Here is a 72,089-nt window from a genome sequence, read left to right on the forward strand (position 1 = left end):
TCTCTCTCTCCCTCTCTCTCTCTCTCTCTCTCTCTCCCTCTCTCCCTCTCTCTCTCTCCCTCTCTCTCTCTCTCTCTCCCTCTCTCCCCCTCTCTCTCCATCTCTCTCTCTCTCTCTCTCTCTCTCCCTCTCTCCCCCTCTCTCTCTCTCTCTCTCCATCTCTCTCTCTCTCCCTCTCTCTCTCTCTCCCACCTTCCTGGGAGAATTACAGGGACATAAAAGCTACGTTGCCTGCCAGACGTCTTGCAGAATGCCTCCAATGAGCTCCTGCAGCAGCTGTAGCAGAGGCAGCTCACCGTCAATCCGCTTTAGCTCTCTGCTACAGCATCGTCTGTCTACCGTATGACGGAGGAACCTCGCTCCGAAACACACACGGAACGCCAGCGAGCAATGAGCTGCTCGGTCTGGCAGATGTCTGAATGAATAGGTTGATAATTAGTAACCGTGATTATGTGTTTCGTAACAGAAGGGTTGGTCATTTTCTGTTTACGTTTGATTTGTTTTCTCTGTTCTACATCCACAGTGTCTATACCTAGGGAAATGGAGTACAACCACTGTGTAACACTGTATAACAACACACGACAGACCGCACTTGTAATGAACGTTAACAACACAAAACTTCAATTATTTCTCCTCCGGGCCTATTCAGGGAGCGAATGGCCTTAATCCGTTCTCGGTGCCGTCATATCAGCGCGAAGGAAGGAGTCTCTGAGTGGTGGTTAGCTTCTCAGCTCCAGCCCATTGTTCTGCCCGGGCTTCTGAATGGCTGCTGATCTGTTCGACACCACGTCTGGGAATACGAGAACATCACAGGCCTCCGCCATTCAGTGAAGAACAATCCGGAAAGAAACCAGGTCGCTGAGGCGGTTTGCCGCAGCGCCACGTTCTCAGTGCTCCGCTTCTAATAGCGTGTGAATGGAGCCATCCATTCTGATTACAGAGAAGCGGGGCCCAATTACACACACAACTATGTTGTTATTCCTCTCTCATTAGCAAGGGAGTGTGTATGAGAACGCTCCCCGAGCTCAGAACGCTCCCCTAGCTCTGACAGGCCCGTCTCTCTGTACACGCCGGCTGGCTGGCTGGCTGGCTGGCTGGCTGGCTGGCTGGCTGGCTGGCTGTGCTGTGCTGTGCTGTGTAAATCCAACCACAGCAAAGCCACTCCTCGGGGAGCGTGGCTTATTTATAGCATCCTATACTAAGCTCAATGGCTTCTCCATTATTAATGACTCTGAGACCTAGCTAACTATGTAGCGCACCACATTCTGAACAGCCAAACTCAGTTTAGGTCATGGTGAGGCATATCAATAGGCGTGTAAGCGTTATGACTACAACCATGGGGACCGTCTCAGGAGGGAGCTATATTTTGTGGTTGTAGTGGTGGTTTGAAGCCGCGTCGAGTGTATGCACAGCATACCAACAGTGTGGGAGCTGGTGGGAACATATATACTGAAAAATGTATGCACTCACTGCAATGTATTGTCGCTTTGGATAAAAGCGTCGGCTAAATGCCATAAATTATCATTATTACTATAGGCTTTGTAGCTGGTAGTCTTGTATTAGTACTAATGACGGCGGTGGTTGTGGCAATGGCAAACAGCCTGGCTCACTAGAAGCCATGGTGCTGCATATTCATATTGGGAGACCGTAGGCGTACTGTGAGCATGCAAAGTAGACCCTCTCGATGTCTGTCTGAGGAGGGTGTTAGTGGTGGTGGTGGTCGTTGTAGAGGCTAACCGCTCTCTCTCAGGGGTCTAGACGGGAGGAGAGTAGTGGAACTCTAGCTAGGGGGTGATTACAGTTTTTAACAGCAACCCAGTCTGAAGGCACGGGCATAATTATCCAGTTAGGTCACGACTATGACCTCTGGTCTTCAGCTTGCAAGAAGTCACGTTTTAGATGTTAATTTCTCTCGGTCTCTCGTGTTGATCCTAATATGCCTTCTTGAAGAATTGTGCTTTGGCGTGTTAGTCCCTGCCTGCCGGAAACCTTGGGTAATTCGTACACTGGTACCGTCATTGATGCGGCCAAGTGGTTGAACACACACACACACACACACACACACACACACGCACACGCACACACACAGACACGGACACACACGGACACACGGACACACACAGACACACGGACACACACACACACACACACACACTGGCACAGACAAAGACTGGCACACACCTCTGGGGTGCAACCCTCTCCATCGCCCTCTCGCCAGTCGCCCCAATAACAGGACAGCTAGAACAGAACAGCACAGGCCCGAGGAGACCGGAGAACATGGCAGAAAAGAACAACGAGGGCCTGAATCCATCTCACAGACACGGGCCAAGCTCCACTCAGCATTCAGACCTCATACCAGACACAGTTAGAATCCCTAGACACAACAGTGGGGAGACAGGGTGAGAGCGCCCACCTCACCACCTGCAGGAGCACACCTGTGGAGGCTGGTGGAGGGAGACATCGGAGGATAAGCTCATTGTCATGCCTGGAACGGAATGGAACACTATTCCTCATTCCATTCCATGCATGACAATGAGCCTGTCCTCCGATTTCTACCTCCACCAGCCTCCCCTGGTTTACACTACTGCTACCGCTAACATGTTAATTTACCCTATGGAGGGAAGGGGCTGGAGAGAAAGCTGTTTGTCTGGAAGACAGCAAATCACATCTACTCTAAATGCCTGTCATGTGCCCCAGCTCTATAGTCACCACAATGATGTATGATGATTTCAGCTTTAAATCGCACAATGCAGCTTCACTGTCTCCATAGGCATCTTCAGATAAATCTCCTGTCAGAAAGCCCATATACACTTACCGAACACTTTGTTTGGAACACTATACTAATACTGGGTAGGGCCTCCCTTTGCTTTCAAAACAGCCTCAATTCTTCGTGACATTGATTCCACAAGATGTTGGAAACATTCCTTTGATATTCTGGTCCATGATGACATGACTGCATCATGCAATTCCTACAGATTTTTCAGGTGCACTTTCAAGCTGTGAATCTCCCGTTCTACCACATCCCAAAGGTGTTATTGGATTCAGATCCGGTGACTGGGAAGGCCACTGAAGAACACTGAACTCATTGTCATGTTCATGAAACCAGTTTGAGACGACTTTTGCTTTGTGACATGGTGCATTATCATGCTGGAAGTAGCCATTAGAAGATGGGTAAATTGTGGCCATGAACGGATGTACATGGTCAACAACAACACTCAAATAGGCTGTGGCATTCAAGCGATGATTGATTGGTATTAACGGGCCCAAAGTGTGCCAAGAAAACATTCCCCACACCATTACACCACCTCCACCATGATAAGGTGTACAGGTGTTCCTAATAAAGTGCTCAGTGAGTGTAGTAAAGCACAGCACAGAATTACGGTAGGTGACCTTGGGTTGCACTCAATACACAAACCCATCACTTCCCCCACCGTAATGGCTAGAACGCGGCAACAAATGGCAGCTCGTCAGACTTGCTACTATCATCAGCGGCCATAGCAATCACTCACGATGTCCCTCTGCTGCAGTTTACTGATTGCATATCTGGTCAGCTCGATAGATTATATGGCTCTGTAGATTATATGACCCCCATGCTCTCCAGTGTGGAACTAGATTCTGTCCATTAAAACCAATACAAATTCAGAAATGCAGTATTATAGAGCAGTCAAACCGATAACGGTCCAACGTTCATGGCTTCGTTTAGTTTAACGGGATCCCTGTTAGCCGTTGCTGATGCAGCAGCTGCTTTTCCAGGGTTAGAAGGGATTAACTCTTGTGTTATACATTATAGACGACATCTGAGAAAGAGGCCATAGGCATATAAACAGGGAGATGGATGCTCGCACCATAGATATAGAACTATGGGGTCAGCACACTGTATAAAACCCACCATCACAAAAAGCGTAACTGTATACATACCTGACCATTCTGGAGCTGTCGGAGTCAGACCTGTGGAACAAAGAGGCAATTGATTAGAGTGGTGATTTTGTCCTGGACATGAACACGGACAGACACTTAGCACAACGGCACAGCGTATGGACATTAAAACCTAATTGAAGCAATTACAATTAGTTAGTAATTGTTAACAACTCGAAGGAATATACAGTCTTACAAATGACTAACTAACTGGCCTTGTTCCTATGATTCAGCAAGTGATTAGTACAGTCTTGTGAGCCTTACTGCCCAGATCCTGAAGCACTGAGAACCATTCATCTTGTTCCTGTGTAAGAATGGACCATTACAGAGTGAATTAGAGGCAGCCAGCTGAGAAGTACTGAACCAGCATAATAGAGGATACCGCTGTGATAATGCACACAGTGATTATCACGTTTTTTCATAACTACAACGTAATGCGATGAAGAACATTGCATGGTATGTTGCAAAAATACAGAGAAATACAATACGTTTAGAAAACATGCTGGAAAATGTGGAAAAGCAAAGGGTAATTACAAAAACAATACCTTTTCAGAGAAACATTTAGCAGATATGTTTCCCAAAAGCTCATAATGATAGAGGCATGATTGTGAGTAGCCTCCACCAGGTTTGCTGGACTACAGCTCCACATTCCAAAGATACTCAGCCGAGCCTCTGGCAAAGCTGGCCAGACTACACCACTTCAGCCAGGGAGACATTGATGATTATAAGAACCGTGCGTGTGGGGGAAATCTACCCTGTGCCTACGTGGCCGACTTCTTGAGAGGGGTTTAATCTAATACAGCATTGCACTATTCTGTTCAGATTGGACTTCGATGCATATTCTAACTTTGTTGAGGATCACAGTGGCAAAGACAGTATAGCCACTGTACAGCGCACCACAGTCATTAGTTTAATGGCTCCCTGGCCCCATGCGAACAGTAATATTGTCCATTTCCAGTCAGCCATGCTCTTTCAGGTCTGCCATGCGATTCCGGAGGAACTCTTTATTACAGACTGCAATAAAAGCCAGTCCAGTAGGAAGGGAATGCATTTCTGCAGACACTGTTCTCTGGAACACAGCACTCTGGGGCAATAAAGCCACTGGCTATATCTCGCTAAATTTATGTGTGTTCCTCATCGCCTGTGTTTCCATTCTCTTTCTGGAGAGAGGCGAGAGAGGCAGAAGAAGCTACCTTCCCTTCTGTGGCTCAGGAATTACAAAGTAATCATGAACGATGGTGAAACCGAGATGCACACAGTAGACGACACACACAGTCCCTGCAAGAGTTTTCCTAATTATAGAGGGAATTGCATTGTTGAAATTTGGCTGGTTTGGGTTGGGGAGATGGAGTTTTTGTATCCAACACCAGCACCATCTGGGCTCACTGGGGCTGAATCTCTATTGGCTACCTCTCCGTCTCTCTCATCCCTCTGGGCTATCCCTCTCCCTTCCTCCCTCTTCTCGATTATCTTCTCTCTCTCTCTCTCTCTCTCTCTCTCTCCCTCTCACAGTAATGCGATCTCACAGCAGAGCTCTCAGCAACATCTGGTCTGGTCCCCCAGATATATCAGATATATCAGTAAAGAGAAACAAGGGGAAAAGTATGTTTCTACACAGTACAAAAAGAGTTCTACAGGGTTTTAATTCTCAGAAAGGAAATCCTGGCAGCAACACAGTCGCTGTGATGACCTGACTGCTGGAATACGGTCCTTCTGCTTCTCTACGATCCATCGCTCATACTGTCAGCGTACGATCAGCAGACTTCAACCAATCGGGTTTGAAATCCGTTTGATTCAAACCAAACTGCCGTTGCCAAACTCAGCAACAAAGAGACTCCCCCTCCTCTCTCCCTCCCTCCCTCCCTCTCCCCCTGTCGTGATCAGGTTTGAAGTGCCCTTTGAGTGTTTGCCAAAGCTCTACAAGCTGAACTCAAATCCTCCTGAACAAAGTAATCACAGAGTGGTCTGGAGATCTAATTAGACCACGTACTGATCACCATTGAACTCGGTTGAGTTGACAAGGTTGGGTCAATATGATGCGGTGAGATCCATTGACACACATACCAGAGCTTCTACCCAATGCCAATTACTGAAAGTATTGATTGCTGTATATAGTAAGCCATCATAAGCCATCGTAGCTTGATAGGCATGCAATGATCATGTAAAACACAGAGCTCCCACTGACCCATGGTGAGCATTCTTCGGTCATCCACTGTAGAAGTCTTCATTGGCCGACCTATGTTTAGGATTTTCAGTCTGATAATGGCTTCTTTGACTTTTATTGACACCTCTTTTGTCCTCATGTTGACAGATACCAATATCAGTCTCCCGAGGCAAATGCAAAGCCTAGAATCAATATTAAACATTGACAGCTCTCTTATGCAGAAACACCTGTCAAACCAACTGTCCCGTTACTTTTGGTGCCCTGAAATAGGAGGACGATGTATAAAAAAGTGGGGGGAAAAAATGAAAGCTGAGAATCTCTACTTTATCCTCATAGTAATTGTGTTAATTTCAAATCCAAACATTAGGAGTATAGAACCAAAAAGAGAACTAATGCTTCACTGTCCCATTACTTACGCAAACAGGAATATCATTGAGGCAACGCTGCACTCTGAGGCACTTTAATTGCACACCATTGCACCATCATGAAAATCAAATATAAAGAAGCAGTTTTTCGTCTCAGCTTCCCCTGAAGTTTTCTTTCCTTCATCAGTTGCTTGTGAGAACTCCTTAACCCTCCTGATTGGCTCCTTCTGAAGTCTGAGCGCAGACTCGTATTCTCTCTCTCAGTATCCTTGAGGCTGCCACATCCCACTCATGTCTGACAGGCCCAGACCCGGGGCTGTTAACAGACAGACTCTTTCTCTCCTGACCGTGAGCAACTGGAGCGGTCAGAACCCTGGACAGCTCCCCTTTCACTGACACAAGCCACTTAATACTGAACGCTTTCAGGGAAGCACTTCAGTAGAAGGACATTCAGGAACAATGTCACATTTAGCAATGAATAGATCGGCAGATTGCTGCACTTTATATTGTGTGTTACAATGTCCGACAACAAGGTAGAGCAATAGAAATCCACTCGAGTGCAAACAGACAATGTTATTATTACACACAAGGGCCTTATTACACACATCTCTGTGCCTCTATCTGAGAGAAGTACAGGTGACACCTTTACATAAAGCATACAGCAGCCCTCAAGCATATGCGTATAATAACAACAAACTTGCAATACTGAACAATGGTCCACATGGACATCATCTGTTAACAGCTCCGGGTCTGGGCCTGTCAGACCTGAGTGGGATGTGGCAGCCTCAAGGATACTGAGAGAAGAAATACGAGTCTGCGCTCAGGCTTGAGAAGGAGCCAATCAGGAGAGTTAAGGAGTGCCCCCCTCAAGTCACTCACACACTCACTGACATCATAACACATATGCACACACATAATCATCCATCTGCTGTTTATATTACTTACTGCTTATACTGTTCATATTGTTTATACTGTTTATAGTGTCCATACTGTATATTTTTTAGTACTTCTATTTTATTTTATTCTATTTTAAAACTTATTGTGTTGTTGCACTACTCTGTGGCACTGTCACTTTTGCATTTCACTGTATACTTGTATGCACGTGACAAATAAAGAATCTTGAATCTTGAATCTTGAATCATGAATGCCAATTCAACTCTCAGTTTATTGACATCTCCCCACTGTGATGAAATAAATTCAACCTATAACAATGATTTACCACTTTAATATTGTGCTTCTACAAGAAAATGAATCTAATACATGGCATATGATGTCCTTTTACAACAGAGTCTTTACGAGAGGCCACACTACTTGTAACTGACAGCAGCTGATTTGAATACAAACATACCGTGTCATCACCTGACAAAGTGTTTGCCAGCAACAGTACCGTGACGCAATGGCCCCCCTTCACCCCCCCCCCACTCCCCCTCTGTACAGTTCCTCTACTGTTAATAATATTTATTTTATTTTTTTAAATTAGCATTGTGACTGCCAATGGCACCTGGTCCTAGCATAGATTTTTTTTCTTATGATGGCTGATGTATAGATGATTCATTTACTTTAGAAAAATGTACTTAAGTCGTTGTAAGTCGCTTTGGATAAAAGTGTCTGCTAAATGTAAAAAGAAATGCAAAATGCAACCAACCAAACAAAAAAAGGTGAGAACACACAAGGCAGGAAGGAGGAGAGGATTAATCACAACGTTGAACAGTGTTCTTTACTGGGATAATGCAGTACATTGATCACAAGCAGGTTCACAACTACAGTACCAGTCAAAAGTTTGGACACAAACTTGCTGAGAGTGTGCAAAGCTGTCATCAAAGCAAAAGGTGGCTACTTTGAAGAATCTAATAAAAAAAAAGAAAAAAAAAAAAGAAAGAAAAACCATTGAATGAGAAGGTGTGTCCAAACTTTAGACTGGTACTGTAAATCTGAGCAGAATCAGTCCTGGTGAGAGTGTATGGCAAAGGTTGGCACACTGCAACAGATTCCGATTTACACCGTGTCCCTCTCCCCTGCCCCAGCACAACATCTGCAGAGGTGCATTTGGGTGCATTCCACAAGCCCTTTTAATAATGCATGAAATGCCAGCTCCCATTGGAGGTATCATTCTCCAGGAAGACCTTTACGGGCTCACTGATTGGTGGGTCCTGTCGCTTTTCACATAGAGCCCAAATCTCCAGCGGCAGACGGGAAGATTTAAATCCAGCTGCTTCCTGGAACCTAATCTCAGTTTCCTATCTCTACTGTCAGGCTCTGATGTGTGTGTGTGTGTGTGTGTGTGTGTGTGTGCGTGCGTGTGTGTGTGTGTGCGTGCGTGCGTGCGTGTGTGAGAGAGAGAGAGAGAATCTGCCCTCTCAACAGCATTACAGTTTCCTCTCTTCTGCCCTGGTTCAAAGGTGAGCTGGTGAGGACCCAGTTGCATTCTGGGAGGATGGCATACTTCCTGTAAGACAGACAGCAGAGGACGGGGGGGGTGCTCACCAACACGCTGACTCAGGTTTTTATCAATCGCTCTTTCTGCATTAGTAAGCGCAACTAGACACGTCCTGCAGGAGTGCAATGGATGGCTTTTTTGATAATGGCTTCCTGTTTTCTCTCATTTAAGTTGCACACATGCATACACACGCACAACACGTGGTCCTCTGTGGCTCAGTTGGTAGAGCATGGCGCTAACAATGCTTAGGTTGTGGGTTTGATTCCTGCTGGGACCATATATACTGAAATGTATGCACTCACTGCAATGTAAGTCGCTTTGGATAAAAGCGTCAGCTAAAGGGCATATAGTATATAACAAGACTCTTCTCCTTCACTGACAACTCAAACACATCATCAATATAAATCACGTTTAACTAAAACAGTATTTACCTATGCCCAATTGAACATAACTTCTATTTACTTGCTCTGAATGGCTTCAAACAGCACTAATAATCTACCTTGGAGAATTTTCCCCAAAGCTATTATTTCTGCCTTGGCTCGTCTCTGGGGTGACCTGTTCTACTGTAATTACTTTACCTATTATTTGTTGTTCCACAGTCAGATATTTACGGGGTTAAGCCTTGAAGGCCTAACATGTGTTCGTGTTCCAGAACCTTGTTGCATAACCCCTCTCGTTATGCCCAGGTTATGAAAAGTAGAAAGGTAGAGGTGGTAAAGTAAGCACGTGGTCCTTTTTCTCTCAGGGCGCGGAACACATGGGTAATTAACGTTTGGCCAAGGTGCGTGATTAGTGATTACTTTTCAGAGTAAGAGGGCTATTTTAGGTGTGCATAGGCTGGCTGTCTGTGTGCATGTGGGTGTATGTGTGTGTGTGTGTGTGTGTGTGTGTGTGTGTGTGTGTGTGTGTGTGTGTGTGTGTGTGTTAGTGTGTGAATGCGCATGCCATAAACAGTGCTGTAATGCTTTTTATATAAAACATCATTCAAATTGAACTGCTACAATATATTTTAAAAGAAGTCATCCGGGATCTGGATGTATCGAACTGGTCTAATTTTCAGTTTGTGTTCAGGCAGGAATGGTGACGGATATGAAACAGTTCAGGCTTTAGTGAACAAACAAATCCCTGCAAGCTGTAATGAAAAACAATGTAATCGTGACGAAAACAATGTGAAATTTACAGAACTTTTAATAGAAAACAGAGAGGCACTTTTCCAATTTTGTGGTTTTTGCTTCACCCCACAACAATGTCACCAAATGATCAATGGCTTGAACTCCTGTTTGACAAGAACAGCTCACTCACGTCTCCTGAGAGTCTCACGTCTCCTGAGAGTCTCACGTCTCCTGAGACAGCATTGATAACCGTCTATGCACTTTATACTTCTCATATTAGTTATAATATATATCTCTCTGACATGAAACCCACACAGACAGACAATGTTAATGATTTTTGGTCTTTGGTGCCCTGGCCCTGTGTGTGTGTGTGTGTGTGTGTGTGTGTGTGTGTGTGTGTGTGTGTGTGTGTGTGTGTGTGTGTGTGTGTGTGTGTGTGTGTGTGTGTGTGTGTGTGTGTGTGTGTGTGTGTGTGTGTGTGTGTGCGCGTGTGTGTGTGTGTGTGTGCTAGCGTGTGTGCTTGTGTCTGCCCCCCTGACGCAGTCCTTTTCCTCAATCTACAGCATAAATGAAGCCCATTCATCATACAGCACCATTCTCCAATCCTCCAATGCACCACACAGCCACGGTGCCTGGTTACCCCATTACTAAAATCTCCCCATTACTGAAATCTAAATGATCTGTATTAATCAACTACTAATTACAGAGAGATGTGCGTGACTAACCGGATATAATGACTATCTGAAACCTGTGCTGTGTTATGTTTTTCATGGTGCTACCTAATTATCTATGGGCAGTTAGTGTAGCATGACCCTCCGGGCTGTCCTAGTCAGTGGTGCGGGAGAGAGGGGGGAGGGGTTTGGGGGTTGGGTGGGGGATGTTGGGGGGGGGAGGGGGGGGTTAGGGTGACAAGCCACCGATGACAACCCCCTGACTGCCTCCTACGTCCACTTTCATTCCTCTTCATCTATTTCCAGTGATTGCAACACACTGGTCAATAACCAGCAGTGACAGTACAGCTTGGAATAGCGCGGTGGCTTGAAGTAAAACCTTCAAGAATTGATACCCTGTCAGTCATCAGTATCGTTGTGAAGCCAGCGGCGGACCGCGAGAGGGGACTCGGAGGATGTTTCATCTCTCGGCCCTGGCTACATTTAGCTCATGCATGCTAAGTGGAGATCTAGTGCCATAGGCTAGAGTTCAGACTGGAAATCGGATCGGCTTCCTTTCTTTCTTTCTTGTTGTCGAACGGCAAGGTCATAATGATTAAGATTCCAGTCAAGTTAAGTTCTGTGAGACACCGGCTCCTTCACGCACAGACCAAATTCAGCTCCTCTGTGGCCGAGCTGGCTCTCTTCAGCAACGCACATCAACTTAGCTTTAAACTCCTCATGGGTAATCCTATCCATTTCATCTCCATAGCAAATTAAATGTTAAATGGGTTTCTCACTACATTATTGATATGGTAAAACTCACATTTGAATTATCCATAAAAGCTGAAACACTACTGTGTCTTCCTAAAGTCCTACAGGGTGTGAAATGTGCAGTAGGCACGGTACTGTGTGTGTCAGAGCAGGCAGATTTCTCCCCTCCTCTCCTAACCTCAACCTCAACCAGCAGCTGTCCTAACAAAGCTACAGTATCTCCATTTTCATTCCAGCTGCATTCCAATACATATTGCTCGGATTCTGAACAGCCTTAGAAATCTCTTGAAAAAGCCAAGGAAAAGCAGAAGGGGGAGCTTCCACTGGCAGAGTGGAAATGAAGGAGGTAGTATTTCACTGTCTGTAAGTGATTGCACTACACCCTATCACAGAAGCTGGCCGCACTCTGCATTTTCATATTGATGGCTTACGGGTAGCTGGAGGCTTTCTACCGCGACAGCATACAAACACAGAAACTAGTGCTCGACAAACACTGAGGGTAACTTTTCTCATTTGCCTATGGAGCGTACTGTCTACATGACACCTGAGACTGTGGATGGTAAGATAAATAGCCTATCATACAACCTCAAATCTTTTTTTTTTTCTTCTACAGAAGTTAAAATCATAATAGACTATTGGCTTCTGAAAAGTGTGAGTTCAAGCTTGGCTTTTTAGAATCACAGACACCTCTGTGTTCTTTGTAAACAACTTACTTATAATGACTCAGCGGTCTGTGACTGCTGGTTCCCTCTTCTGTGTTTAGCTGTTGACTCAGCCACCACAAGATCCGCAGACCGTATTCATACTTGGCAAAGCTTGAGTGGCACCAGTTCCAACAGCCTTATACGTATTTAACACATATAAGTAGTAGGTGGAGGAGACGAATAATGTGATTAAAGTGACAAACTAAATTAACATAAGAGTGATCTGTTCACCAGACACTGGTTTAGACATAGTCTTCTCACATGCATCAGCTTCACTGCAAACAAAGTGAACACAGCTTGCTTGTACTAAAATTGTCAGCTGCGCTGTGTGGTCCTCTGTGGCTCAGTTGGTAGAGCATGGCACTAACAACGCTTAGGTTGTAGGTTTGATTCCCGCTGCCATTTAGCATCAGCTAAATGGCATATATATATTTAGCATCAGCTAAATGGCATATATATATATATATGTACGGAAGATAACGTTGTTAGATGACCAAAGGACACCTCTTGTTCTACATTTAAGACATTCATTACTGTAACCAACATGTAGAGCACATTCAAGTGCCCCAAAAGGTAACCGTGTTTTTCTTCACGGACGTGCGTATACCGCTGTAGCTAACGGAACACTTTTGACCCTGCCTGCCTGCCTGCCTGCCTGCCTGCCTGCCTGTCTGTCTGTCTGTCTGTCTGTCTGCCTGTCTGTCTCTGTCTGTCTGCCTGCCTGTCTGTCTGTCTGTCTGTCTGTCTCTGTCTGTGCGTATACCGCTGTAGCTAATGGAACACTGTTGACCCTGTGAACAACCTTGAAGAGATCATGTGACTGACAGCTCTAAAGAGGTTTGAGGATTTCTACAGCGTTCAATTCCAACAGACGCCCGAGAAGGAGGGTGTTGTTGAAGCGCCTTCACTGCTTTCATGTTCTGCCAGTGCCTTTGTTATTGTTTGCTTGTTCAAATGATTGAGGAAATAATCCAATGAGAAAATAAAAGGGGGAACCAACCGTGATAATATTGTGTTTTTCATATCACTCTGACCTGGGGGCGTTGACAAAATGCTTTATGGTGGTCAGAGATTGGAAAGGAGTGGAAATAACTGAGCTGCTGCAATATCAGAGGGAACAAATCCGATCTCTGTAAGAGTCCAATTAAATTCTGCATTATTAAATCCTCTGTAATGAGAATCAAGCTCACGTAATGAAAGGTATATCTGTCTGTCAACAGACACCAGCGGGAGGTTAAGCATTTTCATCTCCATACAGGACACACAGGTAGAATACACATGAGGAGGAGGTCTGCAGATAGGCTTTCACACCAGTTAGAATTTTGCCTTCCAGACAACACTATCTGTGGAGAGATTAAGTTCAATGGTCTTTGAAATAGATGCCTGAAACAAAGTCACATTATACATCACATCCAAGCCCCAGTGTGTAATTCAAAAACAGTCTTATCAAATGTCACGGGGAATGAATAACAGGACATGTTTCCCCCCTCGCTGTCGGAAGCCAAATTAAACTGAAAGCTGTTGTCTAGAGCTCGGCCCCACACACCACACAGGCGCGCTGGGCCGGGCTGCTCCATGCATTCCCCCCTTCCCACCCCCCTCCTCGGCATGGCCTTTACCAGAAACGCTATCAGATAGAGCTAAAAGCGCTCATTAAAGCCGCCATTAGCCATCCCCATGGGGGCGTCCCCGGGTGCATCAAAGGACACAAACCCAACCTTAACTCCGTCTTTAATATCGCTGATTGGGAGGACCAGGGGGGTCAGTGGAGCCGGCGCGTCCATCCGGCAGGACTCCCGCCACCACACAGGGAAGAGGGGTTCCCTGTTTGTAAAGTGTTTGTAAAACTGCACTTCATCAAAAGATGTCGTTCATTAAAAGATGGTGAATTATCATCGGCCATTGCCTGTGATTTATACGAGAGCCCGAATGCAAATTATCCCGGCGTAGACATTAATCTAGCGGGGGATTTCATTAAGGTTTTTTGCCAGAGAGAGGGAGTTCTTGCGCTCGTAAATTTGGCCCGGCACACTGATTGTTCAGCAGATCGCCGGGTGAATGAGTGCGCGCTCAGGGGCACAGGAAGCGGCCCTCTCTATCACCCTATTATTTCCTGCTGAGGGGTCCCAGAACACATGCTAAACCTGTAAGGAGGGGATTGGGTGAACTATTTATGAACCTGCCAATCTCCAGTCAACAGTACCAGCTCCTTCCACAGGGGTTAGCGATAGCCGCATGAGACTCTGTGAGACGGCAAATTACTGTAGAAGCAGCCAAAAAAAGATTAAAGCTCGAGCTGGAAATAGCACCGTACAGTACGAGACATTGTCTGTAATTCCAACTCATTGTAGAAAAGCTTTTGGACCAAATGAACAGCCTCAAAAGCACACTTGAACAAAGAAGAGCATTTCAAATACCGATGTGCCGTGCAATTTCCTCTGACCTTCTTACTGTATCCCCTGGATTAACACCACAGGATTGAGTACCTGGCTTTAACCATCCAATCATAATTAAATCATAATTGATGTGTCTATATCTGCTGTCCTCATTTATCCTTTACACCTGAGTAATAACGACATTTGTTGTTGTCAAATAAGTTACATCACGTCCATTTACTGACGCTGAGGAATGTAATATAAGATGTTAAAGGGTAATTAAGCACAGGGTAATTAGCTACCAAAACATGATCATTAAAAGTGTGATAGACCCTATCAATCTACCCAGTGGAAGACATGGTGACTGGCCAGTGGAGCCAAGCAGAAGGACATCCCTTATTTAAATGAAAAGCATAGAAAAGCATAGAAATGATTATCTGAAATCATGGTAGCATTTTTTTTTTAAATTGGCTGCTAGTCTCCATCCATCTCCATAGTAAGTATATCTGATTTCTTACAACCAAGTCAAAGTGGTAGAACAACCCTGTTCTGGCACACACACCCTTAATGTATGCACCTACCAGTAGCATGGAGATGTCCATCAGGGAATGAGTGATGTACATATGAGCTCCATTGCCACTTAACCGAGGATAAGTTTGGAGCAGGCCATGATTTGTCACATTGTCCATCAATATTTCATCAGCCAAGAATGCTTTTCATGTTTGTTTACCCACTGGAGTTAAGGCTGAATTCAAACGGCAGTCTGACAAGCCCACCCCAGGGTCCTGCTGTCAACGACCCCCCCTCCAACTAACACCCACCCTGCCTCTCACTCCCACGCAGCCGGCTGAGGCAGACCACCGTGCATTGCCGTGGGTACGTACCACATTGGTGCTAGAAACCAGAGATATCCAGCTGCCTTGCTGTGTGCATCCTGATCATCCAAGTGCTTTGTTCCGGAATACTCAGATTTCCTTAAATTGTCCTTGAACTGAAGACCTGTTTCCATTACAATGGTTTTAATATCCAATGATGCATTAATCCATTTTATGTCAAATGGAAATGTTTTTTTCGAAACGTTACTTTCACCTCTACTATCTATGCAGTGATCGGGTCAGCATCCCAAATATGGTTTACAATACGTTGACCATCCATCCAGGCCGAGGACACAGCTTGAATGCTAAACGAGAGTTTGCAGATGCATCTGCAGAGATAAGAAATGAAAGTGCTTTGCAAACACCATTCCTCCCCAGACCCCAGAGGACCCGTTCCAACCAGAGAAGAGCCGCTCTGATTAAACCTCTTGTCTCCTAATGCATCATGTAACAAAAAGGCCACAAGACAGAGCAAATACCTCGCTTTCATGTTGCCTCAAGGACAGAGTCTTGTTTTGGGGGCTGCTATTTCATTTCCTACTGTAGGAGGTTCAATTTGCCTGTTCATTGTGTTTAGTTGGACACAGGACATACTGTAAGGTTACCAAAAATGACTACGCTGTAGGCTGACAAGACTGAAGCGAATTCCTATTTCCTTAACAGTCTGCAGTACAATTACAAATGTTTAAGTTTGTCTATCTGTCACTCAGAGAGACTCTAAAGTGGAAGGAAGAGAGGAGATGCACAGGCCAACACAGGCCATTATCAGAGCTCACTCTATGGAAACTGCATTTGGTCAGCACTAACGCCAGATGAGAGAGAGAGAGAGAGAGAGAGAGAGAGAGAGAGAGAGAGAGAGAGAGAGAGAGAGAGAGAGAGAGAGAGAGAGAGAGAGAGAGAGAGAGAGAGAGAGAGAGAGAGAGAGAGAGAGAGAGAGAGAGAGAGAGAGAGAGAGAGAGAGAGAGAGAGAGAGAGAGAGAGAGAGAGAGAGAGAGAGAGAGAGAGAGAGAGAGAGAGCTGAGCAGGCTGTTTAGGAAACACTAAGAGCAGGAGCCACCATCTCACTCTCTCCGTCTGACTTACTGTACTCATGTTCTCACAGTAAGAGAGAGGGAGGGTGTGTGTGTGTGTGTGTGTGTGTGTGTGTGTGTGTGTGTGTGTGTGTGTATGTGTGTGTGTATGTGTGTGTGTGTGTGTGTGTGTGTGTGTGTGCGTACGTGAGTGCGTGCGTGCGTGCCTGCGTTGGGGTCTTTTTACAAAGAACTATAAAGGGGCTTTAATCAGATTTAACCAGCTTTACCCAGCCTGATCCACCTTTTCTTCTCTATCTAGTAGGGACCAGACTATAAACTCAGCTAAGGCAGTCAAACCTGCCCCTGCACCTAATCTTATCCTGCCCAACCACTAACCCGGGGGCATACCGTATGCTCATGCTGTCATCTATGTACTAGGGGTCCATGGATCCAATGCAGGGTCAGTAAACACTGAAATGATTTCCAATACTTGTTCTATGGCCGTGCCTCAGAACCTGATGGTCAGAGCTGCCCAAGGGCTTGCTGTGCAGAAACTACAGAAAAATATGTTGACCTGGCAACACATGGTCCATTATAAGTTGTCCCTCTGATTCTCTGTTCACTGGGTAAACGGGGTAAACGCTCAATGTGCTGGAAAGACAAGATATGTGGCAGTAAAAAAGAAAACAAAAAGTCTGTCTCACGAAAAACAATGTGCTCTATTCAGCTCTTTCTATAAATAGACCATTGGGGAAAATATGATCAAGGTTTGTTTCAGCCTACAAAGGAAAGAAAAGATATTAAAAGCCATACATGACATTTGTCGGTTTGTCATTCGATTTAGACTATGACACCTCAGAGGTCATCAGTGACATCAAAGTCTGACCAGTCTCTTTGCATTCGCAAAACTGAATGCATTTTCAGATTCAATCTGCATTGAAAAATACCAATTACTAAAGGACAGATAGGAGGCTAACATCAGACAAGGCATTCATTATAGGATCTGCTTTTCATATTCAACATATCTTCCCTATATAATGAGCCATCTCAGTTCAAGAGTCAGCTACACACAATTCATGTGACATTTTTTCCTCATGGGTAATTCCACGGTATCAGAACGACTGTTGGGACTAGATTCTCACATTTTCAGATATATGCGAAATGAAAACCCCTAATAGCAAAGTTTAGCTAACCACACAACTCTAAAGAACATTTATTGTAGAATGCCCATAAAATCTCCCTGGGTTTTTTTTATCTCAAACTCTAAATATCTGCTTCAAATAAAGACTCAAATAATGTCTGCAGAAAGTGTGGGGTGTTACCTACCATACAATACCTTGAGTTTGAAAAAATCTGTTTTGGTTGTTGAGCTGCAGTAAGTACATCTGCTACAGAAATGCATGATTTATGGATTTGAATGTCATTCTGTACATGATGATGTAGCTTAAATGGGGGAAACAAAGGTAGAAATATACAATAGACACTCATTACTTTTATCAACTTACAACTCACAAAACACAAGCCTTTAAAGCTCTTCATTTATGTTATTCAAATCATTGACATTTGTGGTTCTCAATGTAGTTTTCTTAATTATACAAAATGTATAAAAATAATACATTCATGTCATGTGCAGACACAAACAGACACACCCAATCTGGTCCTAGTTTGCCTCAGAGAACCCCACAGCAAAATGAAAAAGCTATTTATATTATTCTCTGCCACCAGTGTTGGAAGGACCCTAAGAATCTGTCTTAGAGACACCACACCATACAGTATGTCAGTGTGCTTTTTAATGATAAAGACAAGTCCCTTACTGTCCAAATCCCTTACTGTAGAAGTGTACAGAATGTCATCATTCTCAATGGCAGTTACTTTCACTACATATTTGTGTGATTTTTTTGTGGCATTGCTTTCCCCAATGTACTCAACAACAATGAAGTCTCAATTTTTTTGGAGCATAGGCGGAGGATGTTGATGTGGTGGCTGGTGAGGACGTTGATGCAGTGGTTTGTAACTACTACTATATGATTTCCCACTGTTTTTTTGGCTGTCCCTGTGGAAGAACACTTTTGGAACCTTTCTGAGTTCCATGTAGAACCCTTTTGGTTTCCATATACAGTAGAACCCTCTATGAAAAGGGTTCTACATGGAACCCAAAAAGGTTCTACATAAAGGGTTCTCCCACAGGGACAGCAGAAGAACCCTTTTAGATTCTGTACAACCTGTCCAAAAAGTGAATGTATCCAATTCATTTTCAGTAATTCCGCTACCGATTTGATTTGGTCACTTGTTAATTCATAAACTAAATTGATATCAGTAAATACCTATACTTCTTTTGTTAACTTTGAACATATTTTTGGTAACAAAATGACCTGGAGATTGGGCAATGATTCTATGACTTATAGAAGCCAAACCATTTCTACAAACAAAATAAGTGTTGATTTTAGTTGACCGAGGTCTATACTTGAACATTAATGAGGTTTCATGTTTTTCTAAACACCTTTAAAGACTTTTTCTGGTAGATGTTTTCTTACATGATTTTCATTTTGTTGGACCAGAAGTCAAAGCCTTTGCTTATCCCTATTTTTATGAAGGAAGATGGTTGAGAAATGTATTTCTGACTTAATTTCCCAAAAATATAGACTCTTAGCTTTGATACCCAATTTGATATTCCCTGATGAATTTCACATTTTTTAGACGGAACTGCCCTTATTGTCTAAATGAACTGTACAGAGCCCAGGCCGCCTAGCTTTTCTAAGGAGATATCATAGCTTAAATTGCCCATCACACTAATAAGGCATTTAGGATTCTGTAACCAGCCATAAAACCCACTTTACATTAATAATCGCTGTCATATTTAATGAGGATCATAGGGAAAGCGCAGACTTCTAAGTAACTACCACCATGCAGTCTGCCAGTGTTGTATGATCTTCACACACTGGGGAAGATTTTTCACAGACATCATATTGCCTGTGGTTTGGAGGTATAACTCATTCAAGTAGCATGTTAAAGGTCAACAGCAGAGTGTGTTCTGGTCTCATATGTCTAGTTTATCTAACAGCAAAGACATGACTCATCCATATTGATTGGCTGCCAGCCACCAATCATCATGACACAAACACACCCTCTGGGATAAAGGTTGCACACGGTCACAACATCCCGCAAGCTGTCAAAAGCTGAGGTAAGTGTCTGCATGCTGGGGCATTAGTGAGATAATACTATCAGAGAGAGTGGACTTTAAACAAGGCATTAAAGGGTGAGAAGGGTAATCCTGACAATGTCACTGCCATACCTCTCCCTGTGATATATGCTCCATAACCTCTGCCCTGCCCTGCTCTGCCCTGCCCTGGGCTAAACCTACAATCCCCCTCAGATGAGAGCGTCCCTCCTACATAAAAATGAAACATATGGAAGTAATTGCATAATTGATCTATCCCGGCTCTGCTCCTTTCCCAGAGCTTGTACCGCATTCCATAAATATCCCAGATTTATGTTGCTGCCCCGCACATGAAATCCACTTAAAAGACTAGCGCGCTGAGGCTAAACTAGCCTGGCATGGGAGAGATCTCAGCCGACAAAGGTTAACAAACACGGAGCAACAGACTTCGTGACACCAGTGGACCTGACGGCCAGGAGTCTGCTCTCTGACAAATGACAAAGAGAAAGGCTGAGATGATGACAAAGCAAAGATCACTGATCTCTGGACAACCTCCAAGTCATTAAATCCTGGAACAGGGACAACATATTAAGGGTACACTGGCGGAAAGCCATGGAAATAGTTTGCATTGAAAAACAGTCATTCACAGAAAGAGGATGATCCTCAGTCATACCGCAAATCTGTTTTGGGGGGTTTTATGCTCGCCAACCGGATGCAAGATAAGGCTTAATTTACTCAATTAGATGGCATAATAGCTCACTTTAACCACTTTATGGGTAACATGGTTACCAGAAACAAGATAAGGCCTCAACGGAGAAACAGAGACAAGAGCAAAATGGATAAACACAGTGAAACAATAATAAAATGACAGAAATATTGACTAAAATGACAGATTAGATACATTTGATCAAATTAATTGTATTCCGTATCTAATTTTATTCATATTTTCCGGGTTGAGGCTGAACGCAATAACTACTCTAGGTGCAGAGCATCTTAAATGGTTTCCAAAAATGGTAATTTAAGTTCCGCATTATGTAATTTTGGGCAATGCTTGGTCGTGTTGTGCGTAAAACTGACCATTGAATGTGCCCAACATATCCTGGGCATCTGTGTCAACACAGATTCCCCGTGCTAGGAAGCGAATGTTTCCAGACAGTTCTGTAAAAGCTCAGTGTTGAACACTGTTATACGTGTTTCGTTATCGTGTGGGGTGGAAACATAGAATCCTACAATTAAACAGTGTTCTCAGCTGTGCGTATGTACAGGGTCCAATATATGGTCACTGAAATAAAAAACCTTTGATGTAATGCAACCAAAAGGCTGATGGAGATATTAGCAATTTCAGAGAAGTCTCAGGTGCGAATGATGAGTTTAACCGATTATATTACAAGAGCAAATACATTACAATTCCTGCCAGAGTTCCTGACTTTGGATGGGACAACACTTTTGATGTCATCCTCTTTTAATGGAGTAATGTGTGCAATAAATGATCTTACTTTTCTTGGGTAATGTTTTCCTTTATGGGACCTAAGGTTGGGTGGTTGTTGCCCGGTTGCAGCCTGCACATAGCCAGGTGCCGTTGATACTGCTCTTTCAAACAGGCGTTCTCCGCACACAAGTCGGACACTTGCTGCTCAAGCTGTTCTATCCTGTTCTTCTGGCGCTCCAGTAACTCCTGCTGGGTTTCGATTATGTTATTAAGCTCCTTCAGATACTCCGCAGCCCTGGTTGGGTTCTCCGGTGGGCTTTCCATCTCGCTCTGGTGTCCTGGTCTCAGTTTTCTCGCAGTCGTTTCAAATCCTGCGCTTCTGACTACTATGCGCAGTTAAATTCCAAACCGTTGTGCCTTTTGCGCTTCGCCATTGTTTTCATGTAGTGTTGGTGATGCTTGAAAGGGGATTGAAATGGGTCCGACTCGTCTCCAGTGCAGAGTGCGTTCCAGAATCTCTACAAAACGAAAACTAAGCTCCCGAATCCACTCCAGTTAGGGGGAAAAAATACCTTTAAACCTTCAATAGATGTCCAGACACGGCTCATCTAATTGCCTACCTTTAGTTTAACAATTGTTGTAGTCTGTCCTAGAGTAAATAGATCAGGGTACTGTCACCACTGTACTGATCCGAGCTACTGTATGACTTGTTTCTCATGATCCGCTGCTCCACGTTGTACCCGTGACTTTTCGTAAACAGATGCTGGTTGCCAAGTAGGCGGGGTTTTCAAGTTTTATGAATCTGCATTTACAGGGCTCAAATGGTGCTGCAGCCTGGATAGGTATATGATGAAGTCACCACAGTTAGTACCACAGTTCAACAACATCTTTAATTTTTTTTCAATTCCATCCTACATTTCACAAGTGACAATTTCGAAATTCAGTCAGAAGCTCAAATGTCACAGAAACACCCCCCCTCTCTCTCTCTCTCTCTCTCTCTCTCTCTCTCTGTCTTTCTCTCTCTTTCTATTTTTCTCTCTCTTTCTATTTCTCTCTCTCTCTCTCTCTCTCTCTCTCTCTCTCTCGCTCTCTCTCTCTCTGTCTCTCTCACACACATACACACACTGTTTCAGAAACTATAGTCTTTTGGCTTGTCATGGTGAATATCCCACTCCAAAGAAATGTATTTTCCACTACAACAACAGCAACTGTGCTAACACTCCCACTGCACTGGTGACGGCGCTAGGGGGGAATTTGAGGAGTTGGTCTGTAACTGTGTTTATGTCAGGAAGGACTTATCAGTAATGATTCAGCACATTTGTATGTGAAGCTGCAGGTAGCGTCTTTCCACAGACCTCGTCCCAAAGGGCTGGTGAGATGGCAAACTGCAGCGGAAGCACTGCTCAATGACACACAGAGAGAGTTGACGTCGGATGGATTAATTCAGCATGAAGGCAGCAAAAAGATGAGCTAGGCTCACAGCAGGTAATCGTCCTCGGATGTTAATTTGTGCAAAGGTGTGCTGCTGATTTATTCAGATTCATTGTCTAACAGGGTACGGCATGTGTTTACACTTGAATGAGGATAGGCATTGTTTTAAAACAGTTTGACATCAGTTTTTATAAATGCCAACCACCCATTTAGAGAAATAAAATGTTTGTAAAATGGTTATTTAGATGGCTAACATAGTGTGAAATTGAAAAATGAGAAGAAAAAAAGAAAAGAAGCTGTTTCAAAAGAAAAACATAACTCTGTCACAGGAGAGAAACCAAATACTCTCTATTACCAGGTGTCTCACTTACAAAGACATCTTTTCTAGCTAATATCGTATCATACCATATACAGTACATCTGGAGAGGTTCCTTATGTATCAAATGAGACTGATGAAAGGGATTATTCATTGCATTATTCACGTTACTGCCTGTCAGTGGCTCTGTTATGAAGGCCAGGGGGAGATGACACAGACCGTCATACTGGAGCGAGTCTCCAGTCACAGAGATGCAGCTCAAACGTTTCCACACTCATCCCCCTTCACTCTCCCCCTCTCTCTCCCCCTCTCTCTCCCCCTCTCTCTCCCCCTCTCTCTCTCGTTCCCTTTGATCAATATTTCAACTACCGATTGAGATGCTGTTTTCCTGGATGCTGCTGTTACAGTACGTTGGAGATTGGGTGAACATTTTTGTCCAAGAAATAGACAGTTTTTCACTTCCATAGAATGAGTCCAGAGGTGAATGGGCTGTACTGTACTTTGTAGTTCCAGAGATAACTTGATTTCCCTGCAGACGCAGACACTGGAGCTGTGCAGCAAGCCACTGACAGTGGGAGGCCGTTTAGGAACATGCAGTGCAGATGTAGCGCATTAGGTTTTTACTGCAGCTCCCTAATCCCCGTGGCAGGCTGCCAATGAGGCCTGCAGGAACTAGAGCTAACCCGGGCATATGCCACCCAGATCAGCATGCAGCACCCACCAACATCAGGCGACAGTCACAGAGTAATGCGCCCTGGAAACATCGCCAGATGCCATGTGTTCCTGTCTCCAGCCTCGGGTTGGATTTGACCGTGACATGCCAACGAGATCAGCATGGTATCAGCTGTGTGCCCTTGCATATGCCAACAAAACTGTGTGACTGTTGACAAATGCCTGTCCCCAAAGTCCCCAATTTCATTTTTCCATTCAGCATGTCACAGCATGATGCTGCTACCCAGATGGGCATCAATGTCAAATGCCCCTCAGAGGAGTACAGACATAACATATATGACATTTAGCTGACGCCCTTGTCAGGTCATCACTAGGTCAAGTGTTGAGCACAGACAGACATCTCTCTGACTGACTGGTTATCCATAACAACAGTGAATGATTCATCAACAGCTGCTTCTGGAAGAAGAGGACACACTTATTATTGTAGAAGGAAATCCACTGCTTCCCTACACGGTTTCATTAAAATGAGATGATTGTAGTTTCATAAATGACTGAATATCCATCTGCCGCAAAAGGAGACATGCAATGTGCACACATACTGGCTTTATAGGACCGTGTAGCATCTAGAGATTTAGGGCAGTCAGGCATACGCCATTTAGCTGACGCTTTTATCCAAAGAAACTTACATTGCAGTGAGTGCATACACACAGTATATATGGTCCCAGCAGGAATCAAACCCACAACCTAAGCATTGCTAGCACCATGCTCTAACAAGTGAGCCACAGAGGACCACCTAAACCTAAGAAGCAACACAACGTATTTCCTATGTCCTATGTGTCTAAGAATTGCCAGTCATGCAGTAGCTGTCTGCTACATACGGTATTTCCCTGTCTGTCCCTCTGAGGGTGACACAGTAGCTAACCACACATGACTCCAGCTCATAACTGTGGTTTAAAGGTGGTTCCTTCCTCCTGATGCAGAATGTGCATCACGACCCAGGGGGGAGCAACACATTAGTAGTGGACCAGAAGCACCACCACCCACAAGATGAAAGCACTTTGGAAAACATTGTTAATCATTATTGTGGTCTGCCTCTGCACTCCCTCGCCCCTCCCTCCCTCCCTCCCTCCCTCCCTCCCTCCCTCCCTCCCCTCCCTCTGATGACCAGCCCTGTGCCAGTGCCGTTGTTCGGGTGCCAGCTCCACAGACTGACTGTGTGAAACCACTCGTATATTTCCACTGAGGCGAAGCCATTCTGAGTCTCTCTTAGTTCAGCTCCACAAAACTTCCGCTGGCTCTGTAATGGAATAGGGACCCCCTATCATTTAGCCAGCGGTGTGGAAAAGTTTGCACAGAGAATGCCAAATACCCTGCCAGTGCCATGTGCTCTGCTCTTACCACGGCCATTCCTCATAAAGATAGACGTTATGCCATGTGATGGATTTGAATTGGAGAACTACAGTACATATTATAGAAGTCCTTTGTTCTCTTTCAAAGCAGCGGTGGGAAGAATAGTTTTTTGAAAGTTGAATGAAAAGGCACTGGTGAAAACCAGGTGGGTCATTGCATTTCCTTTATGTTTTATTTATATGACACATCAAAGACGTAACAATACGAAATCAGGAGCTAGTGGTGTAGACGGATTTTGTTGACGTCAGCCTTGATTTCAATGTGTATAACTGTTTACAGTTGAATGAGCATGGCGTTCATCCTGAAGAAGTCGCACCCTCACCATTTGTCAATACCTTTGCGATTGGATCTCACACCTTGTCCTTTGTTGGGAATGATATTTAAAGAGAGGGACAGCGATTCTCCTGTGTTGTCCTTAACGCACGTTAACGTATGTCATATGTTGCTTTGAAACTGTTAAATTGGTTATTTTTTGATACTCTATTCTCATTCTTTCTATGTGCATTCATGTGATGTTGTGCGCTAGACAAAGGTTATGTTAATACAGCACGACATAATCGTGACCATTTAATGTCAAATGTTAACATGCATCGTTAACGACACGTAGAGTGAGTCATCAGCTTCAGATATTGGCCTGAGCGTAAACTCCTCGTAATCCGATTTATCTTAACTTGAGGGCACAGTAAAAATAGCGTTTTGGGTATTGTTAATGGAATGTAGGATGCGATATGATCGGTTGTGTGTCACACAGGGATGAGCAAAGCATTATCAATCATTATTAATCATGAAATATCTTTTGGAGTCAGACATAACGTAATGTTAACTTGTGTTAGTCGGTCATGTAACCACTTGTGTTGAGTTCGTTCGATCATGTCCATAACTGTTGGAAGTAATCATTGGGAATAAATGTATGTCTTATGTTTGACCCGTCATCTATTCTTCAGTGTTTTATTTTCTTATTCTATAATGGAGACGAAAATTGCACATACATTATTCAATTACACATACATTATTCAATTATTCATACTGTTACTAACCCTCTCAACGCTTAGGTTGTCGGTTCGATTCCTGCTGGGACCATATATAATGAAAAATGTATGCACTCACTGCAATGTAAGCCGCCTTGGATAAAAGCGTCAGCTAAATGGCATATATACGGTATTATCTCCAGACTTCTTCTTCCCAGCATAAATGGAACTCCATCTGTGGAATGCATACAGTAGATCATTCAGAACATTCAAAATGGTTCTATTGAGCTCATTATTCCATCACCTAGACACTGCTGTTTTGGTTTCCAGACAGTTGATGGGGACTTTTCAATCTGGTTTCCAATCATTCAGGGGGGGGGGCATCCTTGCTATTCCTGTCAGGTATCATTCACTGCCAAGCCTCATTTATTTCCTCCCCTTGTCTGTACAGTAAACCATGTGGAACAGTAGTGGCTGTCCTCTTTCTTCACTCAGCTCAGGAAGCACCAAGATGCTCATCAAACAGACAGGTTGGCAGCTGCATATTTCACAATTCTTAGACACATAGGACATAGGAAACATGTTGCGTTGCTTCTTAGGTTTAGGTGGTCCTCTGTGGCTCAGTTGGTAGAGCATGGCGCTAACAATGCTTAGGTTGTGGGCTTGATTCCCCCTGGGACTATATATACCAAAATGTATGCACTCACTGCAATGTAAGTTGCTTTGGATAAAACTGTCAGCTAAATGGCGTATGCCTGACTGCCCTAAATCTCTAGATGCTACACGGTCCTATAAAGCCAGTATGTGTGCACATTGTATGTCTCACTTTGCGGCAGATGGATATTCAGTCATTTATGAAACTATAATCGTCTAATTTTAACGAAACCCTGTAGGGAAGCAGTGGATTTCCTTCTACAATAATAAGTGTCCTCTTCTTTCAGAAGCAGCTGTTGATGAATCATTCACTGTTGTTATGGATAACCAGTCAGAGAGATGTCTGTCTACACTCAACACTTGACCTACCCTCTCTTTAAGAAGCCGGCCGTGCTCTGAAGTGTGTTGTTGTTGCACCACAGTGGTGGCTCTGGCCTAAATCAAACATCACACTGTCTCAAACACCGTTCGGGCGCGGGCAGAGGCTCAGTCACATTGCCATGGAGCTTCCTATTACCAAAGGGTACCTTGACATTGAACGTCATTGTACTGCATGTAAGAGTAATAGTAGGGAACAGGAGTGATAGCGTGGGCAGTGGGGCATGTTTACATAGCTCTGGTGTTTTTGTGTACTTAATTCCCTGTAGTGGAGCGCAGGGTTTGGCAGCAAGGCAGGCAGTGAAGATAGATCACTCAGAAGCTCAACACACACAGGCAAAGGTTAAAACCAGCTTTTACTGGTGTGTTTATTAAAGAGACAGAGGGGTTTCACAAAACGGAGACACTTAGGCTGAACATAAACTAGGACTTCTCAAACTTAACATAAAGGGTCCAAAAGAGCCGGGCTGCTATCCAGCTTACTGGGCTTCAGTCTTCAGCAACAACCTGCCCTTACAGCCTGGTCCTCTTCCCTGGGGTTTGAAGCACTATTATCCACTCCTATCCAGCCCTATTCCTTCAGAGCTCTCCTCTGTCAGAATGCCAGCAGCTTTTGAGCACTGCCCAACAAGCTACCTCATGTGTGTCTAACAAGACATGTCGCTTCAGGTGGGGAGTGCAACCAATCTTGCAAAGCTGCCTCCAAGGCTGAGGTGCTGGTTTGAGGCGTGACCTTCTGGCCCAAACTGTGGCATTCCCTGGCCACACCCCACGGAGATGCCACATGCCTCTTTAGACCCCTTTAATTGGCTGTGCGAAAAGGATGGCGCCCTAATTAGTCTACATACACTAAAGATTGTGTGAAATTTCAAAAAGCCGACATAAATGTCAAGCAATTACTTAAAGAACACATTTGCATCTCACAATCGACCCACCTCATTATACCAGAACACAGTTTGCTAATGCAGCGCGGAGAGTCACGCTGCGGTACCCTGAAATGCACTTTCCAGTTTCCAGACTCGCTTGTGCTGCCACACAGGGCATACAGATAAGCTGTGTGCGAGCCCCAACAGGGCGGCATAGGCTGACGCAGACAGACGGGGGAATGTTTGATCACTGGTCTCAGACCTTTAACACATCCCCAGAGAGCCTGGGAGGACGCCTCTTCCTTAATCCCCTCCGTTTGTGTGTGTTCAGCTGCGGAGCGTGGTGTGTGACAGTATCACCGGGCTCAGGGACAGGTGGGAAATCAGCTAGCTGTGGCGCACAGAGGGCCCGCGTCTGCGGCTCAGACACACAGAGAAATGGAGGGGATAACAAACGTGTGCATCAAAGGGAAGAAAGGACTTCCTCCCCGAAAAATGATACACTGAAAACGTGTGCCACAATAATTCTTGCATGAGGTAAATATATAGCAGCTTCTGTTCCAATCCATGTAATCATTCCTGCTACAGACGCCCCCTTCCAAACATGAGTTTGTTGTTGTCCATGCAAGCTGAAATTATTTGGATATCAAGAATCAATATAATTAGAGAGCAGTTAATAACAGAGGCATGAGCAGCAGAGTTCAAAAAGTAAAAACTTTATTTTTCTTTTAGCAAAGACAAAAACACTCACTCACTCACGCCAACCAGTTCTTCAGGTACTGTAATTGTAGTATATACATTTTATGAGCACAGACATTGACAGTTATTCAGATGAGAATAAGGCAAGATAAGTCAACACAATTAAACTCACTTTGCAACCATTTGGTAATCAAGTGGGGGAATAATATACTCTGTCAGCACAAGTAGCAAGTAACTCCTAAGCAGCTTTCTTCGCAAAGTACAAAAATAGTAATTCTTTCAAACAATGTTGCAGTCTCAATAGACCTTAATAATAACTTAGCAGAGCCCTCTTTCAGACCATTAATGTGGACATATAGTACATGAACAAATGCCTCTATTACCCAGATCATTCACAATAACATAACCAGATCACTTTGATGGCTGATATACTCAGTGCATGGCGAAAAACTGACAGTTGGTTCACATTTCTAAACAATTTCACATTATTGATTTGATTAAAGAGCTGCATGTCTGACGGTTTAAATAGTCCAGTACTGAGGCATTTAGAGGGTCAAATAAATGGTTAATTACAAAACAAGACTATGAGAACACACTCTGGCAGGAACACCGCCAAAATGAATGGACTGACCATTGTCCTGATATGCACATATTGAGGGCTCATTAAATATCACTAAACAAAAGGACGGATTAAGTGGTCATACTGTTCATTAGACACAATCAATATGCTACAACATTTGCAAAAACAATTACATTTAAACAGACTTGACTGAAATTAACATCTTTGTGTTAACATTTGCTGACAACTGTGATACAGGAGTGTGGTTTGTGGTCAAATTCCTGAGTTTCAAAACAAGTCAATCCTCGATTTACAATACAAATCTTCACACCTCGAAGTACATAAAGCAAAACCATAAAAAGTGCAAAGCAAAGAATCAATGTGAGTATAAATTAGTTAATTGTTGCAGCAGTTCAGGCTCTCAAAATGTATGGGTCTGAAATCATCAAGCAATATATACTGTATAAAAACATATTGAAAACAAGTACTACAAAATCAAATCATATGAGATGTACCATGTTTCACAGACACACACACACACACACACACACACAACACAAAATTAGCCCTGTGGACACATCCAGTCTTAACTTAACAACCACACAATCTTCTTAACACAATAGACCAGACAGAATTAAGCAGTAAGGTCCCCTGACATTCTCCTCTGAGTAAGAAAGGCACTTCTCCCATCGAGAGTCCAGGCCTGTGGGGTTCTCAGAGGCTGGGGTAGGGGGGCTCTACCGGGAGTTGTAGTCTGGGGAAAAGAGACGCAGTTTGGGGTTCGCCTTGGCATCCAAGGGCATCGTGTGGTTGAATGTGTTTGAGACTGGAGAGTTGAAACCTGAAACAGAGGAAGGGTTAAGTGAGGTACAGGGTAGACAACCGGAGGGCAGGGTAAACAACCGGAGGTCAGGGTAAACAACCGGAGGGCAGGGTAAACAACCGGAGGGCAGGGTAAACAACCGGAGGGCAGGGGACCACAAGCGTTTGTAAACACTGACATCACTCTACCTGTAGGGGGCGGTGTCCTGTGGATGAAGGCCGGGTGATGGGCTTGATCCCTCGGAGAGAAGACAGCGTGGCACACTGGACAAGAGATCACACGTCACATGTCAGACTGACCAAATATGGGCATAGTCTCAGAATCAACATCTATAAATATTAAAACACACATTTGACAGGAACGCCATCTCTTTATTTATTATGATCACTTCAACCAAGTAGAACCGTTAAACAAAACGCAAGTAGTGGACCGCCTTTCGAGCGCGGCCAATCAGACTGCGAGGTTGCGGCTAGTCACCGATGATGACGATGGCGGTGCCAGCCAGCAGAGCGAACAGAGTGAAGAACATCATCTGGTACGAGTCGATGAAGTTCTGCAAGAAGTGGCCGCCCTCCGCGCTGACAACTGGTGCAGCGGCTGGGGAGACAGAAGGATGGAAGGGATAAGGACCTGACAAATCTGAACCCCCCCCCCCCCCACCACCACCACCACCACCACCCCTTTCAACGATGATGAACAAATTACCACTTGCGTAGAACAAATGAACGCTGGTGAATGTTTTCAGACTGCACTGACACAATGATTTGGCACATGTTGACACTGCACTGTGAATCGTAATGCCTTATATTTTTCCACCCCATTAACACTTAACGGCATGATGGATGAGCCAGTCGAATTCCTCCGTGATTACGCTACAGTCTCCCCATTTCCTTCAGCTGCCACAGCAATACGGGTTCCCAGATTAGAGTTTATTGGCCGTGGGGAAGTTCTTAGACGTGTGTGCTGTTAAAGCCCTCTACACTCACACAGGGCCTACCTTGCATAGCTGTGGTGGGGTCAGCCACGTGGATGAGGGCGACGGGGATGACGATGACCTGGCCGGAGGACGGGCTGCTGATGGAGATGGAGGCTGAGGCTGAGGCCGCAGCCTGAGGCTCCACGGCGCTGACCGTGTACTTGGAGAAACTGGGGAAGCCGTGGGACGTCTCTTTCTCCACAATCGTGACGGAGGGAGAGCTCGATGTCACCTGACGGTACAGAAACGCACAAGGGGTGAAGGGAACGGACAGGTCACAGAACCCTGCCACATTACATTCTCTAGATATCCATTGTGATCACTGATATCCTGTGACGGACAGACGGATAGACAGACAGACCGACCGACCAACCAACAGACAGACAGACCAACAGACCGACCAACCGACAGACCGACCAACAGACCCACAGACAGACAGACAGACGTACTGACCTCCAGGTTGGCCAGTGCTGTGGCGGGGCCGTACACAGTGAGCTCAGCAGAGGGGTGCAGCTTACTGAGGAGCAGCTCTGTCTGGTCCGAGTACAGGCCTGGCTCTATGGGCAGCCTGGCGCCAACCTGCTCCCCAGAGAAGGCACTGCCCTCCACCCCTGCCCTCACCAGCAGATTGGTCATGGACACACTCAGGACTCTGGTCTGCTGCTCACTCATCGGCTGCATGGTAATGGAGCACGTGTAGAAGCCTGGATGGAAGAGAAAGAGGGAAGAGAGAGCAGGAGAGAGGAGGAGGGGAGAGAAAGAGGGAAGAGAGAGCAGGAGGGAGGAGAAGAGGAGAGAAATGTGCATAATTACAATCTGTGTGAACACAGAATGCAGGTCAGGGTCTAAACAGAAAGTGACATCAAAGCGGTTGTTTCAGAAAAGTTGGCTCTTATTTAAATGCTTGTTCTATGATAGCAAGGTGGTACCAGGTGCTTAAATTATTTCCCATGCAAACACTTTAATTTAAACACAATGCATGGCCAAGCAGAACTCCCTTACAACAGATAATATACCATTGAATTATAATCCCTGCATTTGTGGCAAAGGGGAGGGGGTGTAGCTGTGTTTACCCTCCAGTCCCTTGATTCAGATTAATTTCACACACGTCCATTAGAGTCTCCGTTGGCTTCAGCTGACTGGTTAAGGCCCCCCCCCCTCCCGCGCGCGCACCCCGTGGTTTCCCTAGGAGATAAGCCAATGCAGGATGGACGCCCCGCAACTCCCAAACACAATTAGACCTCTGCTGTGAAGCAGGAGGGACCAATTCAATTTCATACATCACCCAGACACCTTTTATGTCCCATGGTAAATTCATTTAATGAGCGTTACAGGTATTGATTATTCCCTCGTAAACAGTATTTCCTCGTCCTCCTTGCACTGCCTGCCCAGACACACTAGGGCACCGTCAGTTCCCCCAATCTCTTCCTGCAGCATGCCCTCTCTTGGTTATATTGAATAGACCTAAATGGGTTGCTAATAATGTGAATGTCAAACCCATTGTGCACAAGCAAGTGGAGGTTGCCACGAAGACTAACCAGGTAATTCTTGAACCAATGTAATTTATAAACGGCAGTGCGCACTTTATTGGTTGCTTAATCTCGTTCATTTCCAGTAAACTTTGAATTCATAGTTCTATGGCGCCATCTCGCCTATGTATTTGTGTTCTGGTTTGTGAGCATTTGTCCCTACAAGCAATGGATGTTTTACGCTGCCTTGTCGACAGCCAGTAAAGGCTTTATTCAACTCCCGCCACCACCGTGTCTTTCCAGAGCACCAACATGTCTCACCAGTGGCGTGGTCGAAGCTGTTGTGTGTGAGGAACACGTCGTGGGCGGGGAAGTCGATGGCGTCGTTGGTGAAGCTCAGATGGCAGCTGATGGAGGTCTCTGGGTGAAGCTGGGTGATGGTGTCAGTCTGGGCTGAGGAGCAGGAGCCTACAAGGGACAGCATATCATATTACAAAAGTACCCTACAGGCAGAAGAGTCCATGGTGATACGGACACCGTTCCATCTCCACAATATGACAGAATCACTGCGTACGGCGCGTTACCACCAGTCTCACAGTTCTCAGAAATGATTATCTTCATTTGAAAGTCTTACAATAACGGCCCGTTGAGGGAAGTTGAGGGCCATCACAGCAAATGAGAACAGGTTCTCAGCAGGTTCTCGGCTGGTTAGAGAATGTTAGTTAGACAAGGGTCCGTTACCTAGGATGTTGGTTCCCTTCTCTCTGGTGGTGAGCAGCACCCTGGTCTCCCTGTCACTCCTCACCGCTGCAAGGTGAGCCATAGCAGCCGTCCTGGTGGCTGCCTCTACCACGACCTGCCAGAACAGAGGGCCAGAGGGCCATCAGACCAGACCAGACCAGACCAGATCAGACCAGACCGCCTCAATAGCTTCATTAAGACACTTCCTCTATGCGTCTCCTCTCCTCCATCTGCAGTGACGCAACATTCCTGACGGCATGCACCAAACGGCTTTCACCTATCCTGTCTTTCTACAATCCGAAAGAAAGGGATGTTTTTTTTTTTGTTTTTGCTTGGCTTGCTAAGGGGGCCTATGGTTTGGTGTTAGTTCATATTGTATTTATTGTTTATGATGTTTAGTATTGTTCTTGTTGTGAAGCACTTCGCCACAATTGTATGTAAAATGTGCTATACAAAAAAATAAAAATGGATTGACTTATTCTGAGGGACAAAGGGTGGCGCCCATAGCTGAAGGACGGGGTGGAATCTATCGCTTAAATGTATTAGTCAAAGCAGTGGTTGCGGCCATGGCCTCCAGAACCAGTCAAAAGTATGGACACACCTTGCCAAGAGTGTGCAAAGCTGTTATCAAAACAAAAGGTGGCTACTTTGAAGAATCTAAAATATAAAACATATTCTGGTTCGTTTAACACTTTTTTTGTTTACTCCATAATTCCATGTGTTCCTTCATAGTTTTGATGTCTTCAATATTAATTGATATTATTTTCTACATTCTACAATGTAGAAAATAATACAAAATAAAGAAAAACCATTGAATGAGAAGGTGTCCAAACTTTTGACTGGTACATTCTGTTAGCGTCTCCTCTCAGACAGAACTACGGTCTGTAGCTGCAGTACACTGGGAGCGTGACAGATCCCTGATAGCATCTCTCATCAGCTCCACACAGAGCCTCGTTCATTCACGCACTAATTGGAAATATTCACATGTAAGTCGAGGGCTGCGTTGAGCCTGCCATTGGCACACAGTAGAGTGGTGGTGACATTCTTAAGAGAGATTCATCTCAGTTAATTAATCCTCTACATGCTCAGTCTCGGAGGAGTAGAAGATCTCCACAGCAGGATATGGGAGGGGCGTCACACACACACACACACACACACACACACACACACACACACACACGCTCGGATAAGTCTGATGATGCATCTGTGTGTAGTGGCAGAGATGTATTGGATCATGCTGCCTTCAGCTCTGTTCTGATACCGGGGCGCAACTTACTAGAATTCAAGGAAACGTGTTGCAACAAGTGTGACCAAAACAGATCAACATATCACACCCTGTCACACTCTGTTTCATACTGTGTTAGTATACACGTCATACTGTCTTAGTAAAATGTCGCAGCTAGCTGCAGTACCTCTCTGTAGGTTCTTAGGTGGCCAGGGATCTCATAGTAGACAGTGACGAGGCCTGCGTCTCTGGCAACAGCCACGCCCGTTTTAGGGTCCAGCTGCAGCACGCCATTGGCTGAGGAGCTCCAGCTACCCAGGACACCTGCAAGGAGGAGGGTGGAGCTAGCGGACTCATCTCTATCAAACATCCCTTAGACAAGATTCACGCTTCACGCGACAGTCAGACAACGAACAACATTACCTCACTATTAACATGCATTTAGTACCTATATACCTAACCACACCTCCCTGTTACCCCAAACACCACAGCCATCCCTCTTCTAGCATTGTGACTGCCAACGGCCCCTGGTCCTAGCATAGATTTTTTTTCTTATGATGACTGTTGTATAGATGATTCACTTACCTCCACGTCCGCGAAATGTCAATTTAAAAAAGATATTGACAGTAGCATTTACAGATAATATAACTCCAAGATAATATAACTCTAACTACTTATAATGATTTCCGCAGCTTGATATCTTGGCTGGTGAAATGCCAAAATCATTAATTCAACAGAAAATTGCCCAATTATATAGTGGGAACAGCAGGATCAAGATGACAAATCTATCATATCAAATATTCTTATCATGGAGAGTGCTTCAACCTTTTTATTCTGAAAAAGGTCCTTCTTATTCCAAGGTAACACAGTAACAACACAACCTCTCACCTTCAGGGCTCTGGAGCTGGGCGTTGAAGCAGACCACGTCTCCCACCACCAGTCTGTGCGCCTCCTCTGGGAGGATGGCGTGCTGCACAGGCAGCGCCAGGTAGTCCGCCACGCCCGTCTGCTCCGCGTCCCACACGGCCAGCAGGGTGAGGCCCACGTTGACCGTCCGTACCGTCAGAGTGTTGTTACCGGGCCCTCGGCCCACCTGCACCAGGTCATCCCTACAGGGAAGGGGGGGGGGGGGGCAGCCAGGGCAATCATTTGTGTGTATGAAAGTAATTGTTGGAACATCAAGTCATGCTTGAATCGACCCTCATTTGGCCAGGAACGATACCGACTGGGTTGTTGGAATTACATTGGGAAGTGTCTTTTTTGGACAGAACTTCAACTGGACCACGAGTGGCCCCTAGGTTTTGTGGCGTGCCCACCAGGTGGCCATCAGAGCCCTCTTACCCCCTAAGCCCATTACTGCTTCCTTACTTTTATTTCCCCCCCCCCCCCTTTTCTATTTGGACACGTCCCTCCTAAAATAGTCTGTCAGCTCCTTGAGAACAAAGTAATAGAATCAATTTATTGCGCGGGCCAATGAGAGAGTCTCCACGCGGCAGGGCAGTAATGCCTCCCCGCTCCGCGCTCTCCTATTAATTTAGCTCGCTCAGGCGGAAACTCGATCTATTAATTTAGCTCAGTCTGAAAAAGGGGAGGAAAGAACAGCCCGGTAAATTAATGTTGTGAACCTTCGAGCCGTGCTGGTTTTAAAGCCCCCACCGTGAACTCGTCTGCCGTAGTTGTGTTGGATAGAGACGACTACATTCAGAGAAACATCGCCACCGTTACAGCTCCCGTCTCTGAATAACTCAATGTCAGACACATACCTTGGATGGGTCAATATCAACAAGCAAACACAGCACATACAGACCATTGAAAAGAAGTTCTAGAATCAATACAAGGCAGGGAATCACTATTTACAATGTTTACATTGCAACTAGGGCTACAGGACCTGATTAGATAAATGCGTTCTGAGACCCAAGTAGTAAATTCAATTTTCTGTTCCACTGGCACAGGCAGGAGAGTTTGGAGTGTTGTCATTTCTTGTCTGAGAGAGTTTTCAAGGGAGTGAGAAACATTCGTTCAGGCAAGGCTGCTTGCACAAACAGCACTCAGAGAAGCACTGTACTACATCTAAAGCCACCAATGACAGCATAATAACTCAAGAGCCTTGGACCACTCACAAAACTGCCTAACAACCAACCCTAACTCTTACCCTTACTGCGGCGGCCTGTCTATCTTCCTTGCAGCTTTTCCTCTTTCGATTCTTATTTCACCCCCTCGTACACATTCTCAAGGATTTCCTTTCATGTTTGCTCAAAATATCACAATTGGAATATGCTTCGTGCCCTGCCCATGAATACCCATGAATGAGACAAATGACACACAGTCATAAATGAATGAATCAAACTAAGTGAATCCGTCATGTGTGGTTGTGACTTTACCTGTTGGTGGTGAAGGTGAGGAGGGAGTTGGAGCTGTGGAGGACTTCCCCAGTGTTGGCGTGGAAGTGGACCGTGAAGGTGAGGACCACGCCCAGGGGCAGCGCAGACAGGGTCTCCTTGGTTGAGGTGTGTAGGGCTGGACTGGTGCTGAAGCGAAGGTAAGACACGGCGACCACCTGGGAAACCACGAGGGGGATACAGTCTTTATCATACAGTGGATCAATTGGTCGTCACAGGAGTCAATGCTACTTGTGGAGAATATAGAGTGGTACATAGAGTGGCATGCAAAACATCAAGCATCAGAGGTTCACTGTAGTCTGACTGTTGTGCAATGAGATGACGGCAATATGGAAAATGTCTTCGCCAGTCTAAGTCAGTAACGGAAATCAAAACCTCCATCACCAAGGAGCACCACAGCCTCACCTTGACTGCGATGACGAGGGTTTGATTGACCCCGAAGGTCTCCTGTGAGGTCACCAGCAGGGAGGAGGAGCCGGTGAGCGGTCCAGACGACAGAAGGCCCTTCTCGTCCACGTTGGTGATGACAGCCTGGTCAGGACAGCCCAGCAGGCGGTAGGAGAGCGCTCCCACACCGTCCCTGTTCACACACACACCACAGGGGGGGACCACAACAGCAGCTTCATATCTTCTGACATGTCCCTTGATTTCAGTTGACTGGTGTTGGTTGGGGACCTGTCTACCCCAAGAACATGTACTGTGCAGGGCACAGAGTGATGTGGTTGTTGACAGATAAAGGATTTAAATCCTCCTGTACAGTAATACAACCTACTGTAGACATTTGTTATGCAGAAAAGTGTTACTGTAAATGCTAAGTCTCCGGTGGAGGAGTGACATGGTGAGTCGTTGCAGTGTGTGTGTGTGTGTGTGTGTGTGTATGTATGTATGTGTGTGTGTGTTACCTATTAGTCTGGAGTTTCACCACAGAGTTGGGAGCCATCAGTACTTCATCAGCCTCCAATTCTGGATTAAGCATGTGCAGCTTGTCATAAACCTTGATCAAAGGGAAGAGTTGAAAAGCTAATTATTAGCTCTTTTAAACATCCTTTGATGTCTTAGTTTTGGTGACATGACGGTCTAATGCTGTTTGAAGCAGGATGCACAAAACTCAGCGACTAACCCCGCTTCTTATCGTTTTGCAGAGTTATCAACCAACTCAGAGACTAACAACTTCAATGATTTCAGGTAAACCTCCATGGACTACACACTCGTGCAGTGTTTGTTCAGTGCTGTAGTTGGTATTTTAGGAAGCGGGACACTTCAGGGACAAGCAGAGGTCCATAAACACCGAATTATAAAATGTCCTAGGAGAGGTGAGTGATTCCAGCCACACCGTCAGCTCTACCACAGTAGTGTGTACTGATCTGAACCCAGGGAGGGGAAGCTATAGTCACTGCACTGCACCTGGATCTGGACTTCATCACTGAGCTCCTGGAGGTTCCCCTCCAGCTGACCAGCCTTGGGGTCAGTGGCTCGCAGAACCACCTTGAGCCCGGTCCGCCCTTTAGTTCTCCCAGTCACGCTCATGGCAAAGTTATGCCCAGAGTGGAGGTTCACGTTGGCCTGGAATACAACAACAGGATTCATCGTCAGTGAAAAGCAGCCATTTAAAAACAGAAACAGACACAGTGACACAGCAAATATTTGGAAGTCGTTCGCTTCTCTCTCTGTATTGAAGGCAGCACACAGTTTTGTTTGCCCTCAATCAGTCAATGTGATACAAAGGATTTGGAGCGGCGAAAGCCAAAAATAGCGTTCGCATATCAGAGTGATCTATAATTGCAAGCGTCACGTATTTTCTCCTCAGGAGGCAGCGAGGAACACAGCTCCCACCTCTGCGTGTCGTGATTGGAGCTCCAGGTTGTCTCTCTTGGTGGCAGACCAATGGAAAGTGAGCCCGGGCAGGGCGTTGCCAAAGGAGAAGGGGGTCTGACTGCTGGTGAGGCCCATCACATACACAGGCATCTGACACAGGGAGCAAGATGGGTCAACTTAGTAGGACGAGGTGTAACATGTCTGTTACACAAAAGTACCGTGCATCTTCATGGCCAGAGCATCGTGGGTTTGAGACACGGGACACTGAGATTACAGTTCAGTTATCATGCTGATCAGTTACCTGGGTCCCTGTCTTCATCCTTGTGATAGGGGTTCGGATTCTAATGCCTCTCAACTGCAATACTTCAACCTCCACTTGATCCTGTTCATAAACAAAACGATGAAACTCAAACATTTTAAATGCGGAAGAAATTAAAAAAACAACTCGTTATAGTTCCTTTGGAGCTATTCCAACAGGTATTCCTACCTGAGAGATAACGACAAGCTTCCCAGTTTCGGCATCCACAGCTTGCACCAGTCCGGTCACCGTGACGTTGCCAATGGCCATGCCCCTGACGTGACCTATGCCGTTAACAGAGGCTATCTCCTCATTGGCCAGGGAGAAGAGAATGTTGGACTGGGGCTGGGGGCCGCCCTCGGATGTGATCTACAAAATGAAGGGAGGGAGACAGGGAGGAGAAATTATATGACATAAAAAAAAAACGTCAGACAATCAGTCTCGCATGACTGACCTTGAGGATACTGATGGCTGATTCATTAACTCCTGTCAATGTGGGGTCTCAGAGCAATTTGCTGCAAGCAGTTATCCTCGAAATGTTATGACAATCAACGCAACGGAATTGGAGATTCAATCAAAAAGCATATAGCGCGTATGTACACTTACAATGAGTTCATGGCCAGCAATTACCTGGTGCGTGTGAAAGGAGTGCCTCATAAACGCAAACAACACCAATGAGCATCGTAGCTCAACAGGAAAGCAGAGTATTTAAACCATGGGGCGATTCAAATCATTTACCCAGCAGGAGAGTCTTATCAGGTGAGAGGGGCACAGGCCTTACCTGCATCATTGCTCCTATAATCAAAGTCATTCTCCTGGGGATGAGCTTGAATGGTGGAAACACCTAGAACGCCGGAAAACATAAAAGTCAAACCTCGAGACACGTTTACAACACATTATGTTATTAACAATGCCCTTTGTGAAATTGTTGCACCTCTATTTGCTGGGGAACGGATGCGATTTTTTTCCCATTTTTGTCAACGACAACAGCAGACACGGTAGTCTGGCCAATAGCCAGGCCTTTCACCAGGAAGATGGCGGTGTCCTTCTCTGAGGGATCTGATAGTGCTCTAGGGAAAACAGGCGAAAACTTGAATACTGCAGCTACAAAACAAAAAACTCAGAAAAACTGAGTTGATCAGATAGTGTACGGTTCACACACAGCTAACTTACTGCAAAGACACTATCGAAGATCCTGCTTTGAGTTTCAGATTCATGAATCTGAAATATTTGGCCTGGAAGGGCTTCTTGTTGTCATCCAGGACCCTGACGTGAGCCCTCACAGACTTGCCAATCTCCACCTGCAGCACATTACATTACATCATCTGTCAATTACATTACATCATCTGCATCAGACAAGTACTTGTCACCTCCATTTACATTCATCATCAGCACAGCAGAGGTAAGATGCTTCATTTCCCTACTGGACAATTGTAAGCAGCTCCACTCAAACTCAACATCAAATCAGAAAATTAAAGCAAGCTTCATTGATATGCAAAACGAGCACTCGCTGCTTCTTAAGCCATTTTTCTATTACCGAGGCTATGCTAATATTTGACAAACAAATATTGATGTACAGCCTCTGGAATTGCAGCATGGCACCATGATAAGAGCTTTTATTTTTTGGCCAGTCAGGCATTTGAGGAGATAACAGGAATCACACACTCTCAAGAGTGCTGACCGAACCTCCCAGGATACGTGGAGGATTATGAGGTCAGCTACCTTGTCAACCACTCTGACATAAACCTCCAGTATGTCTGAGATGTGGACTGTAGCCTTGGCGGGGGCAGGGAAGGCCAGGCACAGGTCGTGAACCATCACCTGGACCAGCCCTGGCTGGACAGGAAGCACCTGAAACATCCAGTGGGAGAGAGAAAGGCAGTGATGAAGAGCTTTACAGTACACGGCACATTTTCCCGTCTTCATCTCAGAATATCTGTGTCACTTGCATGCCAAGTAATGCAGCGCTTCGCATCCATTTCTCAAGACATTTAAAAACCGCACCCTAGGGGAGGGCTCGTGAGCCCAAAAACTTTTCAGGACCTGTCAATCAACTCGGCAAACCTGATATGCACATATAAAGTCAAATGAGCCGATCGCCGATCGACCTGATCAATATATATATATGTACAGTACCAGTGAAAAGTTTGGACACAAACTTGCCAAGAGTGCGCAAAGCTGTCATCAAAGCAAAAGGTGGCTACTTTGAAGAATCTAAAATATAAACCATATTCTGGTTTGTTTAACACTGTTTTGTTTACTACATAATTCCATATGTGTTCCTTCATAGATATGATGTCTTCAATATTAATCTACAATGTAAAAAATAATAAAAAGAAAAGAAAAACCTACAGTACACTGGTTCTATTGCCCGATTCAAAGATTTCAGCAGCATTGGCATTCTGCAGCAATCCTCCTTTCTCCTCACCTGAGCGGATCCGTGGGACTCCTGGAACATAACCTTGGCTATTCCTTCAACACTGGCATTGACAAAGAAGTACCCAGAACCCTCCCTGAGGGCCAGGTCGGCCTGCAAAAGAAACAACCACAGTTAAAAAACCTCAATAAAATAAAAATACGCATTAAAAAGGTTGCGAGAATAGAACACATTGGGCCACCAAAACATCAGCTCCAAGTACATCATTAAATACAGTGTTTCAAGGAGTTACAATGCTCCTCTGACATTAAAGTGGACCTGTGTGCAGTGATATGGAAGAAGTGGGGGGTTAAAAAGCAGGAAGTGACCTGAGTAAGAGGATTAGAAAGGTCAAAGGTGAGACAGGATTAGGACACGAGTGAGGCCCAGTGAGGAGGAGGACAGAACACAGAGCAGATATCACCTTTGACAGCGAGTGATTATGAAGGGGAACACTAGAGTGGTCAGAAGAGAGAGCTGTAATTCCCCCTTGTTTTAAAAACGGGTTGTTTTCATACATTTCTTTAGGTTATAAACTTGAACTTGTGTTGTCTGACGTGCTGTCTAACCACCTATGGTAGCCCTATTCTCTGTGACGGCACAATGCTAGGACAATGCAAGGAAGGTTAAGAACACCATCTAAGGGTATGATGGTAACATCAGAGTCTGTAACCCACTGAAGCAGCAAAAACATGGATACATGGAACATGGAAGTCTTACCCGCACGTCTGGGTGGTTGTATATGGAGACGGCTTCAGGGCTGACTGTCACGTCCTCCACCAATAGGAGCTCCAGAGTGGCTGAGACAGGGGTCAAAGGGTCAAACTGCCAGGAAGAGGAAGAGATAAAACAAGACGGATTCCATGGTAACAGATGTAAATGTTAGCCAACGAGATAAGATTGCCCAACATGGTGATGTTCTCAGAGTCAAGTGAAATTGTAAGCCATGTTTTTTTGCAACAGTCATAATGTCATTGCCAAATGAAATACTCTAATCTGATGTTTGTAAAGCTCTTTGTAAAGCTACACTACAACTTTTATGTATTGCGTTGCTATAGCAACCTTCGCAGGAGCAATGTTTAGTTTCTGTGGTCACAAAAACATTCATCGACAGCTTCCTGCCTGCCAGCCAGAGAAGGAAATGAAAAACCACCCTCTCTACGCTATGTTGCTCACAAAATGGATGCTTATCTAACCACAAGTTCCTCTCTTACCGGGCTGAGCACCTTGGCTGCCTCAAGGTGCGGCGCCTGGTAACCCAGAGCAGTAACTGTGATAGCAGTAGTCCCAGACTGGTGATGGACGAGAACTGTCTGGCGACCTGGGACACAAGAGGACTGTTAATAGCTTTATACATCAACGGATGGAGAGAAACTTCTATGAGAGTCACAACAGAAAATAAATCACAGAAAACCGTGTCAAATAAACACAGTGCTGTACCGTGAAGCTTCATCTGCTTATTGCTGTCCTCCAGCAGCTCCAGCTCCATGGGCATAGTGGGCTCAATGCTGGCCAGGGACAACGTAGTCGACTCCCACACTACACTGAGAGAGCTGAAGTTGTCAAACTTCCTCCCTTGTTGGTCGAAAGCAGCAAGCTCTAGCACCGGATTGCGGTAATTTGAGACGGGTACCTGCAAAAAATCAGATTGATGCTATTGTTCTAGTCAAGCTAATTAGCTTCCAATGACTCCCATTTATATTGCAATCATCTCTTCCTCCCTACCATCCCTAGAGTACACAATGTGGATGTACTTCCCCCTTACCACTTGTTTGTTCTGTTGCAACAGAGGGCAGGTCAGGTCCAGCTGGGGGCTGGTGTACACGGGGACCAAGGTGAGGCGAGAGGGAGGGGCGCACACAAACTTGACCACTGCTGGCTGCACAGCTGGGTAGGGATTGGTCAGGCTGGGCTGGTTCCCCACTGTAACCTCCAACACCTAGAGAGGCAGTTATAATACCATTATTACACGCTTATAAAACATTCCTACTGGAATAAGGCAGTTTGCTGTCTTGCTGAAATGTAACTAAATTAAAAGCAAATGAGCTGACTATCTAGGGTAGTCTAAGGAGTTTAGAAGAATATAATTTTTCATCAGATTGACCTCCTATAGCCAACTCAATGTGTTATCAACATGTTACGGTTACTGAATTGTATTTCAATTGCACAACACATTTGTATCCCATTGTAGTCTGGAACATGCTAAAGCCCATGCCACAGTGTCCATCTCTCACCTGTTCTCCCAGGGCCCTGCAGGTGGCTCTGACCCAGTGTTTGAGGTAGCTGTGTGAGGTGGGCCCAGTCAGAGCCAGGCTAACACTGTTGTCATCCTCAGCCTTCAGGTTACGGAAGAACTTTGAGGGCTCTAAGACCCAGGGCTTGGGACCTCCCTCGAACAGCATGTCCTTGGAGGAGCCCAATGTCACCAAGGCTACAGACGCAGGGTCAACAGCCTGTCAATGACAAGAGATGTTTCAGTGAGGGACAAGCAGTGTTTTTTGTTTTGGTAAACAGGGTTCTGCCTGAGATTTCTGAACAGCATTTCTGAACAGCTTCATGGTCAAAATACGCCAAAAATACAGCTGAAATGCTGAATTCACTGAGGAACAACATAACGCTTTGATTGTCAATCATAGATAGTGTAACTACCACTACTAAATATATACTACTGGCCCAGGAGTCTTTTTGCTAACTGCCTTTGACAGACCAAGGCTGTGTCTCAGTAGTCTTCCCGCCAATCCTCATCTCCTCAAAATGCATTGGACAATATCAAAGTGGAGGAACCTTGGATCTTCTCTTTCAATGCATTTTGCGAGGGAAGCAAGGACAGAGAAGACGAGGAATATAGGAGAGACTATTGGGACGCACACCAACTCTCTGAGACAAGATGGAGTAATAGGTACACCAATAACTATGATGTAAAATGGAGTCAGAGTAAAAAAAAAAAAACACAAATTAGTAAAAGAGTTATAAATGTTGAATCGATTTCTGGGGAGCATGAGGTTCTGGAAAGAAAGGCCGGTCTTGACAAGCCTTCCCAAGCGTGAATGAAACATGTCTTATCCAGCATTTTGATCAATATGGAAGAAAGGCAAAGCACAGCTATGAACAAGGCAAGACAAAATGATGCATGCATTGAGATAATGATGCCTCTCTCCACAATGCCTGCTTTACATAAATTTCACATTCTAGTGGCAGAGCGGACATCAATTCCATTACAGCACAGTACTGGAGCCAAACCAGGAGAGAAAACAAATCAGTGTATCGAGCGTATAAGGGCGTAATTAAAATGCACAAAACAATGAGGAAACCCAGGAGAAGGGAATTTAACACTAGCTGATCATTGCACTTCTCCACAGTGTGTGTCTGCAGTGTGTGTGTGCGTGTGTGTGTGTGTGTCCCATTCCTGTGCTGATTAAGAGAAAGGCTAATTGTTGCTCTGGGGAGAGTTGGGGGAGTGATGAAGATCGCTAGGCAGATTTCAGACCACCGGTAAAGATCGGCCCAACAGGATGAACCCACCCTGGAGCGGCCCTTTACTGTCGGTTCACAACACAAATACACAGGTGGCTGGTTTTGTTAAATCAACAAAAACAACAGACGTTTAAAAAGGTAGACAATAAATGATTTAGGATATAAATAATCCCTACAATTTAATCAATGTATAAAACAGACACGTGTGGTATAACACACATACAAACTATTTCCTTCTCTCTCAGAGGCTCTTCGTAACCTTCCTGAATCCAACTGTGTGAATAGGGTCACATGAGGACCATGGCACGGGGGCCAGGTAGAGGGCCCGGGCCTGGACTCACTCTGAGTGGCGGGTAGGCAGCGATGGTGATCTTGGCGCTGAGGTGGACGTTGCCGTGGGTGTAGCTGACCGTCAGGGCGGTGTATCCTGGGGCCAGGGCCTGGGCCTTCACCCCACAACAGTGGTCCTGTCCTGGAGCCAGCCTCCCTGTTCACAGACACACCGATGTAAACCCAGTAACACCTCATACACTCGGCCGTTAGGTTTCACAAACCTGCTCTTATAAGGCCACAGAGTCTCACAGGGTTAATCTCGTAGAAAACAACAAAAACAGAAGATCTTGTAGCCCTAAAGGGCCAAGAGCACTTTGAAAAAGATTTAAAAAAAAACTGGATTGGCAATTTGAAAGTGACATAAAAGATGAAACCTATAGGGAACCTTGCTAGAGGGTCCCTGACATTGGCCTTGAATTGTTGTAAATCTGTGTCCTAAAAATGAGCGTAGAGAAGCAAGGAGGAAGATGGTACAGTATAGCACATGGGACAAGGAGGAAGATGGTACAGTATAGCACATGGGACTGGTGAACCGCTCCTTCATTCATCATGAGTCGACTGTGTCGTGTCAAGGTTTTTACACCCAGAAGTCCCAGCCGACAGATCCCTGTCTCACCCTCCAGGAGCTGGAAGACTCCCTGGTTTTCTTCCTCCACCTGCAGGTCAAAGTGGGAGCAGTCACTCAGCATGACCCTCTCCCCTCCCGCCTCGCTCTCCAGGCTCGCCTCTCCCAGGAGGCCAAAGATCCTCAGAGGCAGCTCCAGCACCAGGCCCACTCTGGCCTCCACTGCACAGGGAGAGAACTCCATCCCCACGGGCTCCACCACGTACACCTGGGGGGATAGGGGGTCAAACAGGTCAAAGACGGTAGGAGGGATAATTGGACGGTAAGAAATGAGTTAGAGAAAAGGAGTGAAAGCCAGGATAAGGCTCAGAGTGCTACATTTTCTTTACTTTTTCCTTTTACATGAATACATAAACGTTATTGATTGATTGACTACATCTCATTGATTCACTTTGTTGCTTACAATACACTATATATACACACACAGTCGCTCACTTGATAATGCTTTTCAGCACATTGACCCCTGATCTTTAACCTAGTTTGAACTTAGAGTGCTTAAGGGACACTGGTCCCGTCGAGTGTCTCTGAGATCTTACCTTCATCTGGCCGTAGTGCAGTGGGTTGCGCACGTCGTGAGCGTACACAACACTGACGCCAATGTCACTGACGGTTGTCATCACTCCTTTGACTGTCACCGTGGCAACGGCTGAGTTGGAGGAGGACCAGCTGAAATTGCCGCTGCCTCCGGCTGCCTGTGAACAACACAACAAAGGGTAAATATTTACACTGGTAATATAGAGAATCTACAGTACAGTAGAGCAAGAAAGAGTCTCTAATTGTATTCTCCAACTCAGTTTCTGGTGCTATACAAAAGAGGGAGGTGGTTAAACAAATGAATGTCACAAACAAATACACTCTGTGAGTGTACAGGTGTTCCTAATAAAGTGCTCTGTGAGTGTATACATTTAGTGTCAATCATGATGCTTGAGATACTCTTGAGAAACAAGGATGCATACCTTTATTGTGTACTGGTAGGCTCCAACCTTGGGTTGCCACGGAAACGTGAGAATACTGGGACTGAGTACTATGGGATTGTAGATTTCCACTTCTTGTTCATTGTGGACTGGGTTCGGGAGAGTATGGACTTCTCCGGCCTGAAACAAAAATAACAGCCTCATTCAGACGTAGTCAAGCCATTTCCGACAAATAATCTCAAATCTAGACTGAAGTTGGGTGACGGGTGTAAGACGCACTACAGCAATTAAACATACTCCAGAACATCTTGTTATAACAACTATCTATTTATTGTTTAATTTAGAATTAAACTCACTGGATCTACCACAGATTTGAGTGTGGCATCAATGAGTGTTTGTCCGTTTTTCAGAGCCGTGACACGGTGGTACGATCCATTCGGTGACGATTCCAGAATCTCAAAGTACTCCTTGGGGAAGGAAGTGTCGATCCGAACCGTCTGTGGACACACACATATACGCCATTCAGCCAACGCTTTTATCCAAGGCGACACACATTGCAGTGAGCGCATACATTTCAGTATATATGGTCCCAGCGGGAAGCGAACCCACAACCTAAGCGTTGAATCTAAGTGTTGAGCTTTAAAAACTAGAATATACAGTAACTTAGGAATGAGTATTCAATCACAGTAGAACATGGCGATATGGAGGAGAAGAGAGAGATAAGTGGGTTATGGGTTAATGAACTTCAAAGTGTTAAAAGCAAAAGCTGTTTTAAGAAAAGAAAAACTTAAAAAAAAAAAGAAAAAAAAAGAGCACAGTGCACACAGATATAAACTATAAAAACGTGTTCCAAATCTTTCTTTCCTTCTTTGATGTCTGTCAGATGTATCTAAGTCTGCAGTTGATTAAGCATTCACAGGAAGATACTACATTCTACTCCAGCTTTCCATTTCATGGGGAAGAGGCACAGGGAGAGTGAGGGTGTTTTGACATTGCTTACAAATAGTGACAACGGAATAAAACTCATCTCTGGAGGTTGGGTAATGCCACAAATGTATGATCCGAACCACAAATAGATGTATACACAATGTGTTGTAAACACCAACTTACATCAGATATGTAAATTCTGTTGTTTGACTTGTCAAATACTTCAATGAGGATGTCGTACGATCTTCCCGTTTCAAGAACCCAGCTGTCGCCAGGATGAATCTTGAAACCTAATAGAAAAAGGAAGTCAGATTTTCCACTAGGAGACGTAGTTCAAGAGACTAACTGATGTGTGTGTGTGTGTGTGTGTGGATTGATGGCAATTATTATTATTATTATTTTTTTAATCCATTTTAAATGTAATCTATAACACAACAAAATGTGGGAAAAGTTAAAGGGTCCAAATACTTGCCGAAGCCACTGTACACTTTAAAATTGCGATATCACTAACAAACACCGATGAATGCAAGGCAACAAACCCAAGTATCCGGGCTCCACCACATAGAGAGTGCTGTTGGGAAGCCGAGACACCCTCTGCATACGAAGGCCTGAGCAAACGGTTATTAAGGGCAATAAAGTCAGGTGTACCAGGAGTGACACAGGAGAGAAGGTTTCCTCTGAGCTCAAGTCTCATGTTTGCAAGTTGTCGCCGAGCGCCGAGCACAATACAAGCCAGTGGTTAGGGCCTTAATCAGGGTGCCTAGCCAGTGGTTAGGGCCTTAATCAGGGTGCCTAGCCAGTGGTTAGGGCCTTAATCAGGGTGCCTAGCCAGTGGTTAGGGCCTTAATCAGGGTGCCTAGCCAGTGGTTAGGGCCTTAATCAGGGTGCCTAGCCAGTGGTTAGGGCCTTAATCAGGGTGCCTAGCCAGTGGTTAGGGCCTTAATCAGGGTGCCTAGCCAGTGGTTAGGGCCTTAATCAGGGTGCCTAGCCAGTGGTTAGGGCCTTAATCAGGGTGCCTAGCCAGTGGTTAGGGCCTTAATCAGGGTGCCTAGCCAGTGGTTAGGGCCTTAATCAGGGTGCCTAGCCAGTGGTTAGGGCCTTAATCAGGGTGCCTAGCCAGTGGTTAGGGCCTTAATCAGGGTGCCTAGCCAGTGGTTAGGGCCTTAATCAGGGTGCCTAGCCAGTGGTTAGGGCCTTAATCAGGGTGCCTAGCCAGTGGTCAGGGCCTTAATCAGGGTGCCTAGCCAGTGGTTAGGGCCTTAATCAGGGTGCCTAGCCAGTGGTTAGGGCCTTAATCAGGGTGCCTAGCCAGTGGTTAGGGCCTTAATCAGGGTGCCTAGCCAGTGGTTAGGGCCTTAATCAGGGTGCCTAGCCAGTGGTTAGGGCCTTAATCAGGGTGCCTAGCCAGTGGTTAGGGCCTTAATCAGGGTGCCTAGCCAGTGGTTAGGGCCTTAATCAGGGTGCCTAGCCAGTCGAGTTAGTACCAGTCTGCCATGTCTTATTACATCACCCGCCGTGTCTGCTCCACCAGGCGCACACACACACACACACACACACACACACACACACACGCACACAACACACACACACACAACACACTACACACTACACACTACACACTACACAGAAACAAATCCACATCAAGTAAAGGGTGAAAGGTCTTCTTGAAGGATACTCTTGTGATTCAGCCCCACGTTGATGTGTCCGACCTGAAGGGCGTTAACCGTAGATGTGCTTGGCTCCAGGCGAGCCACGGCCAGGTCTGCGTTCCCATCGGGCCCAGCCACGCTGTTCTGGAGGTGAAGCTCGTACTGCTCACAGGGCATAGACAGTTCTGGAACATGACCAAATGAATCTGGGTTAGCTCATAAACATTTATCTCCCTTAGGTTTATTAGTAACATACTGGACTTCACACTCGCAACCGTGATCAATGAAATCAACGACACCCCAACTGTCTTGTTAAATGCAGTTCAATACTTCATTACGTTGTCTGCTGTTGTTCGTACAGTTGACATACAGTGACTGAGATGTATAATGCTTGACTGTGTTCAGACACACCTGTGATCTTGCCCTGTCTGATCTTCTGGACCTTGTATTGGATAGAGGTGCCGGCGATCAGGTAGACGTCGTGTGCAGGGGTGAGCAGTATGTTCTCCAGAATCAGCAGTTTCACCTCTGCAGCACCCACGTCCTGTGTGAAGGACAGCATAGTTACAGTACCACACATCTCAGTGTTTCACATGTCAATAAACCAGAACCTTAGTTACAGAATGTGATTCAAAAGGGATATTAAAAATCTCACTAAAAAATGCTGTTGTTTTTTTTTCCATCAAATTTGCAAACATATTTAATCCTCTTGTCTCAAATTCACTATCGAATAATGCCCTCACATGGCCAATCTTTCTATACAATCTAATACAGAACTGGGCCTCTCTCATAACCGTGGTCTTTAATTTCAGCCTGTTGACGACATGACAGGCAGGTCACCTCCAGTCCGCCCACACAGCCAGACTGGCACTGTGACAATCACAGACCAGGCAGGAGACGAGACTTCGCCGCTACGCAATCTTACTATTTATAGCTCTCTATTTCCCAGGAGCTTTGCTACCACCAGTGAAGACGTTAGTGGGAACCAATTCAACAGAGCTGCAATTCCAGGCCCTGTCACAACTAAAAATAACCCACAATAAACCACAAGGACATAACTACACAGCATGAGCAGAAAGTCAGGTAGCGTGGTCCTCTGTGGCTCAGCTGGTAGAGCGTGGCGCTAACGACGCTTAGGTTGGGGGTTCGATTCCCGTTGGGACCATATATACTGAAATGTGTGCACTCACTGCAATGTAAGTCGCTTTGGATAAAAGCGTCAGCTAAATGGCGTATATATATTATTTTAGCAAAAAGTCAATATGTTAAAAAACAGCATACATACCTTGTAGATAGTCTCTTGTATTTTGGCCTTTAGCTTAGCATGTCCTGTTTTTAGTCCTGACACCAAGATAATGTCTCCTTGTTTTCCAACTCTCTCCATCTCAGAGATGTAACCGGGGGGTGTGTACGTAGATTCAGAGAATTTAAGAACCCTTGGGAGGAAAATGGATTACAAAATGCATTAGAGGCACTTATCAACAGAAAATATGGGCTTTACAAATACATTCTAACAATATGGCAAACCGGAGGTTGATCATTGGTAGTTGAATATATATTATTATTTCTTTATTGAAATACAGCAGGCAGGTTGTTCACTACTAGCACTCGATGAATGCATGGCAACATGGCGAATGCATGGCAACATGAAGAGTGCATGGCAACATGAAGAGTGCATGGCAACATGACCAGTGCATGGCAACATGACCAGTGCATGGCAACATGGGGGACCTCACCGTAATGAGTTGTAGGAGTCGGAGAATCCATCCATGTCAGCGTCTTTCACAATGGTCCAGTCAAACACCAGGCTTGCAAGGGAGCTGAAGGTGTTTCCTGCACAATCAAATAAATAAGGGTCAGAGACATTTGGTAAAATATATGACTCCTTTTTCAAATTCAGGGACAGATGCAAACGATCAAATATCGCTTAAAACGTGTATTTTTTAGGGCTGTCAATTGAAAAACTGTGTGGTTGAATTAGTTCCTATTACACGGAAACCAGACTGGCCACGCATGTGCGTCAACAAGTGTGCCTGGAGCGTCTCAAGTAGAACCAGTTTCTATTTGAGACGCGGGTGAAAACACGTGCTTGGAGACACATGCCGGCGGTGGGGATAAAATGTTTACATTTTTTTTTTTTTTTTTTTTTTTTTTTTTTTTTTTAAATGGGAGTGCTGAAGAATTTTGCAATGTTCGCATCTTGTTGGCACATGCAGTTGATTAATCTACTGTTTAATCTACTGATTAATCTACTGTTTAATCTACTGATTAATCTCATGTGGACATGTGATATTGTTTGCCTTAGCTTTCACCTTGCTCTCTCAAGTCCGAGATTTTCTAAACACAGAAATAGTCCTTTAACAATGAGTGGGGGAGTAATAAGGTACTATAAAGTAACCCTAACCCTATGATACTATAAAGTTTAACGACGGTCCAAATCAATGGTGCGAGTTTCCAGTTCCATAGAAGAAGACAAATGGGTACCAACTGCTTGAAACGAGCTTCCTTGGTACAAATCTCTTGTTAACTTGGCTACAAGTCACTCATTTTAGCTTTAACTTCGTATGGGTGGTCTGGTATAAAGAAATCTGATTTGTTTTAAAGGTTTAAGGATTTAGTTGATTAATCGGTTTAATTAATCTAATATACTTTACAGAGCTAGTAATATTATGTACAACAGCGCTTCTGTTAGCATATTGTTTAGGCTTTTCAGCACAGTGTTCAAGGGCTTTGGTCACTGTGGCTCATATGCTAAATGTGTGTGCATAGCATACAGCCAGAAAGTACTAACCCTAATCTAATCTAATCTAATCTAAACAAGTCTGACAAGTCCCTAAAATGGAGTCGGATAGACGGAAACAAAACCAATAATCCTCTTTCATCTCTGTATTTGCGCCTTTCTATTCCAGTCTTCCTCGTTTGACACATCTACAATAAACACACAGACCAAAACAAACACAATGCAAGCCTCGGGGCTGTCATCAAGACGAATCAGGTGGTGGCTGCAGCTCATTTGACAGTGTTGTCTGCCCCAAATGGAACCAGTGGAACAGAACAAACAGCTTTAGCACTGCCTCGGGATAGGAAAGGCCTGCCATGATTATCACCACCACTACAAAAGGTACTTACGCAGGGTAGTACACAATACACTCCTGCTGCATACAGCCACGCATCATCCAACACAGAGATGTCACAGTGGAGTGAGATAATGTTTTATGTGTACAAAATTGCCAGGTATAGTCACAATTATTCAGCCTAACGCAGCTTTCTAAGAAAACACCACAAGAGGTACAATAACACACAGTAGGCTCATAAATATGGATACTAGCCTATTACTGTGTTATAACGGTAGTCTTACCCTCAGAGTCCAGCGCATGGATCTTCAGCGCCAGCGGGGAGTCCTCCAGGTGCAGCTCTCTGGTGGTGGACACTACCTGGATCTCACTGATGATGTCCACGATGGCATCGCAGCGAAGCACCTGTCCCGTCACTGAGCGCAGGAGAGAGGGGGAAACAAGACAAGTCACTCCAAATCACAAGCGTAGCCGCAGCAAGGACAAGGTTCAGCAAGTTTCATTAGCAATGAAAAACAGTACTTTAAGAATATACTGTAGCATATCCAGCTGGAGACGGTAATCTGTTTACGGCCAACTCTCACAACTCACTCTATGATAGGTCAGTGGTCATGCAGAAGACCAATTTGCAACATTAAAGATCGTTAAACAGCTCTAGACAGTTTTGTCTTGTTGGAGAGTGCAAAAAAAGACATCTGGGGGAGGGGTCAGTGTTTTTGGCACCCCTAATTACTAGTCAGCTGTCTTCAACGGCCTCCATTCCTCCATGACAAGCCAATAGAGATGGAGTAAACAGCTGGACAGTAGCCTATTGCGCAAATTAAATATAGAAATAGAAAAGACGTCCAAACAAACATACTGTGCCGGAGGGGACACAGACATGCAGGTAAAATAGGATGAAGCACCTTCAAAACACTTTCCAAAACATTGTTTATGATATGAACCCTCACTTTTCCTATTGATGCCCTATAACGCTTTCCACAAAGGTGTTGAAAGTTTACTGTAGGTGAGAAGTGAGGTGGGCCTACTCACCGACATCCTCAGCCAGAATGATGCTGGCGAGTCTGGAGGGCTGGGTAGAGAGAGCCTGGAGAACCGCTCTCTGGGAACAGTGTCGGCTGCGGTCCTCATCTACAGCTTCAACGCTGGCCACCTCTGGTCTGGTGGAGGACCTGGAAGAGACACATAGCATCAGTGACCGCTAAACGAGGCATCTTCTCTCAGATTTACACTATTTTCAATGTAACCTATACCGTCAATCAGTGTAACCTAGAGGGATAAGCACATTATCTTTTAATCATATTTAGCCCAAATACATAATATAATATTATCCGGGGGTAGATCAAAAATAATACAAATCTGTGTTTACAGCAGGATGTGTCTAGATGAGGCAGATTCTACTAAGTGAATGTAATTAGGTCATTACTGAATGTTAAGAGGCACTTGGGAAGGAGCTTGACCGGGATATTTGACTGACAGCTGTGTATGTATGTGCGCTTCACGGTGGACAGACGGCCATGTTGCAGGGCCTACCTACTCTTCTACTAAAACAATGCATGGTGATAGGCTCAAGTTCACGTCCATGACTGACTGTAACAGTTCTGTGATTTTTAGGTGGTAGGCCTAGAGCAGTGGTTCCCAAACTTTTAACAGTCATGTACCCCCTGTCGGTTATTTTGTAGCCGAATTGATATTCTATGAACATTATTCCTTACATATTAGACATTGTGATCATATTATTCTGTTGGATAGGGTGCATGCATTTATTTTTGGTACTGAGACTGCAGTCGGCTATTCAACAGGACTGTTTGGGAAGATAAATCACAGATTTATTTGGCGTAACCCCGGGAGTACGCGTACCCAGACTTTGACAATAGTAGCCGCTATGTTGCAAAGCGTCCTTACATGACCTATGAAATGCGATGCCTGCAAGGCTCAAGAGTAGTTGCGTCAGATTCCTGGCAGGCTGGACATCACCTTTTGTGCATTTCCACTTACCATCTGTAACAGCCTTCAGTGGCCTCCAAGGTGAAGTTTATTCTGGTACTTCTGGCAAGAGGCAATAGAACTTTGGGGATATTCAACTTCGAGGCACGGGTGATATCAATAGCTGACATCAGTAATACTAACACTGTCACTGATCTCATCGCAAAAATCGCCATTTCCTGTCATCAAAGATAATCAAAGATATTAATCGAAAGTAAAATGAACTGAAGTGATTATAGGCAGGTAGATTACAAAAACGTTAGCTGTCCAGTTATATTGCTGAGTAATGGTTGTGAACTTAGTCTATCAATAACATTTCCGACACAGTTATTGCCATGAGGAGCAGGTTACCGCGGACAGACACCGCTGCTGTAGTCATTCTAAGACACTCAACCATTGATACTTAGTTTCAATTTATGACAGTAGCGGGGAGCAGCTGCCGCATGACTACAACCATTTCTTGTGTTCTTCAAAAGTAACCTGCAGTTTCAGTACCCTTCAGGGCTCTTAGTGAAAACGTACGGCACAAGTTACATTCATATTTTCCAGGTTGAGGATAAAAAGTAATTTCGGCAAAAATTGTAATTCTCGGGACTTCTAGAAATACCCGCCATGGAAAATAATTGAAGCTGCAGCGTGCATGCTGGGAGTCAGCTGACGTCATTTACTAAGGGAAGTGGCAGTGATGACGCTTTTTCTTAAAGATGTAGTGGTCCTTTGTGGTACAGTATGGGTCCTCTTTTTACCCCATCACCAATCTGCATTATGCCCCTTCATCACCACATTGACAACCTACCATTATAGTGTCCCACTAGTGACTAGTGCACTTAGTTTGTTATTCATTCAATTTAATTTAATTATTAACAAACTAATTTGTGTTTCAGTGAGAAGGTTTCAGGTTTCAGCTCTTCCACCTCAGTTTGATCAATTTGATTGCTGTTTAGGAGAGGAGTGGGACTGAATTACCCTCAGCAACCCAATTCTTCCTCCAACTGCCTCCACTCCCTCTAGTCGCTCGCCACTAACCATAGCAGTGTGAGTGAAGTAAGCGCATGGCTTATGATTTACCCATTTATATTCATTAGTGCCAATACAAACCATGGAGCTTGTTGACACAGATATGGGAAGCGATATAGCTGATCCCCAAACCACTTACCAGGAGACGAGTGAGAAAATCAGCAGGGCGCAAATACAAATGATCAGACGCAGCCCTCCTCATGCTTCTGGTTTTAAAGCAAACAGCTGCGCTCTCAGGTAGATGATATTGTAAGGTATATTGAGTGCTGTTGAAATAGATCGTAATTTCTCTGACTGAGAGAATGTGTTTACGGTCTACAGTAGAGATGGTCACTTATAACCTGGCAATGTTGTTTTATCTCTTCTTGTCATTTTCTACAGTTACCCCACTGGACTAGTTTGCTATCAATCTTTGGTTGTGATTAGGTAGGTAGTGACTAAGTTATACGATCTGGGTAACAAGGTTTTCTGATTTGTCTTCATGGCCAAGTTGGCTTTGAATTACTATACAAATCCCGGGCAGAAAATATTGACACATAAAAGTGATGTAGCTTGTGAGGTCTACCATCAGATTTTACCTGGCACCTCAAGGTGCATCAATCAACATGCAATGCACCACTTTTCACCCCTAGGTGTCACTGACAGCTGTTTTAACTGCGGGGGTGACAGCACCTGCAAACATGAGCAGGGATGGAATTGATCACTGATTATATATGATGTTTGTTGAGAAAAAATGTTTCCCTCCATTAATAATTCTGTTATTCTATTCTATTCTGTGTAGAAGGAAAAACTAGTCATCCTCAGGAGACAGGCAGAGTTACTAATCACTTATTTTCAAGCAGAATTCATTTATAGCTGCAGTAATCATGGTTTTGTTTATTTCTTCATATTTTCCTTGAGGGTTGCAATTACAATTTCTCATTTTCAAACCTGGCCAGGAGTGTTCTCTGCATTAGAGAGGCAGATTTATACAGACAGCATAACCATAGACAATTTGCGGAGAGAAGAGTGCAGAAAACAGAAACATGTTTATATAGCAGTTAGACAGTGTATTGCAAGACATTCACTGGGAAACTGTTTTTAATGTTGCATGCGAGGAAGAAAATCAAGTCATATCACAATGTGAGCATATGTATGGGTGATGGCAATACGTTGCTTGAGACCTTGATGTTTTAAATAATGAGAAAGAACAGCACAGTCGAAGAAAGAGAATATCACAACTCATAATTGACACCTATAACGCAGAGGGAGACACAAATTTGGAGTCTAGCAACTGGAAGCTATAATCAAGTCAAAGTTCTCTTACAAGGTCTATCACACAGACATTCTCAACACCTTTTTTCAGTATCAGTCGAATGAGAAGGCCCAGGAGGAGAGAGCACAGTTCAATATGAAAGAAAGGCTGAAAACAGGACAGCACTGGTTTAGAAAAATGACAACATATTTGGCAATGTCTTGACCTAGTGAAAGAACATGGCTGATGCAAGGATAAATCATTCATCCTACATGTATTTTTGTATGTAATATCATTTGGCATTGCAGCTTCCCAGTCTGTGACTTCACACTGATGGCCTGGTACAATATTTCAATATTACAATAACACAGTCTACTAAATTCAGCTCTCTGGGTCTAATTTGTTGATACAGTACCCTGTCCCCATTCTCTTTGATCCTGTGACAACGATCTTTGGCCCAGATTGTGTTTCTGGTTTTCTGGACAATGAGCTTGATCAACAGCTACAGTTAACTTGATGTGCTTTACATAATGCTGTGCTGTGCCAGAGGTGACATACTGTATTTGTCGGAGAGCATTGCCAATGAGATTAGATCATTGCATGCTGGCCCAAGAGGCGCTGCATTCCAGCCTGGTTGGTCAGAATGGCAACCCTCCAGTGCAGCAGAGTAAATGTTGTAGTGTTTCTCCATCAGGGGAAAACTACACCAATCAAGAACCCTTAACCTTTACACTCAGACACACACATTTGATCATGACCAGAGCCCATTTGCTGGTGGTTTGTGTGTGACAGAAACATTCTGAAATATTGGACTTGGAAGTCTCTGTGACAGGTAGTTGGAAGTGGGTTGACACATGAGAAGACTGTAGATGCAACTCTTTCTATTTGTTTTGGCTTAGCTAAGGCCCCTTTGTGAGGTGGTGAATCATGGAGGTCAGATTCAGCGGTGTAAGTGTCAGCTGTGTATAGGTGCAAGGTGACGTAACGTCTGAGCAAGAGGGAAACAATACCTGAATGTCATGCACTGTGTCTGTAGAGAACTCCCCAGTGGACAACCCCTCACGTCTAGACAGCCAAAGAACATAGCACTAGACTCACCTCAGAGGGCTTGTAATGTTGAGCTGTTTCTCTGCCTTGGAGAGATCTGTCTGTGAACTCCTCAGCCCCAGTCTGGCAATGTTCAGAACTAAGCTGCCATGAACTAGATCGCAAGGATAAAAACAAAAAGTGGAGGCATGCTGTAATGTTTTTGAGTTGGATGAGTGGACCCAGGGCTGGAGAGTAGACGGGGGCTGGGGCTGGGGCTGGGGCTGGGGCTGGGGCTGGGGCTGGGGCTGGGGCTGGGGCTGGGGCTGGGGTTGGGGTTGAGGCTGGGGCAGGGGCAGGGGCTGGGGCTGGGCCTGGGCCTGGGGCTGGGGCTGGGGCTGGGGCTGGGGAGTAGTAGTATATTTTGTCAATGCATCTCTGCAAGAGAGATCAGCGGGACCCACCCACTCTTGGGTCAGACCCACATCAAGTAGATTCCCCGCCGCTCCAGAGTCAATGAGCGCTTCAACATTATGGGTGTTTTGGGCCCACTGCACCACCGAAGGGACAAAAGTCCTGGTATCTCCTGGGCTGCAGGGTGACCGTCGACCCACTAGCACCCCTCCTGTGGCTAGCGAGACAGGTCGTTTCCCCTCCGGGCATGCAGAACAGATGTGTCCTGCTCGTTCGCAGTACAGGCAGCGGCCCTCTCACAGGTGGCGCTGCGTCTCCTCCCTGGAGAAACGCATACCTCCCAACTCCATGGGCTCCTCCGGAGACAGTTTGTCCGGGAAGCGGCAAGTGGGCTCTGGGCTGAATATGGGCTGGAGAGGTGCGCTGAGAGTCGACCTCCTCTTGTGCGAACGCTCCCGGTGACAGTCGTCCACCCACACGGTCATGGCGATGAGGACGTCCAATGACTCAGGTAACTCCCTGAGGTCGAGCTCATCCTGATACCCTCAGAGAGTCCCTGAGCGTACAGGACGACCAGCGCGTTATCCTCCCATCCGGCCTCCCTCGCTTTGTTCTGCATCCGCTGGGTCCATTTCTGGCTGGTTCTTCTGTAACGTTTTGAGTTGGATGAGCGGACGCAGGTGCGGTGCATATGAAGGGAGGCAGACGAGTAGGCAGTGGTGACAAACAGAAGGATCTTTACTAAAGAAGAACAGGCAAAACAGAATACAACACGGGCTCACTCGAAAATAAAGGGGAGAGCACACAGTCTCAGAAAAAACAGTACTCGTAAATACGATAGCTTACGTTTCTCAAGTCATGAACACACGGTGAACAAACAGTGAAGAACCCGCGGGGAGTGAAGGGAAGTGAGGGAACATAAAGTGACGGTGATAATTAGACACAGGTGCAGGTGACTAGCCCATAGGTGAAGCGGCACAGTAGGTGGCCGGAGGGAGACACCTAGGGGCCGCAATGGGAAGTGCGATCCCCACCCATAACAGTCTGCAATGGTACAAAAACAGTAAAGCCTCTTTAGCAGTGGGTTTGTTGAGTGTTTGCCAATGTCTTTGGCAGGGACTACGGGAATAACTTTTAAAAATGGCAACATTCCTAGTTTCTGTACAATTTACGTTGGCTGGTCTAATACACCCTAAGAGGTTGTCTATCACAGAAGCAACTGTGGAGAGCTGGTTGGACGCATGGTGATTGAAATTCAATTATTTGGGCACCTGACTTGTTTGTATAACATGCACTGCCTCAAACCACAGGCCACCCACCCTCGTTCTGGACCCACTCACTGATACTGTAACTTGATTTAAACTTTAACTTGAAACATTTAACAATACTTTCACTTCTTCTGGCATTAACGACTGGACTGCCATATTCCATAGCAGTCCATATGAAATACAGCGACATGGCACTAAGAGAGAGTTAATCTATTAAAATGTTTTTCTATATTCCCTTATCACACCAGCTGCCCTGCACTTCATCTCTCCATCATCTCGTCCTCTGGGATTCCACAGTGGTCTCATCCCCACCACATAAAGTAATTGTCCCTGGCCGCCACACGGCATTCCAAGTGTTCAAGGGTAATGGAGATGGATATAGTGGGGCCTAAACACACATTTAGGGGAATTTGTCCCAAATTGGGACCCGCTGGTCGATTGGTCATGCTGGATTTCTTTGAGATTGCAAGTTGAGGCTGAATTGTGGCCAGGCACATTGGTTTCCGTTCATTGGTGGGTCACGAGGAACATTAAAAGGCTTTAGATAGGTCACGACACAAAAACCGGTTTTGCAGCCACAGCTCTAGGGTTTTCTGAGGGATGCAGTAAAGCTGTGCTGTAGGTAGACGCAATAAAAGGTGTTACAGTGCAGTGAAATCAGTCCTCGCCTCAGGAAAGTATTCTGTGTGTTCCAAGAAAGGCATAATAAGGGAATGCGGTGGGACACTAAACTAGTACAGTAAAGAAGCTGAAGATGTGTGGTAGATTCACAAACGTAACGATAATAAAACCCTGTCGTCAAGCTGCTGTTTTTGTCCCCTTAAAGGGGTAGTTCACTTTTTTTTTTTTTACACCTTCTAGTCAGATGGTTCCTTACCCTGGAAGTAGTCCATGGGCCAGGAGAAACTGTCATCCAGGGTTCAGAGTTGTTAGTAGCCACTTCTAACTTCAGCTAACTTTAGCCATAGCTAACAAAAAAAACAATGGGAATGATAGGGGCAAGTAGACAAAGTTCAAAATCGCATGGCCAAATCAACTTAAATTAACTTTCTGACTTTGTTGGTTACTTTGAGGTGATTTGGCCAAACATATTGAACTTGCTAGTGTACTTGCCCCTATCACTCCCATTGATTTTTGGGGGGGACAAAAAGAGTATGTTTCGAGAACTGTGTTCAAGATGTTAAATCCCTTTACATGCTCTAAATACATGCTTTAAATACCCTTGCTATTCCCATGGTTTAGGCATTGGGAGGAAAGAGCTGAACAGCTTTGTATTTGCAGCTCCATGCACCAGTAATCATGGACAATAGCTGAATAATCTCACTAAACCATTTCCATGTGTTCTCAGTCTAATGTATTCACACTTTTGTTTGTTCAACATATTTAAATGCCCATGAGATGTATTCCTTAATTTACATTGATAACATTCACACTGGTTTAAGAAGGGTGAACACTTGACTTTAAAGTTCACACAGAAATATTTTGCTCGGAATGTACGTATATGTTCCAATAAGTGCATTGCTTGTTGTCAGTCAAACTGACATTGTTTGTCTGAGGCTGACATATTCGGCCAGTCAACTGTCTTGCTTTTTGTGTTTCATGCCATCTTTTTCTGCAAAACGAGAGAAAAAAACATATTTTTTCCCCATTGAACAGAGACAGAGTAGAGTAGGCTGGGTTCAAAGATCCCCCTCGGTAAAACTGAAACACAGCTGAAGGGAGTGGAAACTTACGAGCCCCTTACGAGACACAGGTGTGTATTCACATTCATTATATTCCACTCTCCATTTCCCCTGGTGTGCCCCCCTGCAGTGCCACAAAGCTCTTTACTGGTCTGCATTAAATACTTCCTCCCCTCACCTCATCATTGACCTACTGTACCGCGTTGATAGAAAACACATTGGATGTCTCAGGGAGAAAGCAGGCCTGTTAGATGAGAGGGACTCAAACATTTTATTGACCAACACAGCTGAAGCCACATGTGTGGCTGCACGACTGCCAGACCAACAGTAAGTAGAACATCAGTTGCCCAACAATATCTATTCCAGCCCTGTTTACGCCACTGTTGCCCATGATGTAGTGTATATGTAGAGTAAAAAATAATTCCTACGTTATTTTAACCACACATTTAGGAGCCTCCTTAACTGCACTTTAGAGAGCTTTGTGGCATACAGTATAAGTCATGCAATGACACCTCACAACACCTTTTTTTTGTGTGTAAGAAAAACAAAATTTGACAAAGTATTTAGGTCCTCCGATGAGGGGGGTGGCGGCCATGTGACTATAGAGGGAACACAGCTGGGGAACCCTGATACACCTGTTCAAACAGGGACGTGGGGTCAGGACAATGTGTCACGCAATGAGCAGATAACAAAGATACCTGCTTCACTTAGGGGGCCCTCCTAGACAATGATGTCACAGTCAATGATGTCTACTTCAATGAAAGTACTTTGGAGTACAGATTCTACAGCCCAACCCCGCCCTATGTGGTGAGAATGACTTCACTCCGCTTCGAGAAACCTGTAAGAAACATGAAATAAGCATGTTATAATTCAAAAGCTCTGAAAAAAATAATTGAAATGGTCCCGAGGTATTTGACAAAGTGGGCCTATTAGGTGAGGTATTAAGAGGCAGGGACTGCGGGTGGTGGTGGGGTTGGTGAATTAGTATTGGCAGAAGTCACCTTTCAGACATGCATGAATAGGAAATAACAACAGAGTGGGGAGCAATTACCTTTCCTGAATCAGCCCGTGTCAGATCATGTTACCCTATGCTGAGAGGTATTACCGCAGTTAGGTCGCTCAGTTTGCCTCAGAAGGGCACTCAGAGGTCAACCACTGTGGAGAAGGCCTCTCTGGTCACTGCTTGGTACATGACGAAGTCCCCTAGAAGTCAAAGGTGTCAAAGTTTATGAGCTCATAAAACATAGAGATTTATTATAGCAGACTTCATGGTTATTCTTAGAACTCGGTTACACCCATTGATTGAGCGTTATAATTTCTATTTAGAGAGTATGTGTTAATATCTATGAGAGCGTTCATAATTACGAATCAAAGCAGCGTGATTAGGCATGAATTCCTTGGTAGGGGTTACAGGCCACTGCTTTTAAACTGGTGCTCCCAGTACAAAAACAAGTCCACTAAGACTTCATTACTGAAATAGTAGGTGGTCTCTTGTAATGTGTATTATATAATCTGTATCAAATGGACCACTTCTCGAGAAGCTGACTTAAAACTTAATTTCCTCCCCTGGTGTGCTTTTACTTTTGGCCATTCGGAGGGTCAGCAGCTTGTGAGCGTTGGTTGTAATTGCGGCCAGGGCCTCGAAGCAGAGTGACACCAGGCTCCCCGGGGCATTGGCGAGCTCCAGAGCCAGTTAGCTCATGGGTTCAGGTCATTAAAATCACCAGAGACAGCCTGGCTGCCAGGCACAGCTCAGACTCAGATCATGGTCAAACTCTGGAACAGGAAAATCAATGTGCTTGTCCCCTATGCAGTATCCACTATGTGGTTACAGTCACTGCAATACATGTGGACACTCTAAGAGGATAATTGGCCTGATCGTATAGACAACATGGGCATCTCCAAAATGTTAACCATTTCCATTCATGGATAGTTGTTGTTTATTTGATGTTTGTGATTGGACCCATACGAATTTGTCACTCAGACTGCTAAAGCATGACCAAGGGGAATTTCTGGGCTGAATCCTTTTTTTGAACATGTTAATGGCAATTTTCGAAACATACTTTAACAAATGACATTATACTATTGTTGAAGCATCCATAGTTATTTGATTTTCAGTAGTTACGTAGAGTATGGTATGCTGAAAGGCATACATGAGACACATGTCTCAAATAAGACGTGTGTCTCCCCACACTGTGACCCTGATGAGATGGTCCAGTACATCAGATCAATAGATAAAAGGAACACTTATGGTCCCCATATTGTTTTCCCTTTTCAACCACATGAGTAATAATGAACACAAAACAAATGGCTGGAGCCTCTGACTCATCCATCATTGATTTGTCGAGGGGTGTATCTTAAACAAAGCCATTAATGACCTCATAACCCCTTGTGCCTGTCTGATCAATCTATCCATTCACTGAGGAGGCTTTTGTCTCCCCTCAATCCTCACCGAGGACCCCCATGACCCCACAGATAAAACAGTCTCCTTGGAGGTTATTTCAGGGGCCATGACGCATCATAGGAGCTTCCTTTTAGGTCAGACTGAGAGTTCACAAATCTCATCAGAGCATCAGACGCCGTGCCGTGCCGTGTCTGTCTGTCTCCGGGATAACTAACCCACTTTATTGAATTAGAGTTAGAGAAAACCTGATGTACTGAAATTACATATATATCCTTGGCCTGGAACCCTGAGGAGCGCAGGATCAGGCATCACGTGGTACCCTGCTATGAAAGGTGTTGCATGTGAGTTTGATTATTGTGTGGCTATTCTTCTCAAAGAGGGGAGAAAAACATCCTTCTTGTGAGAAAAGCAAGCAAAAAGATGTTCAATAATCTTGCACACAAGCAAGCAGCAGCAGCAATAGTACTGGGGATGGTGTTCAATTGGAAGATTGTAGCCTAAAGGCCCAAAGAGAGTTGACATAATCGTCCATGAAGGACGGATGGGAGTGGTACTCTTATTCCTGTGTGTGCCCTTGAGATCCATTTCTAGTAGCCTCATGTTTATGCTCTGAGAGACAAACTGAAAACCTGGCTGCATTATGACAATATCGATTCTTGAAAAAGTAAACTGTTTTAAATTGGGCTATAAGTGACTGGTGTGCCATAGGCGGTGACAGTGGGTCGACAGTAATTGTTTAAGTAAAGCACTATAGCGCTGCGATTAGGTGCTCTGGGGTTGAAGAGGATGAAATTCGTCAAGTGTAAATGAATCACTTGGCTAATGAAATAGAGGGGTCTAAATTAATTCCAGACCACAAACCAATTTGAGAAAGTATTCGGAGGGTAAAGAAGAAGAAACTTTCTGTCCCGCCCTCTCTCCCAGACAGCGCTCGCACATCCCCCTCCTCTTCAGAACGCGCACAAGTTTGGGGACAAGTTGGATGCTGGATAGCCGTCGCACTTTGACAGGACTTGAAACACAAGGTAGGGAAAACTTTTCGTCCACCGCTCTGTTTTGCACTTTTTCCAAGAATGCATTTATCTACTAGTAAGAGACTAAATGTGAGATTATTCGGCGTTGTAGAAGGTGACGAATGTACAGTACTGTATGGTGTTTTCCGCAGTTTCCACCCATTCGTTCTACTGCAAAGCATGACAGCATCACATGAAAGCTTTGGCAGACTCATTTCATTTTTCTCTAAATAATATTTGCGCATTTTGCTTCCCTATAATATACATTGTTAATTAACCCTTAATCCGCATTGGTCAAGCACAGAAACAACTACAATATACGTCCTGCAGAAAATCAATACATCTATATAGATAATCAATACCAATACTTCTAATTTATACAAAATGATTAATACTGAAAACATAAGCTGCAGAACAGTTTATGGGGATCTTATGAATTCACAATACCATCCAAAGTAAGGTTTTACCACTTAGATGTAGAACAGTATAACGTTATTCTGACCACAATTGCCAGTAGTGCCATCAGAGGTCTCTTAATTTTGCTCTGAAGTCTCTTGATAAAGGCAGTTTGTAACCATGCAATACGAAGTTAAATGTGATTCGGCATGGTGAGAGTGTACACCTTACTTCACTTTCAAGTAATTAGTATGCAATTTGTATGCGTCACCGACTGGATTAATCTTTAAACCAGTCATCAAATACCACTGTTAGTCAGCAAACTATTTGCTTGCACTCCTACTGTTGAAAACTCTTCTTTATGGTCATTATCATGTTAGCAGCGTGAAAACAATGTTTTCTGTGTCTGGAGCAAGAGCTGAGGTTGACAAAGGTCAAACTCTTGGCTACTGTGATAAGTAACCACAAATACATTGCATGAGAAAGTTAGTTCTACATTGTCTCAGCTGATAGTAAAACAAATAATGTACTTTGTTTCATTCAGGTAAATAAGTCTTATCTTGATCAGCAAATACACAGCTGGGTGTGTCTAAAACACACTTTTACCACAGAGTCTGCTTCTGGATGTGACCATTGGTTGTGACACAAGTTTATTCTACTGTATAGCCAGCTCAACTTTCTCCTTTTGGTCACCGGTTTCACCTGTAGGAGAAGAACCACAGGTCAAAGCTCCAGGCTTTGGTAGTACGCCGTGCCATGTCTTCATGTGCTGAATGCGACATCATTAAACCTCACAGCCGGCGGGGCGCATGCCAGTGTAGACTGTGAGATCTGTTAAAATGATTGCGTTGTACCCACTGCATACAAAGCCATCATTGATTTCCTAAGCGGTGCTTTAACCCACATTGCAGTTCTTCTCGTTTTGTGGCTTGCTATGATGAAGTGTGAGAGAGAGAGAGACGTAGTCCCAGATGTGGTAAGAGGTAGCCAGAATCCGAAGAAAACAATTTGACTTCAATTTGATGTCTGAATGACTCTAAAAGCTTTGAGTTGAAATGGGATTACGTAGTCTAATATTCAGTGCGCTTGGCTATGACTGCCCTCGCATAATGATCAGGCTGGGTCGCGCACCGGTTCATCTCGGTTGATGATGATTGAGCTTGGTGGAGTATGTTCGTGTCTGATAGACAATCCACAGTGTGGTCCTCTACATAATCAGCACTCAAGCAGGAACGTGCACCTATAAATGCATCCATTTAAACACAGAGCCGCAGCACACTTTGGTAGAAGGGCTGCATTTATACGGCTACGAATGAACCTAATTCTAAAAAGTTAAAATGATTTGTTCTGAAATATCTTTAAACTATATAATGAAATCAGCGCTTGTCCTCAAGAGCATAATAAGATTTGTTGGGGTTGATATGGAAACAGAGGCACTGTATGTAGATGCAGTTATGAGTTGTTACTGAGAGCTTGAAGACGTGTCAGAGCAGGTTTCTCCATCCACCAATGTACACATGAGCGTAGACGGTGTCTATTGAGGAAAATACAACTTGTCAACATGGGGTGACTTTTGCCCTCTACAACTACTCAACACTATGTGGAATCTATGTACCGACATGCTGTTTCTACAAGCAATTTTGGGCTAATGGGATAGAGGGTCTTAAAACCACTCAAAACACCTCAAATGTGTGTTATGCTCAGGATGTGGGGGCATTTAGTGAAATGTCAGAATACAATGTTTACTTGTATTTGTATGTCTCATTTCCAATAGGAATGTGTTCAAACAAAGTTTTTTCAAGCATGAACCAGATTTATGTGCTTGAAATGGGGCGTAATATGTGTGTGTGTTCGGATTGGGGCTATAACACATGACTTGTGGAGCAAAACAGGAAAACTGAAATAGAAAACACCTGGTCCTCAATATGTTCTCTGATTCGGAGAAGTCACATAACTGACTTAGGTCACATAAGAACAAGCATTTTGTATCTTATTCACACAAGAACAAGGATTTTGTATCTTATATACACATACCTTATACACATTTTGTGTCTGATACTTCATTTTGAAAAGACAAAAACAACAAAACAGAACTCTTTTACAAAGAGCAAAACAACAGTTCTCCACTTTGAGACTCCACAGATTTTAAGAACAATGAAAGAACTGCATCTAAAGCAATCTTCAAACAACAACAAAAAACTTCAAGAGTTTTGACAGAGATCTGCTACTATGAATTGCACTACAATCCTACTGTACGGCATATTAGACTATTAGCCCTCTGCTATCTGTTATGACTTGGTCTGAAGGAACAGCTCATGCTGTGTCAGGTACCGTATAGGTGGTGTAGTTTAATCTCCTACTGTTTCTTGTAAATGCTGAGTAGACTCTACTCTACTGCATCTGCATGCACAATAAATAGGTTGTTATCATCAACCTCTCCCTCTCAGAGCAACCTCAGTTTCAGAGTGCTGCCCTTTATGAGGTAATATTAACATCATTGATATCACTGCTGATAAGCAGTCTGTATTTAACATTCTGCACACTGTGTTTGTGTCTGTGCCTGTCGTATTGTTTTGGAAGGAAGGTTCTGTTTTTTCAGCCTTTGCTTTTCTAACAGTGGGCAGTTTTTCTTGGGTTGTCCATATTTCCCTCTATCCGGCTTTACCTGTAGCCAAATTTCCATGCGCAATGTAATGCAATCCACAGCATGCATCCCCTGCTGTGTTTTGCGCCAAAAAGAGGGCATGGAAAAACATACACGACTGTACAATAGGCGGAGGGTCAATGTAAGGGCTGATGTGTTGGTCATTAATTTAAAACTGCATATTTGAGACTGAGTATGAAACTGACTGACTAAGTTGAATGACAGATGACTCATAAACTTGTGTAATGGGGGGGGCTGTCATTAACGTGTTCCTTCACTCTCTCTCTCCCTCCCTCTCTCTCTCTCTCTTTCACTTTCTCTCTCTCTGTCTCTCTCTCTCTCTCTCTCACTTTCTCTCTCTCTCTTTCACTTTCTCTCTCTCTCTCTCTCACTTTCTCTCTCTCTTTCACTTTCTCTCTCTCTCTCTCTCTGTCTCTCTCTCTCTGTCTCTCTCTCTCTCTCTCTCTCTCTCTCTCTCTCTCTCTCTCTCTCTCTCTCACACAGACTAAAGGAGGCTGTTTTTAACCGGACCTGCAATATCACTGAAACCCCTGGTGAATTGAAGTGAACTGTGGGCAATATCTATCAACAGATTAACTTTCCAAAATCTCTTCTTGGGGGGGCTTTTTCGGCAAAATGAACAGACAGGATTTGATGCTGTTTCAGTGTGTGCTCCTATTGTGCCTGGGTGCCTGTCTAAGCCAAAGGGACTGCACTGGCACGGACTGCCCTGTACTGTATAACTGCATTGAGGAGGTCCTGGAGAAGGGTGCTTGCTGTTCTACCTGTGTAAACACAGGATGTGCCTGTGAGGGTTACCAGTACTATGACTGTGTCAACGCCGGGTTCCAAAACGGGAAAGTTGCCGAAGGACAGTCTTACTTTGTGGATTTCGGAAGCACGGAGTGCTCTTGTCCACAGGGAGGTGGCAAAATCAGTTGCCGTTTTATCCCGTGCCCAGAAATTCCGGCCAACTGTGTGGAGATTTCGCAACCTGCAGATGGATGTCCGGAGTGCACGCGCATCGGCTGCGTCCATGACAACCAGAAGTACGAGGCCGGCCACTCCTTCCAAATGGATCCGTGTACGGTGTGTCACTGCCCGAACAATGGCGGCCGCCTAATGTGTTCCCCCGTCCCCGACTGTGACCCGAGGGAGGTAAAGAAACCCATGTTAACAGCGACCACAGAGTATAACAATCCCCTCAGGGACAGCAACCACCTGCATGACAACAGACAAACAAGCCCACTAGAACCACTTTCCAAACTGCACAAGATGACTCCCAGACCCAGTAACACCCTACCTCTCTATAAAGAGGGCCCACACACCCAGGGTGAAGAGGAAGATTATCCAGACTATGCACCGGCTAATCCCACAACCACTAGTCCACAAGACCCGGCCCAACCGATGGGATCTACCACTGCCTCACCAGTCCTCTCTGAGTCCAGCTCTCCTTATGGCATTGTTGATGATGACAAGCAGGAGCTGAGAGAGAGACTGGGTACGTATGATCAGGAGAGGCAAGAAGAGGCTCCTGAGATTCCCCGTCACACGGGTGAGACCACCTCAAGAGCCCAGGGGGAAACAACAACAACAACAACCACCACCACACAGGAAGTCACCTCAGAGAGTCACACGCATCAACAGGAAGCGGATGCAAGGCACAGCATGCGTCACAGTGACAGACACGGAGCGATGGAGGACACAACACACACTGCCCATGCTGAACAGGAAGTGAGGGACAATGTCCATCATGAACATAGAGGAAGTCATAGCGGCCATGATTCGGGTCATGTGTCCCCGAGCTATGGGAGACATGAGAAGCCCTCTGAGGAGCCCAGACAGCCCCAAGATAAACAGGCGCAGGTGTCCAGCCCCACGGTGAAGTTCAGCCCCACCAGCAGAGCTCCAATGAAGATGAGGGAGGAGCTAGACCACCTGCCCAAGAGACAGCCCCAGACCCTGTCCAACTACCAAGACCAGAATGAGGAGAGAAACAACAACAAGGGTAAGTCATAACCAAAACTCTGTATGGAACAATGTTTTATATTATGAATCCTTCCTTATTGATATAGTAACACATGTTGATAATCGTAGCCAGCTGTCATTTTAACATTTTATTTATTCATACTCAGAAATGGTAACTACATTAATCTCTATTGAATGGTTTGTATACCCCATTTAATGTAATTAACCCCAGTGTGTTACAACATCGTACCTTGTTCCTGTCATGTTGTGTTCAGTGTAAGAAGTGTTAATCAGTCTACCTGTATATGCTAGCTGGCCCTGGTCCAGGAAAAACTATGGTTCATGGAAAGTGTATGGTCCCTAGATAGCCTTTTCCTTTCCTGCTCACTGGAGGTACAGTAAGAGATTACAACTCTTATGGGAATTCTTTGAAACACACACCCATCATTTCCCGAGTCTTTTGTTAATTTTGTCAGAAAGAGATTTCCTGTGACATCATAACCAAATGACTTCTGACAGATTTGCCTGTTTAGTTTGATTCAAAGCAGAAACGTACGAGTTACAGTAAGGTGGCGCTTTCCTGTCAACTTCTTTCTGGCATCCGTCCTTCTTGTCCGTCCTCATCCGTGGTTTTCCTGACCACTACTCTGTCTCTGTGCCGTACAGTTTGTGTCTCTGATTTGTGATTACCAGGGCTTTCTCAGAGATACCTGCTGTCCACCCACGGGGCATAGACACAGCAGGTTCTGAGATGGAGAACAGATGATGGAGAGATTGAAGGGATGTCTGGAGGATGAGTTAAGACCACGTTATTAGAGTAGTACTCATATCTACTTACTTTGAGAGTGAGGTTAGCTCATGTTCATAGATTTCTGTGATTGCCCAACTATAATTGAATATGCCACAATATGGTGCTCGTGTGTTTCATAATCTTCTTATGAAATCTAGGTTTTCCCCCTCTGGAAAAAAAAACGCTCAATTAGACCATGAGATTTCAACAGAGCTCATGGCTTAATGGCTCGAATAATATACAGTATTTGTTACAGTGAACACAGCAAACAGTGACTGAAAGGGATTATCCTTCTTATTTCCTCAACACTGAATTACAGTGCAAATTGGGTCAAAACTCTTGGACTTTGGTTTATAAGTAGGTGATATGGGACAAACAGTAATCTATAGATGTTCCCACCCCATGGCTGGTCAACCTGCTTTACTACACTATGGCTGTTGAGACCTGTTCGGGTTTTTTCTCTCCTTTCAGCACCTGGCCTCCATAGGAATGTATAGTATGCATGGATGCATGGGCTGTTTCTTTGGGAGTCGACACAGGAGGTACCTGTCTTCTACAGGAGGTACCTGTCTTCTACATTCCATACAGCAAGGCTGGATGGATCAACTCTGGACTCATAAGGGTAAAAAGAAAGAGCTGGTTTGAGTCAGAGGCATTGCTGTTGATCACTCTCACAGTTTGTTTACAAGAGCGAAGCCAAGGTCAAGTTGTAGCAAAAACACCTGGTTTTGATTGTTGCCTGTGAACCCCCAACCTGCCTCGAATTCAACTCATAGATTTGTCTTGGGAGATGTCCTCAACTGTTTTCCACGCTGCATATCAAGAGTATTAGGATATAGTCCAAGCATGCAGTTGTAGATTACCCCTTCACGCTGGGTATAGTGAGGAAGTTGGAGTTTATCTCTTCACTGACTGCCTCACTCTCTCAGTGTCTCTGTCCCCCAGAGCAGCTCCCTCACGGGCCTGGCTACTGTCCAGCCCCCTGGACCAAACTGACACTGTTAAAGTTCACTGGTGAGCGGTGAGGGTCACTGGGTGAGGGGGAGAGTTCCATAATGGTGACATCCATAAGTACAGGAAGAGTCACAGCCGATAAGGTCCTGGAGTAATGCCTGTTATCAAGGCCATTAGTGGGGGATGCCAGAATCACTTGGAGAGGAAAGGAGAAAGCATGCGCTACAAAAACACAGCCATTTTTCACTGCACATACAGCAAATGGAACGAGTTTTCTGCCCAAGATAAATGGTTTCTTTTCTTTTTTCCTCCTTAGACGATAACTCCCTCTATCTACCCCCTCCCTCTATCAGACTGTTAGCTGGGTTTTAAGGCCTTCCAAGGCTGTCCTGGAGCTGGTATAGGATTTCTTGGGGGTTGTAGCTGAAAACAGCATAATACCCATGTGATGAATGAGACCACTGTTGTGACCTGATTGCCAGACACTACACTCAGCTCCCTGGCGAGCTGGTGTGATTACTCCTCTCCCGGGAGGCAGTGGGCCCGGTAATTACTTGGAGCTGAGGTATACCTCCACACTCACCCGTTCATCAAGGAACCACTCTGCCTACTCAAACAAGCTGGATTTTGAGAAAAACATGTAAGACATGATACACAGAAGTTGAAGCAGACCAGTGGAGGCTGGTGGAGGAAGAAATCGGAGGATGTGGAATGGTATCAAACACATACGTAACTCTCTATCGTCCACCAGGTCAGCTTGGCCACTTCTTAGATGAGATGGATGTCCTTCTCAGCTTCTTCCCTGAGGACAGCACATCGCTCACACTACTGGATGACTTCAACATCCAGTCAGAGAAGCTTCACTCATCTGGAGTACATGACCTTCTCTCCTCCTTCGGCCTTACCCAGTCACACTCTCCTCAGACTCATAAGGCGGGCAATTAGCTCGACCTTGTCTTCACCAGATCCTCCCATACCTCCAACCTTACTGTTACCCCTCTTCCAGTTTCTGATCATCATTTTGTATCCTTCTCCCTTCCCCTCAAATCCACCTCTGCCCAGTCAGTCTCTACTCACACTGTATCCTCTCGTCGTAACCTGCGTACCCTCTCCCTCACCGCTCTCTCTTCCTCTATCTTATCCTCCCTACCCTCTATTGAATCCTTCTCCCTTCTATCCACTGATGCAGCCTCCTCCACCCTCCTGTCCACT

The 72,089-nt window shown here is 44.9% G+C and overlaps 2 protein-coding genes across 2 annotated transcripts in view; one reads left to right on the top strand and one right to left on the bottom strand.

Moving 5' to 3' along the window:
* Positions 1-28,365: 28,365 nt before the first annotated feature.
* On the bottom strand, positions 28,366-54,682 carry nup210 (nucleoporin 210). Its single transcript, XM_083674952.1, has 40 exons — positions 54,080-54,682; positions 53,114-53,253; positions 52,366-52,497; positions 50,744-50,840; positions 50,293-50,443; positions 49,419-49,551; positions 49,034-49,192; positions 47,898-47,966; positions 47,542-47,648; positions 46,788-46,928; positions 46,474-46,611; positions 46,054-46,209; positions 45,509-45,725; positions 44,901-45,046; positions 43,320-43,538; positions 42,851-43,024; positions 42,526-42,718; positions 42,300-42,406; positions 41,806-41,910; positions 41,098-41,199; positions 40,392-40,520; positions 39,843-39,970; positions 39,604-39,739; positions 39,451-39,513; positions 38,859-39,038; positions 38,673-38,753; positions 38,390-38,521; positions 37,961-38,119; positions 37,459-37,550; positions 36,962-37,136; positions 36,539-36,714; positions 35,046-35,266; positions 34,345-34,481; positions 32,933-33,047; positions 32,513-32,659; positions 31,176-31,426; positions 30,744-30,954; positions 30,224-30,343; positions 29,935-30,009; positions 28,366-29,764 (listed from the first exon to the last, which is right to left on the bottom strand). Exons 1-40 carry the CDS (start codon positions 54,241-54,243, stop codon positions 29,661-29,663), a joined length of 5,682 nt encoding a protein of 1,893 aa, XP_083531078.1. The 5' UTR covers positions 54,244-54,682; the 3' UTR covers positions 28,366-29,660.
* A 13,119-nt stretch (positions 54,683-67,801) lies between these two features.
* LOC310808066 (fibulin-2-like) overlaps positions 67,802-72,089 on the top strand; it is a gene marked incomplete at its 5' end in the record, with an annotated part of 26,620 nt that continues 22,332 nt past the window's right edge. The window contains one exon of the mRNA XM_083674767.1: positions 67,802-69,173. Coding sequence (XP_083530893.1) covers positions 67,802-69,173 — 1,372 coding nt within the window. The remainder of the gene's footprint in view (positions 69,174-72,089) is intronic.

This window comes from Argentina silus, assembly GCF_951799395.1.
Source record: "Argentina silus genome assembly, chromosome: 8".
In the NCBI taxonomy this organism is placed as follows: domain Eukaryota; kingdom Metazoa; phylum Chordata; class Actinopteri; order Argentiniformes; family Argentinidae; genus Argentina; species Argentina silus.

Coding starts and splice junctions, on each gene's coding strand:
- nup210 (XM_083674952.1), bottom strand. CDS start 54,243: ATGGCGATTTTTGCGATGAGATCAGTGACAGTGTTAGTATTACTGATG. Junction 35,267..36,538: donor CTCACCTTCACCACCAACAG/GTAAAGTCACAA, acceptor CCTTCCCTGTAG/GGATGACCTGGTGCAGGTGG. Junction 30,344..30,743: donor CCCCACCACAGCTATGCAAG/GTAGGCCCTGTG, acceptor CTGTCTCCCCAG/CCGCTGCACCAGTTGTCAGC.